The sequence below is a fragment of the Numenius arquata genome, chromosome 21 (genome assembly GCF_964106895.1).
Source record: "Numenius arquata chromosome 21, bNumArq3.hap1.1, whole genome shotgun sequence".
NCBI classification, from domain to species: Eukaryota; Metazoa; Chordata; class Aves; order Charadriiformes; family Scolopacidae; genus Numenius; species Numenius arquata.
In genome coordinates this window covers 5,660,697-5,727,564 of record NC_133596.1, presented here as the reverse complement: position 1 = coordinate 5,727,564, position 66,868 = coordinate 5,660,697, and the positions used below count along the sequence as shown (strand labels likewise).

Sequence of the window (66,868 nt, the reverse complement as noted above, 5' to 3'; positions counted from 1 at the left end):
GGTGAAGTTTTACCTCTGCTGGGACAGGGTGTTACCTTTCCCCTCCGTCTCCCAGAACTAATCCCGACTCGAGCTGCTCCACAGGCAGACCCCTTGCAGGGATGCTGTTTGCCCCAGCAAGTTGCAGGGACCGTGGCCTATTTTGGGGTCTTTCATCATCGTTCCGCAGCATCTCCCTGACGCTCCTACAGCCCTTAACAGCGGCCCTGCGCCGCTGAGCCCGGCACGGCTCACCTCCCTCTTCGTTACCTCTGCCTGACGAGGAGGGGGCTGCTGGCTGGGCAGGATGGGCCATCAGCTTCCAGAGCAAGCTCTGCTGCAAAATTAAATTGTATTTCTGACTTGCCGACCATCCTGAATGTTTCCACAGGCACCCCCTCGAGCCGGCAGCAGCAGGAATGAGCTGGAGGGCTTCACCCACCCAGCGCTGGTGGGATGCCGAGGGCTGGCAGAGGGTTAGCGTGGAGGTTATTTCTCAGCTACCTTCTCCTCCCCGTCCTGCTTCCCTTTCTTGCTCATCTTGGCATCACCGTGCCCCAAAAATGGTCCTGCCTGGCCAACCCCCCCCCCCTTTCAGAGCAGAGTCTGTGCTTGGTGCCACTCACTCGCCAGCCCTCGCTGCTGCATCAGCGGGGGGACTTGCCACCCGTCCTCTCCCAGGGACAGCAGCTTTAACCTTTCACAACAGGCATTGTTTTGAACCCACATGCATGAGCTCTGGGTCCAAAGGGGAGGGACCACCCAGCCTCCGTCCCTGCCTGACCGGGCTGGGGACAGTGTCCTCTCCATGGGCTTCTCCAATGACTCTTGGCTTACACGCCCTGGTGGCCTCATCCTCAGGTAGAGCTGGGGACACAGAGCTGGTGGTGATGCTGCCACTACCTTCCATGTGACCTTGGGAAAATCACTCCATATCCTCATTCCTCTCTTCCCTCTCTGGAAAAAAACAGGGATGGCACAAGTTCTCTGCCTCGCTGGGGTGCGGGGAGAGCCCACCACAGCCCTTGGCGAAGGAGAGCACGGGGAGAGGAGGCAGCGGGGGGTGCGTGGCACCAGCACCAAGGTCACGCAGCTTCGTCAGAGCCCGGAGCCGAGCCTCCTGCCTCCCCACCGCACGCCGTGGCCGTGAGACAGGGCGGCCATCCCCGGTGACGGAGCTGCCCGGCTCCTAACGTGGCACGGGCACTTTACGGCACAGAAACGCTGCCGGTAAGACAGGAGCAGAAGGCGGTTTTGGGCAGGGACACAACTCCCATGTTTACTCTCAGGAGCTGGCTGAGGTGATTCAAGGATAAGGAAGAGCCAGGGAAGTGGCCTAGTTTACAGAAAATCGGGAGGGCTGTTACAATTGCAGACGCCTCCATCGTGCCGCCGTGTTTTCCCCCATCGCTCCCTCCTTTCGGGAATGCTTCATTAATCTCCGCCGGGTGTGTCAGTTGTGAAACGGCAACTTCAGAGGGCCGACGTCTGGCCAAGGACGCGTGTGTCGGAGCCGAAGGCATTCGGGGGGTTGCTGCAGCCCCGGCACAGGCAGGACAGGGGCGAATGTAACTCCAGCAACTCCCGGGGCTGGCTCGGGCACAGGAATTTCCACTCCCCGGAGCTCTGCATCCCTAATAGTCACCCCCAGCCTCCTGGAATGCAAGATATTCTGGCAATCAGCGTTTTGCAAATCAAAGCAGCTGTTCCACCACCGTCTTGCAGCCAGCGAGGGGAGGGAGACAGCCCACAGAGCCGGGGAGGGTGTCTGGCTCTGGCTGGGAAGCACCCACCAGCACCCACCAGGACGTGGGGTGCTCGAGTGACGGCTCAGCCCTGCCGATGCTGGACCTGAGCACTTTCTGGTAGCTCCGAAATGGTCCTGGGGTCCTCTGCCCAGAGGTCCTGGGGACCTCTGCCTTCCCGAAAGATCCCCCACTTCAGAGGAGCTGCTCAGGTCGGAGGGGCCTGGTTTACGTGGCCGGGATACGCTGTGCCCCAGGAGACGTGGTTCCTCTGGGGCAGGAGGAGCTCACAGGGCTCCTGGAGGTGCCTGGCTGGGCCCCGGACAGCTGGGGCGAGCAGGAGTCGGGGAGGGGGGTTGCCGAGGCTAATGTGCCATTAATGTGCCATAATGTGCCATGTGTTGGAAGAACTGATCCGGTTTTGCCTCCTCTGCTCTATTTCAGCCCCGTGACGTGAGGAGGGGGCTCGGGGGCAGGAGAGCCTTTGCCTCCCCCATGCCCGGCGCCGGGCGAGGGTCTGTTTGCTGTCCCCGAGCCCCAGTTTTCATGCCACATTTCTATGAGCCGCCTTCCCCGGGGACGGCTGTGAGCGCCCACGCCGGGACACCCGTGGGGGCGAGAGCTCGGCGCTTCCCGACACCGGTGCCCCGGGGCTGCGTGTCCGAAATCACCCGTCTCTTCCAAACCCAATTACCGGCAAAGTCCCAGCCGGTGATGCCCTCAAACTCCCTCCCTTCGGCGCAGCCCTTCCCGGCCGCTCTCCGCGCTTCACCCCCTGCTCCCACCCGGGGGGACTCCCCCCGCCGACCCCCCTCCCACCCCTCTCCGGAGCAGCCCCTTCCCCGGGCCCCGGCGGCCCTTACCTGCCTCCACCGGGCGCAGACCGGCGTAGCTGAAGCAGAGCAGGAGCGCGGCGCCGGTACAGCCGAGGAAGGGCTCCATCCCCCGCGGCCGCCGCGCCGCGCCGGGCCGAGCCGCTCCGGGCCGGGCCGGGCCGGGCCCCGCCGGCGGCGCGTCCTGCGGGCGCGGCGGCGCCGGTTCAGCACCGCGGAGAGCGCCGGGGCCCCGGTACCGCCGGTACCGCCCGGTGCGGGGGGGCTCGGCGGGGGCTCAGCACCGCCCGGTAGCGGCCGGCACGGCTGGGTTCGGTACGGTACGGTACGGTACGGTACGGTACGGTACGGCTGGGATCGGCCGGGAGGCGGGGGCGGGCGCGGCCCCGCCGAGAACCCGGCTCCGCCCGCTGCAGCGCCGGGCAGCCCCGCTCCGGTCCCTCCCCCGGCCCCGGGGGCGGTGGGACGGGGGCGGCTCGGACCCCCCGCCGCCTGCCTCAGTTTCCCCGGCCCGGCGCATCCCCGAACCAGCCCTCCCGGGGGTTGATCCCCGCCGGGCCCCCCCGGGCCACCGGAGGAAGGAGATGGGGGTCTCACCCCGGGACGAGTCCCCCCCCGTGCACAGCAGCGGTGACATTTTACCGCCGGGGTTTCACGCAGCCCCTGCGATTCACCGGGCTCTAAATTCCAAGGTAATGAGGATTAGATGAGCTGCCGGAATTAGCCGTGCCTCCAGGTTAATTAAGCCGGCAGCGCTCTGATTTATGGTAACTAGTTGAAGCGACCAGAAGCCGTTTCCCCAGCTCAGCCAAACCGTGCATCACCGGATGGGGGGACCCTGCTCTGGCCACCACAGCCTCTGCTGACCCCTCCGCTGCTCCCCACCAGCAATCAAGTGTCCTGAGCCTGTGAGGGTCCCGCTGTGATGGCCCGGGGTGGCCCTGCCAGGTGTGGTGGCCGCCGGGTCCCAGCAGGCATGGATGGGTCTGGCTGGGAGCACCCGACCACGCTGTGGGCAGGAGGTGGGGGGGTCTGTGCCCTGTGTCTGGGTGTCATCGCTCACTCGACATCTGTCTGGTCCAGGTATTTATTTGCTGCCACCTGCCAGGGAGCTCTCATGGCCGGTGGGCTCCCGGGAGTACCAGTGGGGTCCTATCACTTGTGCCGAGCCTGGTCCCTATGGTTTGGTTTATGGACTGGTGGTTTCTCTCTGCTCTGCGCTAGCGATGTCAACAGAGCTGCGCTGGATGAAATGGGGGGGTGAATTGGGTGCAATGGGTTCGGCATTGGCAGCCTCTGCCACCTTCCCCTTCCCGTCCTCCAGCAGTGATGCTGGAGACCCTCCAGCTGTGCACGGACTGTGGTTGTGCTTGGGTATCACAGGGGGAGGTGCCCCAGCTGAGGGGTCCCCTCACGTACAGAAGATCCTGCAGAGCTCCCAGTGTCTCCCCATGAACCAAAGCCCCTTCCCAGAAAAGCGACAGTCACCCATCATCCAAGAAAGACCCAAAAAGCCTCTGCCAGAGCCTGGAGACAACCCTGTCCTGCCAATCCCCAGCCCTGCGCCATTCCATCACTCTCTCTCCTCAGCCTGAGATGATAAATCCCAGTCCGGTGTCTGCATCGCAGTGCCAGGGCCGAGCCCACACCGCACCCCGTGGCAGTGCCGGAGCGCTTGGCTGCATCCAGCTGCTTCCCAGGGAAGTGCCCACGGTGCCTCCCTTTCATCTCCTGCCTGGCAGCAAATTAAAATTTCATCACTTCAGCGGTGGAGAAGGTGCAGGGGAGGAGCGGGAGCCCCGGGCTGGCTGGGGGGGTGGGGGGGCTCAGCCCTTCGCTAGAGCCGCCTGCGCTGAGCTCGGTGCCCGCTCCAAATGCAGCCACTCGTAGCTGGGGTGGGTGAGCTCAGCTGATGGAGCCGGGATTTGGGCACAGCCATGCAGGGGTGGCCACAAGCCAGGCTCCTGCTTCCCCTGGGCCTTCCCTCACCGGAGCACGAGGCTGGACAGGAGACTCCATCGCGTCCCAGGCTCCTGCTGGTGCTTTCTCCATGGGCTGCGCACCCGGAGCGGGGCAACGAGCCCTTGGCTCCGAGACCGGCACAGCCAAACCGGCTCCAGCTTCTGTCTGAAATGCAAAGCCGAGGTCACAGCAGGATCTGCCTTCACGCTGCTGGCAGCGGCATTTCCCTGCCTCCGTACAGGGAGCCCCAAATCCCCCGGCAGCCGCGAGATGGAGGGATTGTCACACAAAACCAGTAACTCCCTTCAGCTGGACAGGCCGGCTGGCCCCAGGAAGGTGCCGCCTGGGCTGGACCCCATCCTTTGCCAACAACAAGCTGAGGCCAGGCCCTGGCACGTGGGATGGCCAGTGTTTTGCCCTGGTTGATCCTGGCAGATGCGAGAGGGCTGGTCCCTGTCTCCTCGCTACCTCCCAGGCTCCCACAAGAGGGTTTTTGATGTGTTCTGGTATTTTTCCAGAGGCTGAACACAGTTAACACTGCAATTCCCTGTTTTCTTCCCTTACCCCTTTCCAAGTAAAGGGGAAACATTTGCCCTTTTCCAGCCCTGGGGTGTCTGCCATCCCTGGCAGGTTCCCCAGGACATCACTGAGGTCCCTTCCTGGGGCTCAGGTCCTGGCTACCCCCAGGTGCATGGGTTGGCCCATGCTGTTCTTGTCCCTTCCCTGTCCCCTCTCCTTTCCCACCACTGGCCAAGGTCTTTTGGGGTGTCCTGCCCCCTCTGGCCCCCTCTGGGCTCTGGTTGCCTCCCTGTGTGGTGCAGAACCTCCTCCGCCCTTACCAGCACATCATTATTCAAGTCACGCAACGCCCATCGCGTGTCCCTGATGTGCCAATTAAGTCACAGCTCTAATTACGCACTTAAGCTCCCCTGTCACTCCTCTTCCCTCTCACATCACCAGATGGACACCTGAAAGGCCACCAGCCATCCCCCTCCTTGTGCCCCAGCCCCTGTCCCATCCCACCTCACCCTAAATACGCTGGGCTGGGCTCTGGCAGGAGCTGAGCACCGAGACCCACATTCCCATGACACAAAACTGTCCCTAAATGGGTGCTACGGGGTAGGGCCATTGTGAGGGACCCTTTTTGGCCTGGGCTGCCTCCCGTACAGCCCATGAGGGAAATGGATGTGGTCTGCGGAGATGCTGCCATTGTCCCCCAAGAGGGGCAGTCCCAGCCCTGGGGTCCCCAGGGGATGATGGTGGAGCAGAGGGATGTCGGCAGATCAGGGGGACCCTGTGCTGCTGCTCCCCAGGAGACCCTGGCCCAGCCCGAGCCCCCAGAACCGCAGTCGTGCCCCAGGAGCAGCTCGGTCACCCCTGACCATCGTCCACACCTCCCTGAAGCACCCCGAGCCTTTGGGGTGAAGGTGCCCTGCACCCCATTGCAGAGCTCACCCGGCATCGCACCCCCATTCACTGGGGACCGTTCTAGGGCCTCTGCCCCCCCGATCCCCAAGGATTCCTGCCTGGCTGCATGTCGGGGGGACACCGTCTGGGGGGGAGACTCTGCATGTTGGAGGGGACACCGCAGGGGTCACACGCGAAGGGGAGCAGGGCTGTGGGGAGAGCTGGGGATCAGAGGGGGCAGCTGCACAGGGTGCTGGGTGTGTGGGGTCCGGCTTGGGGGGGGCTGCCAGGGTGTGATGTTGGGCAGGTGGGTGGGGATGCGGGGGATGCAGGGGATGCTCCGGGGTGCAGTGGGTGCTCTCTGGGTGCAGGGGGTACCAGGCTGACAGGGTGTCGGTGCCGGGGTGCCGCCCGCAGACCGGTGATACCGAAGGCCGCTGCTGCCACCTGCCGACACCCCGCGGCGGGCCCGGCTCCGGTGGCGGGAGGGGACCGCAGCCGGGACCCCCCCCACCCCAGTCCCTCCGGGCCCCTGGGGAGGTGACACCGCACCCCCCACTCCATCCCCGCGCCCGGTCGCGTCCCGCGGGGTCCTACCGCAGGGGGCTGGGGGCTTGGGGGGGGTGGCAGGGTGGCCCCCCTGGCTCGGAGCAACGCCCCCGGCTCCGTGTCCCCTGGTGGGTGCCTCCCACCCAGGTCCCCCCGGGCCCGCTGCCTCGGCTGCCGCTGCCCCCCGGGGTCCCCGCGGCTCCTCGGGCACCCCATGAGATGGGGCGAGATGCCACGAGAGGGAGCCCGGGGCTCGCGTGTGGTGATTTGGGCACTTCTGGCCCTGGTGGCACAGGTGATAGTGGCGATGGTGTCTAGCCCCTCCGGTCCTTGGGGAGGGTGGGGGGACAAGGGTCAAGGCTGGATCCGGCCCCCTCTGGGCTTCCTCCAGCTCAGACCCTCCCGTCTCACCCGTGCCCACCTCAGTGGGGCAGTGACCTTCCCCGAGATGGTGGTGTCACCTCCACAGCACTCAAGCCTCATGGTAGGACACAGCGGGGACAAGCTGCAGCTCCTCCCCTCCCCGCCCCCCCAGCCATCCCTGGTCACATCCTGGCCACCCTGAGGAGCTCAGCCATCCCTGCCAGCAGCCCCGACCCCCCCCCCCCCCCGGGCAGAACAAGCTGGGGCAGACCCCGGCCATGGGCTGTCCCCATCACAGCCTGGGGAGTCCTGTGACCCTCTGGATGTGGTGACAAACTACCTCTGTGGCAGGGAAACCCTTTGAGGTTTGGCATTTCTGCAGCCTATGCTGGGAAAGGTGGCAGAGAAACTGGTCACCAAGATGCCCACAGCACACCTCTCCTCCCAACACTCCTCCAGCCCCCCCCCTACAGCTGGGGACCCACTTGCGCCCAAACTGCCCCCAAAACACGTCCCAGTGAACACACATGTCCAGGTGCCAACATACGCGTGCCCCACGGGGACCAGGACTCCTGTCCCCAGGAGCCCTGACCTTGGCTGCCTGGGCAAGGTGAGCTGTACGTGCTTCAGGGCAGCAGCGTGGGCATCACAGGGACGCGGGGACATGGGATGGAGCCACTCCGTTATGAAACGTCCCCGCATCCCTGCGGCGCTAAGTCAAGATTTAGCGAGCGATCGGCTCCTGATCCAGATGAGATCGGGCATCACAAAGGGCTTTGTATTCCAGGAAGCCTATTAGAGATTTAAATTATACAAATGGGCTTTTTACCAAAGATCCTCATTATCTGGGCATTTGCTTTTAATCCTCAGCTATTCCTGCAGCTCCTGCCCTGCGCCCCCGCCACGGCTCCACTTACCTTCACCGTGTCCTCCACGGGGCCGTGCATGGCGTGGGGTTGGGGACAAGCTCTGGGGTCAGCGTGGGCCCACAGAGAGGGGGTCTGCAGGGTATCAGGGAGACCCTGGTTGGGTTTGCTGGTACAGCCAGGGGCTGACCCCTCTTGTTTTGCCTTCTCCCCTCCCAACTCATCCCAGTATCCCAGCAGGCTGCATGGATGGTGCCTGTTTGTTCACTTAGGGCATGGTCCCAGGGCATCCACAGCCACCCCGGCCATGCCCGGGCTCCTCCTGTGCCACCCTGGATGCATGGAAGCAAGTGAGGATGCTCCCGTGGGCATGTGGGGCCGGGGTGGCCATTGCTGGAGCCCAAATCACCAAAGCACCTGAATGTCCCACCATGGTGTGCCAAGCCCTGGCACCCCCGGTGCCACCCAGCCCCACCAGCTTGGGGACAGCGGCTGGGGACACACCAAAGCTGACACCAACAGATGCTGCCCTACGTGCATACATGTGTGTGGAGCTGTGCACTCCAGGGACACGGCTGCCCTGTGTGTGTGCCTGCTGGGGCACAGGGACACCCTCAATGGGGGGTGTGTGTCCCCGGGGAGGGCACAGGGTCTCGCCTGCAGCCCCATCCCACCCAGCCCTGCTGCAGCAAAGCCTCCAGGGCTTCACGGCTGCTATGGCAACGCAGGAAATTCCTGCAGAAATCCCTGCAAGGAGGAGGAGGAGGAGGAGAAGAAGGAGGAGGAGGAGGAAGAGGAGGGGGAATCTCCCAGCCAGGGCATCGCCAACACCCCACGTCTCTCCCCCGTTGGTGGTGGAGAAGGAATCGTAGCGGTGCCAGCGGCCATTTCAGCATCCTCCTGGCAGCAGCTCGGTTCATCTTGGCCACAAGGCTGGGGCCAGAAGGAGCCAGCCCTGCTCCCTGCCCTGGCTATTCTGGGGCCCTGGCTCCAGGGGTACAGTCCTGCTCCCCCTGAGCCCCCAGACTGGTCAGTGGGAGTGTGAGTCGTGGCTGCAAGGAGCAAGGGGTGATGGGGGGGGGGGGGGGCTGCATGCCGGAAAAACACGAGGCTGCGGGGTGGAGGGGATGAGGAGCCAGAGGGGACGGGCTGGGGGTAATTTGCCCCCATCCCTGGGGACCCTGTAAATCACTGAGTGTTTGATGGCAGAGAACGGCCCTGCCTGCGCCCCCCGTGCCCCACATTATCCTCTCTCTCCCTCCTGCAATCCCTTCCAGCGTGGGGGATTAGGTGGGTTTAGGGCCGGGTTTGAGTAGGAAATGGGATGCTTTCAAATCAGCCTGCGTCAGTTGTGCCCTCTGCCACTCATGCAGAGAGGGATTAAAATAGATATGAAGATTATCGGAGGGGAAATGGTACCCCCCACCTTGGGGGGGGCCCAACTCTTCCCCCAGCCTCAGCATGGCTGTGTGTGGGGGCATTGCCCAGCACGGGGGGTGTCCTGCTCTGGCCCCCCAGGATGGCTTCAGCCCCGAGGGCACAAATCTCTGCCTTTTCCTCCCGCCAGGGTCCCAGTTCCAGCCCCCATCCCCTACCCCTCTCCAAACATCTTTCCTACATGGGACGGGGGGAGACACCGTTGTTGCAGGAGTTCTCATCACCCATTCCCTCGTTTCCAGCCCAATCCCATTCCCAAAACATTCCCGTGGGTTCAGTGCTGGTCCTGAGACCCCTGCCCGGACCCCCCAGGGGGTTCCCAGCCCTGGGACATGGATGTGGCTGTGGCTGCTGCTACGTGGAGGGTGAGAGGGAATTGATGGGAGATGGCAGCACCCAGGAGGATGCTCAGGACCCAAAGGTGCAGGTGAAGGGCAGGAAGGTGCCTGTGAGGGTCCCTGGTCCTCCAGAATCCTCCAACAACAGACAGGGCACCGTGATGCTATTAAAAATGGGGGAAAACCCACAATGAGAGACCAATAATGCCTTTATTCTTAATAATTGTTCATTCCTGCAGCACCAGTGAGGTCCCTGTGGTCCCAACAGGTACCTGCAGCCTCTTAGCCTCACTGATCTCAGTGCCCAGCAGATTTTGGGGTGAATTAGCCACATTCTGGGTCTCTCGAGCTGTCTTCCCCCCCAGCTCCCTGTTCCCCATTCCCCCCAGACCGGTGCTGGGGCTGTGGGTTTAATCACTTTATGCATGTTTATTTGTGTAATTGGGAGGAGAGTGCCTCTTCCTCCCATCTGCCCTTGCCATCTGCTCCCCGTGGCATCACTCAACAATCCCGGGCTTTGCAAATGGACGGAGCTGGTGCAGGAATGCAGGAAAACCTGCCGGGAATGGCACCTCCTTGTAGCCAGCATCTGTCTCCACCGGAGCCTTTTCCCAGTGCTCGGAGCAGCTGCTGAAAGCTGCTTTGCTCCAGCCCCTGGAAGGACTGAGGATGCTGCGATGCCACATCATATCAGCCCATGGCTGCGTGCTGGGGACACGCAACTCAAAATGCCCCCTTCTAGCCCCAAAATACCTGGCTTGGCTCCTTCTTGGGCCAGCACAAAAGTCTAAGCCTGTGCCCAGGAGCTGGGGATGCCCAAGGAAAGTGTGGGGGGGTCCCCACAGCCCCTGGCTCTCTCTGTCCCTGGTGGGGACCACCCTGGCCCATGTCCTGGTGCAGTGGTTTTTTGCGAGGCGACAGGATGGGGACAGGCAGGTGTGATGGCAGGGGTGACACATGTGGTGGAGAGAAAGTGGTCACCAAATAGGTGCCTGCACAGGGATACGTGCATACGTGTTTACACACCCTTGTGCTTCCCCATCACACCCACCCCATGGCAGCCCAGGGCAGGGTGGCACCCTACAGACGGGACAAGTGACATTTGAAGACCTTGAAGACCTGATCAGGGACATGTCACAGCGTGGGGTGCCTGCCTGGGTCTGCAGGTGGCTTGAGACCCCAGGTCCTGTGTCTGGTGTGCCAGCGCAGCAATGCCAGCGTGCTCCCAGTGACCCAAAGCATCCCAGTACTCCCAGTGCCCCAAAACTTCCCAGTGCTCCCAGAGCCGCCCCAGCCCTTCCCAATGCAATAGGGGTCTTCCCCCTCGCCTGGCTGCGGGGGGACCAGGGGCTGCACCCCGACCCCCACGGGTGGGAGCTGCGGGGCAGTGTCCCGGGTGGGGAGCGGGGGGGTTCGTGGGGCCCCGGGGTGGGCGGAGATTCCCGGGGGGGGTGGGCTGCTGCCGATGCCGCCGATGCCCCACCCGGAGCCGGTGCCCCCCGGTGCCGGTGCCCCCCCGCAGCCCGGCGCTGCGGCGGGCACTACCGGCGGGCGCTCCCGGGCTGCGTTGGCGCACGGCGGCGGCGGCGGCAGCTCGTTCCCGGGCAGGTAAGAGGCGGTGGGGATGGGGGGGTCCAGGGTAGGCATCAGGGGGCACTGGGAGACCAGGGGGATCGGGGCACCGGCACATACCCAGCCCCCGGGCACGTCCCTCCCCGCCGGCGGCTGCAGAGCCCCCCGCCCCGCCGCATCTTGTCGGGGATGCTCTGTGCCCCTCTCTCGCCCCGCCACATCTTTCCGGGGGTGTCCTGTAATCCATCCCCCCGGGGGAACCTTTCCGTGGGTGTGTCCCTGGCAAACCCCTCTCTCCGGGGGTGCCCGGTTTGAGGGGAATCCCCTGTAGCCCCTCTGCCCCGGGAGCATCTTTCCTGGGGGTGCCTGACCACCCTTCCGGAGATGCCAGCTTTAGAGGGGTCCTTGCAAACCCCTCTCGGGGTGCTGAGCCCCCCTGCGAGCTCCCTTCCCAGCGGAGAGATCTGCCCTGGGCAGCAGGGAGGGGGCACAGCCGCCCCCCAGGCAGTGGAGCTGGTGGGGGTCGTACCGACTCTGGGGGGACCCTGGCTGGGACCCTCGAGTGGGGTGGGGACACGCTGATCCTCCCCTGGGCTGCTGGAGAGGGGATGGAGCTGTGGGGGGGATGACGGACAGACACTGTGGGGTCCCAGTCCCCCTTGTCTGAGGGTTCCAGCCATACTGGGCAGCTCCTCTTGGAGAGTCCTGTTTGCCCTGCGATCCTGAAGGAAGGGGGTTTGGGGGTGCTGAGACCCCTCTCTACCTTGGGGGTAGAGACAGCAGGTCCTCCAGGCTCTGAAGACCCCATGCACCCATGAAGCTCCCTGAGCCCATCCTCTCCCCACACAGGGGTCACAACACAGCCTGGGGTGGGGGGCAGCGGGTCAAGGTCTCCCCAAGAGCCCCCAGTGTGGGCACCTGGGGTGTGTGGCCAGATGCTGGGCATCCACCCTGACCTCCTCCTGGACCCTCTGCGTTCCTCGGGGGTGACCCTGGCGGGATGAGGTGCGCTGGGTTCCCCCCAGGGGTGTGGGCTCCCTGAAGCGAGGAGGGGACCCCCAGCAGAGACCCGTACCCCCTGGCCCTCCCTGGGGCTCCAGTGCCAGCCGGAGGCATCAAATATTAACGGAGGCAGCGGAGGAGCTGAAAATAACCCTCCCTCCGAGGGAGCTGACCCAGATCCGACCAGCCCCAAAGCTGGGCTGGACCCACAGCCCCCAGCAGCCCACTGCTGGGGCCAAATCCGGCCCCTTCCCCTCCTGATGTCAGCTATATAGCCCCTATATATTATGCAAATGAGCTATAAGGGCTTATTACGCAAACGCGAGGGGGCTGGCGCTGCCCGGAGCTGGGTGGTCCCCGGGGCTGGCTCCGACGGCTCAGAGAGGACAGCGGGGATGGAGGGGGCCACATCGGTGTCCGTGTCCACCTGGGTGTCCAGGGGCTGCCAAGGAGCACTGCCCTGTCCCTCTCCCCTCCTGTAGTGCAGAGGGACCCCCCCCAAAACCGGGCCAGGCGCCTGCCCCGCTGCAGCGCTCGCCCCCCCGGGACGGCCGGTGTGTCCCAGCGGCATGGGGAAGCAGAACAGCAAACTGCGCCCTGAGATGCTCCAGGACCTGCGGGAAAACACCGAGTTCTCCGACCTGGAGCTGCAGGGCTGGTACAAGGGCTTCCTGAAGGACTGTCCCTCCGGCATCCTCAACGTGGAGGAGTTCAAGAAGATCTACGCCAACTTCTTCCCCTACGGCGATGCCTCCAAGTTCGCCGAGCACGTCTTCCGCACCTTCGACACCAACGGCGACGGCACCATCGACTTCCGAGAGTTCATCATCGCCCTGAGCGTCACCTCCCGCGGGAAGCTGGAGCAGAAGCTCATGTGGGCCTTCAGCATGTATGACCTGGACGGCAACGGCTACATCAGCCGGGAGGAGATGCTGGAGATCGTGCAGGTACCGGGCTCCCTCGCCCCGTTGCCGCTCCTGGTGTGTGGTCCTGTGTGTCACCGTGGTGTGACGGTGGCAGTCCACTCCCGTGATGCAGACAGGACCCTGCATTACCCCAGTACAGGGCTTGATGGAACCTGGGATGGAGCCTGTTGCTGCTGGCAGAGAGCTTCTTGCTGAGCTCTGCAGGGATCAGGCTACCCCGGGGCATCCCCTGCTCCTTCCCTGTCCTGGGGACATCCCTTTGTCACCCAGTCCTGGGGCTCTTCCCACTGGCCCCATTCACAGTGCTCCTGGGGACATCCCTTTGTCACCCAGTCCTGGGGCTCTTCTCACTGGCCCCACTCACAGTGCTCCTGGGGAGGGCTGAGAGCACACAGCCGTCCCTGAGCACCCCGGGACAGAGGGACATCTTGTTGGCAGACAGACAAGAAATGCTCTCCTTGCCCAAACCCCAACCCGGTGGCATCGGCATTGGCAGGTGACTTGTGAGGCCGTTGCGGTGGCATCTTGGTGGGCATCTCCTCCTTGCAGGAGCAGCTCCATCAGCCTCCTGCAGCTCTGGGGCTGCTGCTGGCATCCACAGCTAAAGCCCCCCATAACCTGATGGCACGGGGAGGATGTCGAATGCCATTCCCAGGGTAGGGAAGCCCAGGGCTCTGTCCCCTGTCCCTGATGACAGGGACCCACCTCGCACCCACCCTCATCCCCGTCTCCCTCTCCCAGGCCATCTACAAAATGGTCTCCTCCGTGATGAACATGCCCGAAGATGAATCGACTCCGGAGAAAAGAACGGAAAAAATCTTCCGACAGATGGATACTAATAACGACGGTAAATGAGAGGAGATGGAGGGGATTAAGGGAAAGGTCTCATGGCTAAATCCGGGGGTCTTAGACGGAGCCGCACGCGCGCTGATTAAATGGCTCATGTCCGTCGGTGCAGCCGGGGGGAGCCCCAGCAGCAAGAGGGGCTCAGGGTGCTCCCTGGAACGGACCCCAAGGGTGCTCATCCCGGGCGGGTGGGTGTCCGCGGTGTGTGCCGGGAGGTCTCTGGTCCCGTGTGTCCACCTGGGACAGAGCGGTGGCCACCAGGCTGAGCTGTGTCCCCCCCCTCCCGCAGGCAAGCTCTCGCTGGAGGAGTTCATCAAAGGTGCCAAGAGCGACCCGTCCATCGTGCGCCTGCTGCAGTGTGACCCCAGCGGCGCTGCGCAGCTCTGAGCCCCGCGGACCCCCGCAGCCCCCCACGAACCCCTCACCATCACCCCACCCTGCAGCCAGCCACTGCCGCTGTCCCCTGCCCCGCAGTCCCCACCACCGTGCCCCCATGGCCCCTCCTGGGGAGAGAGCTGGAGCCCGGCTGAGGCTGGGGCAAGGGGGAGCTTGGGGGGACAGTCCCCACCGCTGGGGGGGCTCCTGCCCTGGCTCAATTCGGGGAAAGATGGAGGCAGGGTCTGCCCCGAGCAAGGACGGTCCCCCCCCAGCACTGGGGGCTCGGACCAGCAGGGGACAACCCTCGGGCAGGGGACAACCCAGGCCGGTGGGAAAGGCTGGTGGCGAAGCCACCACTGTATCGTCAGTGGGTGCAGGGACACGGCCCAGGGGACAAAGACCCGGTGGCTCAGGGGCCCCCCAGCACCCCCCACGCATGCACACACTGCCACAGCCGGGGGGCCAGGCCAGCCCCTTCCCCACAGCCCCCCGGGCAGGGGCCGCGGGGAGGGGACACGCTTCTGGTCTTTTAATACCTGCAGAATAAAGTTTGTGTCAGTGCAGTCAGAGGTGGGAACGGCACCATCGATGCCGAGGGGAAAGTTCCTCCCTGCAAGGTCCAGATCCAGCCTGGTCGCCTCCCTCGCTGCAGCCGCAGGCGACCCGAGGCCATGGGGATGGGCTTACGGGTCTTGGCCAGTGGCATCCAGGGGATGGGTCCGCCCCATAGCCGGGCTGGGGGGCAGCTGGGTCACATCGTGGGGCTGTGCAGATGCTAGGGCAGGGTAGGGCTGGCCAGAACACATCCATGCGGCTGGCCCTCGAGCCCTGCTCAGAGCCGGGCGGTTTCCACACTGTCCAGCCTCAGCAAGCCCAGGCACTGCCCGGGGTCAGGGCTCTCTGCCGGGGCTTCCTGCAAGGAGACCTGCAAGCCAGAGAGACTGCTGAGAGCAGAACTGGGGGACCAAAAGCTTTGGGTTGGCAAGTCCTACCCCTGTCCCGGAGCCCCCGAGCCCAGACGGGTCTATCCCAGCCCTGCATGGGAGCAGGTCGGTGCTGAGCCTGGGGACCAGGAGTCACCTTCCTCCGGTGCACCCCGCGGCAGCAGCAGCCGAGGCGGAGGAGATCGAGGGTGAGCAAGAGGCAGCGGATGCCGAAGACGATCTCCATCGAGTCGAGCAGGAGGGAGATGGCCCAGAGGGACAGCGTGGAGCTCTGTGGGGACATAGGGTGCCACATCCCCACACGTTCCCCCCCCCATCCCCAGTGCAGTCACAAACAGCCCACTGGGGACTCACATAGACGCGGGTGGGATCGAAGGGGCACTCGCGGGAGACGGGGGCAAGGGTGATGTCACCGACGGTGCAGGGGGCCAGCAGCGCCCGGCCCTGGCTACCCAGCGTCAGCCCGATGGAGACGGCCAGCCCCAGCAGGCAGGACAGGCAGCCCAGGCTGCTGCTGGCGCTCAGGGTGAAAACCACCCATTTCTGCAGCAGGAGAGAGAGGAGGCAGCACAACGAGCCAGGGCCGTGCATGGCCACCTGTCCAGGCTCCCTCCTTGGGGACAGTCCCCAATAGAGGGGACGTGGTGGCTGTGCATGGTCCATGGGATGGCTGCAGCCTGCTGGGTGACGGGCAAGGGGCTGCGGGGCTGGGGGTGCTTACGAGGGTGGTGGGGGTGAGGTACCGGGACAGCATGAGAGCAGCAATTCCACAGGAGATGGTCTGCGAGGAAGCGTGGGGAGGTCAGTGACACGTGGTGCCCACTCACCCCAGGGACATTGGTCCCCTTTCCCTGTTGACATTGTCCCTGAAAGCTCATCTGGCCAATTCGGCATCATGGAGGGCAGCGCTTCATCTCCCCCAACCTCTACTCATTAATAAGTCCCTGTGCATTTAACCCCCCTGGTTTTGTGCTAAAAGGCTTCTTTAGAACAGGGAAGGGGAGGTGGAGCAGTGTCCATCCCGTATCCTCCTGCATCCCGCCTCCTGCCCACCCCGCATGCATCCCGCATCCATCCCACGTCCTCCTGCATCCCGCCTCCTGCCCACCCTGCATCTATCCCACATCCTCCTGCATCCCACCTCTTGCCCACCCCGCATCCACACCACATCCACATCCATCCTGCATCCCACCTCCTGCCCACCCTGTGTCCATCTGCATCCACCCCAGATGCACCCCATGTCCCCCATGTCCCCCCTACCCTGCAGCCCCCAGTACCAGCAGCGCGGAGATGACGGAGGCGGCGTTGGTGATGGTGTAGTGCAGGGACATGGCATCCCGGGGGTTGACCACGAAGCGGAGGACAGTGCCGTGGACGAAGGCGCCGATGATGAAGTTGAGGTGCCCGACGATGAGGAGGATGAGGCCCGTTTTCATGAGGACCCTTTGGTGGCTGCTGGGATCGAGGTGGCCTGAGATGGAGGGGAGAGGAGGGCAGAGCAAGGAGGCTGCACGGTATGGGGTGGCCGGCACCAAGCCATCCCTCCTGCCCTTGCACCATGCTCTGCACACACAGGGGACATTTGGGGACAGCCACAGAGGACGTGCCCCATGCTGGCAGAGGGACAATGCAGGAGGCAATGTGGCGGCAGCTGCTGGTAGCCCAGGTATGCAAACCACTGCTCCAGCCAGCTCTCCTGGGACCAGGGCAGCAGTGTGGGGCCGGTGGCCACAGGGATGTGTATCCCTGATGGGGCTGGGAAGAGATGGGATCCCTGGAGTGACGAGGAAGCTCTAGGGAGAGCAGCTGCCCCTAAATGACAGCTCCAGTGCTGGCTCTCAGCACCCGGTGTTTGAGGAGTGACTGTAGCAGCAGCAGGGCTGTTCCCCCATCGGGACCCACCCTGGGACCACTCTCCCACCATCACCCGGGTGCTCAGCCCAGCTCCATCCCTGCCCCTCAGCTCCCCTCCCTCCCTGCCTCAGTTTCCCTGCAGGAAGGCAGTGCTGGAGCCACAGGCAGGGCTGGGACACCCTCCCATTGCAATCACCACGCCAGACCCAGACTCACCCACTTGACACATCTTCACCAGCCCAGGATCAGGCCATCAGAGCTCCTCGATACCCCCGGGGCCAGCTCTGCCCTCAGCCCCCGGGGTTGGCAGCTGGATCCATCAGGGCTGAGACCGTGAAAAGGCCACCGGAGAAGCTCGCCTGCTGCGCCCCACTGCCACCCCAGTTCCTGTCGGACCAGCTCCCCAGGATGAACAAAGGGATAACTCCACCTTCGCCTGCCTCTGCCAAGGAGAAGCACAGCCCTGTCCCCACCCCTGTGCTCCCCTTGCTGCCAAGGTGGTGGCCGTGCCGATACACCATGCCATGTCGCCTTGTCCCCTTCCCCATCCATCCCCACCATCTCCCCGCCACGCTCCGGTCAGTCCACCCTAAAGCAATGGTGGCATAATAGGATCCGGCCAAACAGGTCCAAGGCCACAGGCTGAGGGTCTGGGAAGGGGCAGCCCCTGGGGGTGGGACACTGCCAGACCATGGGGCAAGGACCAGCATTGTCGGGTACCAGGAATCCACCTGCAGAGAGAGGGAAAAGCAGAGGGGTCAGGGCTGGTGTCGACTTCCCAGGAGCTGACTCAGGAACCAGTTTGGTGGCAAACGCCCAAATGAAGCTTCTAGGGAAGTTACTGACAGAAAGAGACTGAGAGGGGCTGGGGACAAGGGCTTTTTGAGGTGTCTGCAGGAAGAGCAGCCCAGCTCTGCTCACACCCAGGGTGTTTCAGGCAGCCCTCCCTCCCTCATGGGACATCCTTGCTCCCTGCAAACCTTGTTACAGACGTGAGGCACCGACAATTTAATTAGAGGGACACTAATGCAGTCCTGGCTCCTGGGACTGGTCTGGGGAAGGGCTTGATCCAGGCAGAGGCTTAAAGACACTTGTTTCTAATATGCCATTTGAGCCACCAGCCCAGCCCTCAGCCTTCTCGGAGCGCTTGCACCCAGCAGCGCTGGGAATTTGGCTCAGCACAGCGTCGATCCCCATCCTGCCTCTCCTTGAAGCTGTACAGGGATGGGGGAGAAGAGGGACACAGCCCTGCTTCAGGACAAAGCCCTGTGTGGCACATGTACCGTCCCCATCGCCGCCGCAGACAGGACAAGGCTGTCACATCCCCCTCTCTAGAGGCAGAAGAGGAGACGCCCCCGTTTTCCCCACGCCTTGGGCTAGGGCAGTGCTTACAAACGCTTGAGCAAAGGCAGGCAGAGGATTTCACCGTTCATCTTCGGAAAGGATGAGCTGGATGCGAGTCGAAGGACAACCAGAGTCTTTATTCAAATAGTCCCTTAGGATGTTTGCAGACATACAGACACACGTACATATTTACACTCGTACACACCTCACAGAGCTTGAACCAATAAATTAAAACAAAAACAGGGCGGGGGATTTTTTTTTTTTTTGTTCTTTTCTCTCCTTTTTCTTTTTTGTCACGTAAGAAACAGCAACTCCCCGAGGCCAGGCTGGGGAACCAGCTGGAGAATCGCAGACAGAAGCCAACACGGACACGACCCTGCCCCGAAAGATGCAATGACAGCGAGTGTGTGCTTTTTCAGCAGGAGGCCACTTCATACTCTGGCTTCGATGCACTCCAGTTTGACCATTTCATCCAGCCTGCAGCCCTCGGCTTGGGCACAGTGGCTCAGGTGGGCACTTGGGCTCTCGGCACCTCTAGCTTTGGGGGTCTGGGGGAGGGTTGCTGCAGTCTGAGGGTGGGGGGAGTCGCATTCGTCCGAGGTAATGTCCGGCACGTCGTCCGACTGGCTGTCCGAGCTCTCCAGGTCGCTCCGTATGCTCTCAGGCTGGGCCAGGGTGATGTCCCAGGTTTTGCTGGCAATGCAGTCCTTTTGCTCACAGCTTTGGTGTTTGCACGTCTGCTCCTGCTCACCGTCCTCCTCCTCCTCTTCCTCCTCCTCTTCTTCCTCATTCTCTGCCATTTGGGTGTGGACGTGCAGAGAGTCCTCTGTACTGCTGCCGCTGGCCAGCTGGTAGTGACTTGGTTTGGCTTCGATGTCCACCTGGATCTCCATGTTATTGCACTCCCTGTAGAAATAAGCACCATTGCGTTACTGGGTACGCAGTTACTGGGTTCGACTGGGTCACCACTGGCCACTGCATCACCGGACCGGGAAGATCACGCTTCCCAGACATGAGCAAGATGCTGCTCATCACCCCACGGCATCTGGGAAACACCAGCACTTGCTGCTCTCCTTGAGTTCTCCTCACAGCAGCCAAGATCTTCCCCAGGCTGTGAGCCAGGGACTGAACTGGGAAAGCATCAGAGTCCCCACGAGCAGCCAGGAACAGACCTTGAGGGTCCTGGGCTGCAGATCTCCTCCTCAGCCTCCACATTACCCACGGAGGCTGCTCCCAAACTGTCCTAAATCCTCCTCCTGAGCGAGTAAAAGGATCAATTCACTTGCCAGCTCCAGAAGAGCAGGCTGGTGCAACCGCAGTCATCTCACCACCCACAGCAGCACCTCACAGAGTACAGATTTTTCCAGGACACCCACTGCCAACACTCTTCTCACCACTGGCATCTCCTCCTACCTGTCCTGGGGGTTGTAGGAGCTGATGATGGAACCAGCCATGGCTCGAGTGCTGGCGTTGTCGCTGATAGCCCCCAAGCTGACCGAGTCTTTGGGGAAAATCTCCTTCTGGACATCTGCCTGAACTTCCAGCCTGCAGAAAAGAGGACGATTCTTCAGAAAGGCCTTAGATGGTCCCCGAGGAGCACCAACCAGTCACTGTTCATCATGGGAAAGCAAAACACCCTCTGTGCTGGCCCAGCTCGGCATGACGTTTAACCCTAATGGTTCCTCTCATTTAGTCTCATTTTTGACTCCATTTAGGTAAACCCATTCTGTTTTCCGTGACGAAGGTAAGGTTGTGTTTATATCTATGACTCACACAATTCCTGCAAAGAACAGATTTCCACAGATCTAGCGCACAGCCATGATTATATCCTGGCTGCCATATCAACACGTGTCTCTAATTACCCAGCAAAGTGACTCACAAGCAAGTTTGGAGGAAAACTGTGGTGTAACCTCCTGGCTTGGAAAGCAGTGACCCTGCTTGCCATAGGCCACCAGAAAACAGCAAACATCAAACCCCGTAGGCTGGGAGAAGAGGAGCGGAAGATCTTTAAGCAGGCCATGGAGGCATCTCTGCACCATTCCCAGTTAACCTGAACCATCAGCTCTGCACTTTTAAGGAGCTCAGTAGGGACAGAAGAACTTATCTTTTGTCCTCCTTGCGAGAACCAGCCTAGCACTGGCTCCAGAAGTAGCCTGGGCTGGTGGGACTAGTTATTCTACAACAGATCAAGAAGTAAAAATACTAGGACACAACTCCCAAGCCAAAGGAGGATCGCACAGAGTCCTGGAGCGCTCCCCGAAATAAGTCTGCTCAACCAGCACAGGTCTTGGGAGCCTCTACGCCATTCTTGCTGCGCCCATGAGTTCAGTTACCTGCTGTACTTCCCCTTGCCTCCCGAGAGGACACCACCGCTGAGGGTGCCACCAGAGAGGGCGGCGAAGCTGGCCGTCTCGCTGTAGTTGCCCTGCATCACGCTGAGCCCGTCGGTGGGGCTGCCGCTGGTGCTCAGCACACTGGTCAGCCCCTCAATGCTGCTTTCCCCAATGCTGGGGTTCTTCAGGGCTCGCCAGGCGTCAGCCACTGCGGGGAAGAAGAGCAGAGGAACTGGGATGAGCGAGGGAACCGACCGGCTGTGACGGAGCTGGCAGAGCTGGGGGTCAGGCAGCAGCAGCACATGTCTCTCCTGCCTCTTCCAGGGCAATGAAGGGCTGAGGTTTTGCTCACAACTCATCACCAGCAGAAAAGTGAAGCAAAACCCAGCTAAAGAGAGACGTTTGGAATGCTAAGACCCCCTACCATTTAGGGCTCTAGGGCTACAAAGATGATTGGGGGACTAGAACATCTCTCTGATGAGGAAAGACTGAGGGACTTGGGTCTTTTTAGTCTGGAAAAGAGAAGACTGAGGGGGGATCTGATCAACGCCTATAAATACTTAAAGGGTGGGTGTCAGGAGGATGGGGACGGTCTTTTTTCAGTGGTGCCCCATGACAGGACAAGAGGAAACGGGCACAAACTTCAACATAGGAAATTCCACCTGAACACAAGGAGGAACTTCTTTACTTTGAGGGTGGCAGAGCCCTGGAAGAGGCTGCCCAGAGAGGTGGTGGAGTCTCCATCTCTGGAGACATTCAAAACCCGCCTGGACACGTTCCTGTGGGACCTGCTCTGGGTGGACCTGCTTTGGCTGGAGGTTGGACCAGATGATGTCCAGAGGTCCCTTCTGACCCCTGCCATTCTGTACTTCTGTGATTTCATTACTAGAGGCAATGACAGGGTCTTGGCTTCACCCCCTTCCCTTCACCAGTTATCACACAGTACCTGTGATTGGTCCATCGTCTTCGTCGAACTCGATTTTCACGCCCTTTCCATTGGCGGTGCTCACTCCACAGCCACCGCCTCGGCACAGCGAGATGGGCACAACACCATAGACGTAAGCCAGCATGATGGGGACCCCAATACCTGGAGAGTGGGATGCCCTGAGTTAAGAGGAGCTCAAGAGGAGCTGTGTTGGGCAGACACAAGGGACTCTTTGGGGTAGGGACTCTCTCTTTACACTGCTTTTAACACAGAAAGATCCTAGTTCAGGATCTCTCCTGGGCTACACGTCTGTCTTGGTGACTACTGGCCCACTAGAAGGGAAAGGGACTGTCCCCACTTACCAACACTGACAGCAGCGATGACTGGAGAGGCAATGACAGACAAGGTGACCCCACCAGTAATGGCCAAGTTCCTCTTGTGCTTAGAGGTTTTCTTTCCCTCATACCTGCTGTGGATCTGGTGGAAGGAGAAGCACCAGGTGAGAACAGAGCCTGGCCATGAGCAAACACCAGCAGAAGACATTAATAAGCTTGTTTTTACAGCCTTGTCAGCAGCATTAGCACGTAAAGAACCTCATCCTCACCACAGATCAGATCTAGCAGGTGGGTCTGGGTTTAAGAAAAAGCAGCAGCTACAGAAACAGTGCTGACATGTCATTTCTTCCCTCTCCGCGCCTCTTTATCAGCGCAAACACACAACAGCATCACGGGGTTTGGGGCAGCAGGTCAGCATCAAAACACGAGCGACTTATGCAAGTCAAAGCTCAGGGTCCAGCCACCGTCCCACAGAGCCCACCATCGGGCTTAAAACGACCAGGGTTCTCCTTGGGTGCTCCTGGTTCAAGGCAGAGGCAGAAGAGCAATGCAAAACGCATCTGAGAGGACTTCAGCCTGAAGGGCTATCAGCCACCACCTTCCCTCTCCCCACACAAAGCCCAAAAGATAAGACAAGGTTCAGAAGAGACAACTGAATTTTGGTTCTTTGACAAGATCCACCCTTCGTATCAGCTCTGAATTTCTGGTCAGATGCCTCGAGTAGAGAGAACGCCCCAAACCCTTCAGCTCCAGCCTTCTGCTCTCCACCCTTACCTTCCTCCCAACATAGACAGGGATGCCAATGACCATGGCAGGGATGGCGATGCCAGCGATGAGGGAAATGCCTACAGGAGCACCGATCAACGTTCCCAGCTGCCACAGAATCTTCTTTTTACGACTCCATGGCTTTTTGCCCCAGAATGTACAGCCAGAGGGGCTTAACAGAAAGGAAAAAAATGACATTAATACCAGAGCAATTTCTTGGGATTCCTGAGAACCTGAAGTTCAACTTCCACAAGAACAAAACCCAAAACCTAGGAAGTGGATAGACAACACAGAAAAGGTTTCCCTCTTTTTCCCCCCCATCAAGATTAATTTGCTCATCAAGGTGATGATCACACTACTGGGACTATGTTTAATATCCAGTATGTTAAGCACTTTTAAATAAAATTTTATCAGGAGGAGCTTTTCTTGTGTGGAAGAGCATCCTCCTGCTGTAACATGGGGAGAAAGCTCAGCCCTTTGGGTCAGAAAGAAGAAAATTTTACTGATTGATTGGAGAGGCAGGAGGATGAAAGGCCAACACATGAACTGAACTTCTCCAACCAGTCTCAGAGAAGCTCGTGTTCCCCTCTGGGCAGGAACCCCGGCGTGGTGCTCCCCTCCTCACCTGAGGTAATGCAGATCCGAGATCTCCTTCATGCAGAGCCAGCAGAACTCGCAGCCACACACGGCGCAGGTCATATGGTTACAGCTCCCGTCGTTCATCTTGATGATGTACGCGCTGCAGCGCGGACACGGCTTGATGTCGTCAGCTACGGGGAGGAAGCACGGCATTGAGTCGGACCCTCTGCTGCCAGCATGAAGAATCAACGAGGGGGGTGTGTGTGTCTTGTTATGGACTGAAACCCTTATTTTCTGTGTGGGCAGAACACCTTTGCTCATCACAGATAAAACTAAAGGCACAACCATCCCTGCTTTATCTTCAGAGCGAGAATCATAGAATGGTTTGGGTTGGACGGAACATTAAAGATCATCTAGTCCTACCCCCTGCCCTGGGCAGGGACACCTCCCACCAGACCAGGTTGCTCAAAGGCCCCATCCAACCTGGCTTTGAATCCCTCCAGGGATGGGGCAGCCACAGCTTCTCTGGGCAACCTGGGCCAGGCTCTCACCACCCTCACAGTGAAACGTTTCCTCCTGAAGCCTCATCTCAACCTCCCCTCTTCCACTTTGAAGCCATCACTCCTCGTCCTGTCTCTACGTGCCCTTGTAAAAAGACCCTCCCCAACTTGCCTGGAGCCCCTTTAGGGACTGGAAGGGGCTCTAAGGTCTCCCCGGAGCCTTCTCTCCTCCAGGCTGAACCCCCCCAACTCTCTCAGCCTGTCCTCACAGCAGAGGGGCTCCAGCCCTCCCAGCATCTCCATGGCCTCCTCTGGACCGGCTCCAAGAGGTCAGGGAAAAGAAGGTAACATTGATGAGACAGATCCCATCAAAGCCATTTGCCTGGACAGCAGGGACTGAGAACAGCAGTCACTTTAAAAGCTTGTTCTGGCCTTGAACGGGATGTACTCCAGAACACGCTTAAAGGCTGGGAACAAGTCCTACCTGCCCTGTGCTGGCCAAGGCAACAGCGCAGGAATGAACCATTACTAAATTGCTCCACTGAGGTGACTCACAAGCCAAGAACAACACACCAACTGGGAGAAGGAAGCATCGGAGAAACTCCAAATCTTTCCCTCAAAAGCAGCCAAAAGGGGAATGGGGCTGCAGCCACACGTGGGGGTCCAGAGCAGAGGCTGTCTGGTCCCCAGAACCCAGGATAAGGGTCCTTCATCTATTCCTTAACCCAAGCGTCATCTGACTGCAGTTAGGCAACGTCTGTGCTGTGGTTCAGGGCTTTGCTGGCAGCCTCGGCAACACTCGACAATATGAAATCCAGCTGCTCAGACCAGCTCGCACCTTATTAATCACTACATTGAATCCAGCAAGAACCGGGTGGGGAAAAACCACGGCCTCGAGAACCTCCCTTTCAGTGGCTAAATGCCTCTTCCTGGCAGGGATCTCCTTAAAAAGGGTATAAAAACTCAGAAACTATTTTTTGCTTGCTGGTTCGTACTGCAGGCTGTGGTAGAATCTGTGCTGTCCACCCCTGACTGGGGCATGTTGAACCTCGACATACCACGAAGCCACCTCTGAACCACCCACGACAGCTCCGTTCTACGTAAGCCTATTAACATTTTCGCTCCTGACACGGAAGGAAAAGCAGGGTGTTTTGTTTGGAGGTAGGGTGGGACTTTATGAAACGGCCTTACTGCCCACTTCCAGAGTCAATACAGTTATTTTTAACGAACTCAGGAGACGCAGCAGCTCCTACCAGGCAGCGTGGGAGTCTGTGGGTTGGCATTTTTTTTCTGTACCTGACATTACTAACACCTAACAGCGCACGGAGCGAGGCATGAGGGCTACTCTTTACTACCCCAGCAGGCAAACGTGAAGCTGCAAGGGTAAAAAAAGCATCTGTTCGTTCAGGGGTTAGATCAGCAAGACAGCGAGAACATCCAAGATCAAAAGAGCCACAAGCCTCACTGGGGCGGATGAGGGGAGGCTGCCGTGATGCAGAAGGACCCAAAGCACATCGTCACCTGCTGATGTGTGCTGTGTTCTCAGAGAGGCCCCCCAGGCTTGTCCTAACACACACAAGAAGGGGAACTTTCCAGAGAAGGGGGATGCCCCATCCCTGGAAGCGTCCAAGACCAGGACGGATGGGGCTTTGAGCAACCTGGTCTAGTGGGAGGTGTCCCAGCCAATGGCAGGGGGGTTGGAACTAGATGATCTTTAAGGTCCCTTCCAACACAAACCATTCAATGAGTCTATGAAATGACTCTGAATTTCACCCGCGGCTGCTGGAGACCCTCAGCTGTGCCACCCAAAGCACCACCACCCCCCTGCTCTGACGGGACAGGGTTGGGGACACAGGTTGCTCTTTCTCAGCTTCACGGGTGTATCAAAAACCACATGAATCCATACCCGGCCCGGATTCCTGTCCGTAACTGAGGCCTGAGGTGTGCTTGGTCCGTACTCGGAGCGCCTGTGCCCGCTGCTGGCGGGCCATGTCGCAGGTTTGGTTGGGATGCCATATCTGTTTGCAGTGGTAGCAGAACTCCGTCTGGCAGCCGTCCCTCTCGCAGGTCAGCTTGGGGCAGCTGGCACAGCCGTAGGCAATCACCGCGTACCTGGAGGAGAAGGAAGACACCGAGGGAATTAGTAAAAGACAAAGTTATCAAGTGACAGGCTTGATAGCTTAAAGGCTGAGGGCCTTGGGTTGTTTTAGTCTGGAAAAGAGAAGACTGAGGGGGGATCTGATCAACACCTATAAATACTTAAAGGGTGGGTGTCAGGAGGATGGGGACGGTCTATTTTCAGCGGTGCCCCATGACAGGACAAGAGGAAATGGGCACAAACTTGAACATAAGAAGTTCCACCTAAACACGAGGAGGAACTTCGTTACTTTGAGGGTGGCAGAGCCCTGGAAGAGGCTGCCCAGAGAGGTGGTGGAGTCTCCATCTCTGGAGACATTCAAAACCCGCCTGGACACGTTCCTGTGGGACCTGCTCTGGGTGGACCTGCTTTGGCAGGGGGTTGGACTAGATGATCTCCAGAGGTCCCTTCCAACCCCATATCATTCTGTGATTCTGTGACAGTCCAGTGATCCTTTTAATTCATCCAGGGGCAGCACTGAAGGCTGCTGCTGCCCGAGCTGCTCTGCTCAAAGCAGCTGGTTGAGGAGATGAAGAGATGGAGATGGTGGAGTGAGAGCTCAGGCTACGCCGAGGGACGTACAAATTCACCCCCGGAGCCTGCGGGGCAGGTCAGCCCATCTCTCCCATCTCCGTGTTTCCGATCACTGCCCGTGCCGCAGCCTGCACACCAGGCAAATTCCTGCTCTCTCCACTCCTGTGAAATTAAGCAGCGCTAATTGGGTTACTCGGGGCAGATAGCTTTTATACAGACAGCTTACAATATCGAATTCTCTCCTCCATGACTGCTGGCAGTTCTCACTGTCAATTAACGCAGACCAGACTTGCCTTGCCCAGGGTGCCCTGTTACCGGCTCGCTGTTTCTGCCGGTTCAGGCTCCTAGGACAGGCTCACGCTCCTCGTTCCGGGCACTTGCAGCCAAATACACCCCCCCTGTTCCTTGGGACAGGCACAGGGGTGGATGCAACGTGGCCCGGAGAAGTCTAGGAAATCTGAGGTTGTCCCGGGCACTTCTATCAACTGAATAACTCTAAAAAAAAAAGTGCAACAAGAGGAGTTTCCACGTGGCCATCCCAAGAAACCAGCTCTCCTTGATTTCCACAGAATTCCCTGTTTTAAAGAGCAGTGAAGAACAACGCTCTGCCTCCGGAGGAAGCCAAAACTGGAGTAAAATTAACTGAATGTGTAAGAGAGGGGAGACCACGTTCAACCAGCCCCGCTTCTGAGTTTTTCCGATGGCAGCGTGATCTTCCAGAAGGAAGTGTGCTGTGTCCACAAAAGTCTACGCAGCACCACCAAGCACCGCCGTAGGAAAACCCACTTCCAGCCGTCCAGAGGTTCTTTCCACTGGCAGGGGCCGAACTGAGCAATTCCAGAAGTGCCTTCCACTTCTGCGACAGCAGTACGGCAAAGGCTATTTTTGTTGTTCATCCCCTGTATTTTCGTTAGTGGTCAGAGGAGACTAACTCCTATTCAAGGTTTTATATTTAGAGCTTGTGTAGCTCGAGTTGTATTGCCTCTTCTGGGAGGCAGCAGCGTGAGAACCGCTGAATGTGTCATACCACAATGATTCATATCCCGTGGGAGTTTGAGCAACTTCATCCTGCCAGGGTACGACATAATCGCCAAAGAAACAACATCTCCGCGCCGAGAGGCACGACGGCAGGGTCTCCTTCTGCATCCACGGCTGCGCACTCCTGCACGTGAAACCAATATTCGAGGAAAGACGGGATACAGACGGTTTGGGAGGGACAAACTTGGCCCATGCTGACTCCTATGCATCTTCTGTAGGGAAGATCCCGCGAAGCATCCTTACCCTGCCACTATCGTACAGCCAAAGACCTACCCCTGGCACAAAAAAGAAGCTTCATCTGACCAGCTGTGTTACGACACCCTGCTGTTTCAAATCACAACAGCGAGCTAGGAAAGCTCAGTGTAACATATTAAGCAACCCCATGCTCCAAATTAACCCCTCACTAGAGATGTAGGGGCTGTTTTTTTAAGACACTGGAGCAAATCCTATGAGAAATGAAAATCGTCACCACTTATATTTTATTCCTAGAGCTGAAATGACAAATACCATGAACAAGCCCACAGCTGTAGGGAAGCAAACTGCGTGACTGTCTATTAGGGAAAGAAATAACGTATCTCCAAATTCAAGGTCAACTAGAAGAGGCTGTTGAAGTGATGTGCTTAAGATAAGCCATGACAGCATCTGGATGGGCAACACATGCCCCCTTCTTCATCCGACCTCGGACACATCGCTGCGTTAAACAGCCATTTCCAGGCTCAGCCCCAGCAGACGAAAAGAGAAACTCTGACTTTGCCCCACACATCAAAGACAGTGAGTGTCTCCCCAAGACCCCAGGAATGGCACAGCACCGCTCCCAGCCTGCTCCCGGGACGGCCGGGAGTTGCCTCCATCCCTCCTCCACAGGGGCTAGAGCCTCACCAGTTGCCTCCAGTCTCATTCACCCAGCTCAGCCTACGCAGCTCCATTTCTTTCAAGGTTCTGTTATTCTCCCAAGCTCCTAGGAGAGACGCAGTGTGACAAACACTAGACAGCGATGCCACCTGATTGTAGCGGGGGGGGGGGGAGAAAAAGAAAAAAAAAAGCTGCAAACATAGAAAACGATTCGTGTTGCGATTGATGGCGCATCAATTGACCGGTGTTTCCATGGCAACACGCGCCGGTGTTGTGTTGGTCCTCCTCCTCCTCCCCGGCAGCACAGCCAAGCTCTTTCATTTACGAAAGACTGCGGTACGCGTGGAAGGCACAGGATGCTGCGTGCCACACGCCCAGGGTTTTGTCCGCCATCCCCCAGCAGCCCCTCGCTGCCATCACCTCGGCGGTGGGTGACACCCGGCGCCGAGCATCGCCCGTGTCCCCAGCCCTACGCTCCGGCTCCGTACACCGGCGCTACTACGGTGGGAAAGCCCGCTGTAAATAATTCATACCCTGATTTTACATAAGCACAGCCACACAAGCTCACTGGGAAGAATGAATAGGGCGATTAATTCCTCTCCCTGACGGAGGGCTGATTCCAACAGCCTTTGTTCCAGTGCCCCAGACGCACTGGCAGCACTGGTCCATGAGAGCTGCCTGGTCTCCAACAGCTCCAGGGTTGCTTCTTGCTTCTGCTGGGCAGCCCGGAGGAGGATGCTCAGCCCGGAGGAGGATGCTCAGCCCATCGGCTGGCTCCCCTCACAAGTTAACCAGGGAGGAGGCTTTTTCTCGCACAAAGAGCTGTGTGTGACACCGGTCTGCCCAAAGCCACGGCCAGAGCAGACTCAGGTTGGGCTACTGTCAAAGAGACAACGCCCTCCAAGGCCACCCTGGGGCCGGCTCCTTCCAACCAGACAGCCTGGGTGACGCACGTTGCGTTTACACCTTATCCTGAACGCAGATAAACATCACAGCAGGCAAAGAGCTGAGATTCGGTAAGCAGGAACCGGATTTTCTCTAGCTGGTTAACAGCAGGGACATTCCCATTCCCTCTGGTGTTGCTCTCTGGGCAGCATAACCTGCTCCATCCTCCCTCATCATACCCCCAGCGCCGCTGAAATATCAAGGTCTAGCACTCATTTCGCTTCAGAAAGGAGCAAAGCTGTCGTTGGCTATTAACGTGTCCCTCTGAAGAAAGGAGCCCTAGCCCAGCGATGCTCAGAGGATGTGAAATAGGTAACCTGAGCCAGGTTCACCCATTTGCATAGGAAGGCTATTACAAGGCTCTGATTAAATCTTCGCAACCCTCCCACCACGCTTTCCATTCTCGCTACTAGGTCAAACTTTCCTTTCATGTTCTCGCTGCCCAGAACCGCGATCCAGGCTGAGCTGTAGCTAAACTTTGCAGCACTTCGCTCTAAAGTTTCCCGAACAAAGCCCTTTTCCAGGCAGCTTTGGCTTATGCTCAAAACAGAAACCTCACAGGGTTCGTTTGAAGGAAAAGAGAAGAGAAAATGAAAGCAACACGCAGATAACTCTAAAGTCATCCAGCTTGGCTGGGCTGACTTCTGGACAGACAGACATTTCCTCACTTGGGCAACGGATAATGAGTCAACATCACTCCTCTGTGCCATGTATTCACATCCTCACTGGGAAAAAGTGACCGTTTACGGTTCCTTCTTCCCCGCCGTGGAAGCTGCAGGGTGTCCCCATGCACTGTCCCCACGGCTCGCAGCAACACATGCGGCCGGGAAACTCCACGCTTCCCATTTGTGCGGATAAAAAAAAAAAAGCTTTCTTTTAAATTAGGGAAACGATGGCTCAGCTAAAACCCCCTTCGAGTCCTATCACTCATACCCAATTTGTCTGTATTTCCACAATCCCCAAGGTCAAATCCTAGTGCTCTAGCCAGGTAGTAAGGATGGACAGTGTTATTTTGGTCTCCAAGACCCCAAAAACCAGCACCCATCAACTGTCCCGAAGAGACTGCTGACAAGCAAGCAGAGAACACTTGGAATGAGGGTTCTTCACGGGACTTGGCAGGACCAGAAGTGTCTCTCAGCAGCAGACACCCCCACTGGGGGTGACCCACCCCTTCCTGCGCTGCCCTGGGACCCAGGTGGGGACAGGCAGCACCCCAGCAGGACTGTGGGTGGGATGCCATCCCCAGGAACCTGCTGGAGATGGGCAGCATCCCCCTGGGACAGTAGGTCCCGCTTCACTCAACTGTCCCAGGACCTGCTGGGGATGGGCAGCACCCCAGCACCAGGGTGGAGGTCTCCCTTCCCTGAGCCATCCCAGGACAGATGGATGGGGTAGCTCCCTATGGGGACAGTGGGTCCCCCCTCCCAAGGTGTCCTAGGACGGAGGGAACAGCACCCTATAGAAACAGTGAGACCCCCCTCCCCAGGTTGTCCCAGGACATAGGGAATAGAACGACCCCCATCCTCAGGCTGTCCCAGGACGGATGGGGCAGCACCCTACGGGACAATGGGTCCACCCCCTCCCCAGGCTGTCCCAGGACAGTAGGAGCAGAAGCCTACAGGGACAGTGGGTCTCTCCTCCCCAGGCTGTCCAAGGACAGAGCGGGCAGCACCCTATGGGGACAACATGTAGCTCCTTCCCCTATGTCCCAGGACATAGGGGACAGCGGGTGCCCCCCTTCCCCAGATGTCCCAGCACATAAGGCACAGCACCCTACGAGGACAGCGAGTGTGTCGTCCCCCCCCTTCCCCAGGTGTCCCAGGACATAGGGAACAGCACCCTACGCGGACAGCACGTGTCCCCCCCCTTTCCCCGGGTGTCCCAGGACATAGGGGACAGCAGGTACCCCCCTTCCCCAGGTGTCCCAGGACATAGGGGACAGAGGGTGTCCCCCCCCCCTTTCCCTGGGTGTCCCAGGACATAGGGGACAGCGGGTACCCCCCTTCCCCAGGTGTCCCAGGACATAGGGGACAGCACCCAAGGGGGACAGCGGGTCCCCCCTCCCCAGGACGGAGGGGACAGCACCCCAGGGGGGACTCACCCGCAGTCGGGGGCCGGGCACCAGCGGCAGTCGGGGTCGGCGGCGAGGCAGCGGCGCAACATGAACTCCTCGTACTTGGCGACGAGGTGCGGGGAGTCGCGGAGGAGGCGGCGGATGTCGGCGGGGTTGAGGCGCTCGCTGCACTCGGGGCAGCAGATGTTGACGCGGGACTCGGTGATCTCGATGCGGAGGTACTGCCGCAGGCAAGCCCCGCACGACCGGTGCGGGCACGACAGCAGCCGAGGGGCGTTCTCCGCCGGCTGCCGCACCAGGCACAGCGGGCACTCCAGCTCCTCTTCGCCGCCACCCTCCGGGATCACCGGAGCTTCCTCGGGGGGCGGCGGAGGCGGCGGCGGCGGCGGTGGTGGTGGTGGGGGCGGCGGGGGCGGCGGGGCCGGTGGGGCGGCGGGCGGCGGCGGAGGGGCGGCGGGAGGCGGCTCGGCCTTGGTGCGGCGGCGGCCGCCGGCGGCAGAGGCGGCGGCGGCGGAGAAGACGCTCTGGAAGGAGAGGCGGCGGCGGCGACCGGGCTTGGGGCACTTGGCGGCGGCCGAGTGGATGGAGGAAGAGCGCGGCGACTCGGAATCCCGCTCGGAACCCATGGCGACCGGGACCGGTGGTTGCCAATCGACGGTGTCCGCTGGCGCTGAGAATCGTTCCGGGAACCACCGGGCGCTGCCTCCGCCGCGCTGCAACGACAACGGCCCCGGCGCCCGGTGAGCGCCTCCCCGCCCCGCCCTCTGCGCATGCGCCCCGCCCGTCAGCGGGCACCGCCGCCGGCGCCGCCATTTTGATTGAGGGCAGCGCCGCCGGACAGGCCCGAAGATCTCTGGCCCCGGTGAGGCGATGGCGGTCTCCGGCCCTGTCCCCGCCTCAGCATCCCGCCCCTGGCACTGACAGGGCAGCAAGGCTTGGTCGGAGCATGGCTGGCCATCCTGGGCTGGGCAATGGCAGCCTGCTGGCCTCACCCGCCCAGAGGCTTCCCCACCACATCTCAGGCCTAGTGCTAATGGCGGGCTGTGAAGGGGCCTGGAGCTAATGGCGGGCTGTGAAGGGGCCTGGCACTCTCCTAGGTGCGGGTGGAGGGCTGTACCCCAATGGAAGTTTGTTTTTTAACATACCTCTTGTTGGAGAGCGGGGCCTATAACTGCAGGAGGCTCTTCCCAACTCATTTATCCTGCTGGGACATCTTGCCCCTGGCTGTGTGGCCTTCCTTTATAATATTTGGAAGAGTCATGTGGAGATTTATTCACCCGGGAAAGCTTCCCTGAGTGCAGGGTTTGGCCTCTTTCATACAGAGGCACTGAAACTACAACCTACATTCTTGCTGCAGCCATGCAGAAATTGAAAAGCCTCCATTTCCTTCCAGGGTTCCCCCGTGCCCACGGGGGTCTGCCAGCCTCGTCTCCCCTTCAAAGGCAGATAAGCTAACGGGAAGGATGTTGCCTCTTATTATGCAGGGGAGGTGAAGCAGAAAGATCTGCTGTGTCTATGAAGTGCATGTTAAGTTGGCGCAGAAGGGGCTGCTTTCCCCATAGCCTGTCAGCTTCTGACTGGACAGACTGTAGTTATTCATGTGACAAGGCAAGTGTGGCTTCATCGCTGTCTCCCAGCTATCGCCATTCCTGAAATCATTTCTCTCGGCAAAGCCTATTTGCATAGTTATTACCAGGCTCCTTCCTGGCTGCGGAGGACCCCGTTCAGTGCCGCTGGGATGGAGAACAAGGTTTAGTGAAGCGAACCCAGGCTGACAGTGGAAAGCACCTGGGTTTCAGTGCTTGCGCTGCCTGACTTGCTGTAGGCAAAGACCCCGCACCTGTCTGTACAGCAGAGATAATGATGACGCTTCCCCATTTGATGGACGGGTGAATGAAGGCACAGAGGGAAAGACATCACCTGCATAAGAGCACACAAATGAAGCCGCCTCCTCTCCTAACAACCTTCAGCTCTCCTGTTCACTTACCTGCGCTTTTCTTAATTAATTCTGTGCCTGCCTTATCCCAAGATGCCTGCTGCACCCAAGTCCTTCCCTAGAGCTTACGTTCCCCAGACATTTGTCATCTCCCCCTTGCCTCGGCTGCTCTCCGGCATTCCTGCCACAATACACATGGCTTTGACCCAGCTGGAAGTTTTGGAACCATGCTTAGGATTGGACTCGGAGTGTTAAATTCCCACCTGGGATCAAGAACCCCATTATTAGCAAGCTAATTTAGCAAGGGGGCCAAACAGTTCTCCTCCAAGAGAGGCAGGGATGCTCTGAGGGTGTCCGTGGAGTGTGTTGCCCCCGAACAGCCTGAATTGCTGAGCTCCAGTCCCTGGCAGGTTACAGGCAGGCATGAAGATGCTTAGAATTTCTCTGACACTTCTGATGTGGAGCTCCCGGAGTGCACCGACACGCAAAAGGATCCTCTCCCCATTTCACTGCTGGGAAAGAAAGGCCAGAGAAAGAAAGGAAAGATGTTGTACTGGAGTAAAACAAGATTATATGGAAATTAGCTCTTCCTGCCTGAGACTGGCCAGGTATGAAGCATCTTTAAATGGCTGTCGCTACCCATCTGTAGCAGAGACTGCCTTGGTTTGATGATTTCACTAGAAAAATCACACTCCTGACTGAAATAGAGAAACCTGAACAGGACCTGTGTGTGGGACGGATCTCCCAGACAGCGCTCTGACAGCTCAGCCCTACGTCCTTTGCAGCGCAAGAGCACAGACTGTAACTAATTGTGGGAAGGTTTCATCTCAAAAGCTAATGTGAGACAGGCCTGAATTACCAGTAGTGCAGACACAAACAGAGAGACAGAGAGCAAAACCATCTGGAGTCCCTGGGAAAGGCATCAGCTCGCAACGTGCTGATGGGGCAGAAATGACTCTTCATTCCCTTATATGAGGAATCACGATACAAACAGGGCTGGGGGAGGCCGGGGTAAATCCAAGGGCTGATGCTGACTTCAGAGCCATCTTCCCTGCTCCCGAGCTGCGCAGACCTCTTGCCAGTTTTTATACGTTAGAGGGAATTCAGTGCTTTTATGGAGCTCAGAGATACAGATTTCTAACTGTGCTGACCCTGCCGTGGCCCAGACATACCATCTCCTTGAAAAGAAGTTCTCTGTGGCTGAGGTGTTTCTCCATGGTGAGTTTCCACAGCCTTTGCCAGGAGCAGAGGTTCCTGCTCAGCACCTTCCTGACTGGGGAGCAGTTTGAACCCGGTAGTTTGTTTTGATTCAAACTGCGGAAAAAAACCAACCAACCAGGTCCTGGGGCTGGCAAGGAGAGGGCATGGAAACAGGCTGCCAGGGAGGGGAGGAAAGAGGCTGGTCGGAAGGTCACTGGATTGGGACTGAGATCAGCTCAGCCCCTCCCCGGGGCTGCAGGGAAACTGTCACCAGTCTGACCGTTTAACTGAGGGATATTTGAAAAGATAAACAAAAACCAAAACAAACAAAAAAAAAAAAAAGGGAGGGGGGGAGAAGGGGGAGGGAGAATTCAAACGCTTCAGTGAACTGCTCCGCAAATCCCAGCTCCGATAGGCAAATTTGCTCTTGCTTACGCTGGCAGAAAGCTGGAAGACTGCTGACTTCTGACCCTGCTGCTTAAATGAGAGCAGGATTTGGCACAGGCGACTTTCAAAGCCGCCTGAAAATGCCGTATCTCCCAGAAAAAGGCTTCCAGCAGCAAAGCAGGACGTGCTTTGTCCAGGCACCGGCTGGAACCAACCCACACTGCCCGGTGCTGTTCCCAGTATGGATGGAGCAGCCAGGGAAACTGGGCTGAACCTGCCTTTGGGAGGCACAGAGTCAATTTCCAGAGAAATACCCCAGCCACCCACACCCCAAAAACCCCCTCAAAAGCGGAGTGACAGCTGTGTCACTGGCTTCGAAGAGGAAGAGCCTCTGGTGATGTAATGAAAACTCCCCTTGGTAATTCAGAGAGTGAAAGCAGAGGCTGGCTGCCGGGAAGGGATTGCGAAACTCAAGACTGGGAGTATTTGCATGGACGGATTGGGGTGTGCCGTGGCCGGGAATATTGCTGCGGTGGGGTGCTGGCGCGCCGGCTTTGGTTTGCAGCTGATAAAATAGAAACTCCAGCTTCTACTACGACCCCTTTGGCCGCACACACCCTCCCCACCCTCCCCCCTTTCCTGGTTACCCAGATTGCACAGGTATGGTAAATAACTGCCTGTTCCTCTCATCCCTGGCCCACAGGACACACTGGGGATGTTGAAACAGCTATTTAAGGACACATAAAGACTCAATCTGCCTGAAACCTCCAGGTCATTCTGGCACTGAGGTGTGAACCCCTCCCTGGAACAGACTGTTTTCTCTAGAAGTACATCGGTCTCCTCGGGGTTTCTTCCTCTTTACCCAGGCAGGGATGGGTGGTTATTTGTGGGTCACAGGCTGCAGAGCAGATGGAGTTTAGAGAAAATCCAGCTCATGTTGCTGCTTTCTGAAATAGCCACAGAGGATGAAAAGGGGGAAGTGGGGGAACAGCTTTACACCAGGAATTCTTCCGTGTTGCGGGACAGGGGCACTCTGGAATGACTCAGCTCTGGTTTTGCTGGGCAGGTTGAGACCTTTGGCCCTGCTCAGATGGGACGGCCAGGGCTGTTAAAGGGACCCAGCTGCATCAGGATTCACTGGTGCCAAAATACAGATGACAGTTTTAAGGGTCTGTCTCCTGAGGACCCACCATGGGGCACAGCCCGGTGTGTGCTGTGACACCTTGCGGACAAACCCGAGAGGTTACTGTAGTCCCAGCGTCTAGACGAAGGTGAGAGGGACAGGCAGACCCAAGTAGCACAAAAGTAGTCTTAAACCTCTCAGGGGTGTAGCGGGGGGGTCTCATCCCAGCTCCCTGCCCTTAAGAGTTGTGCCAGGAGCGTGTGGGCTTTCCTTATTCCTCCTCTCGGGGCCCCAGCTCCCCTGTGTGCAGGGCAGGGATGGCAATCTTGGTTTGTCAGAGAGGCTCAGCGAAGCTTAACCCTGAGAGCTTTGAGATCTGTGGCGAGGGATGCTTTGCATTCAGGAGGTAGCAGCTGCGTATTCAAGAACCGAAGCTCATTGGGGTCATTTTCTGCCAGGGCCCTCGGGAAGCACTGGTTTGTAATGACATGCACTCTGATCGTTTCTCAGATGGAGATGTCATTAGCGGCCGTTTATTTCTCTCCAGGGAAGACACCGGTGGCTGGGGAGGGCTCTCCCCAGTGTGCAAATCTGCACACACTTTCTGGGTTGATCTAGTTAGTTCATGTTCTGTTTGCCTCTTGCGGTCCCCTGAGGTGTTCAGGGAAGGAAGAGATGATTCCGTTTGACTCCTTTTTTTCTCTGCTGGACTTGACAAGGATTGACATTCTTTTAAATGAAGAGGAAAAGGCAGGAGATGGGAGCGCTGGGATCAGAAATTCAAGCCTCTTCCAAGAGGATTGTTCTGGTTTACTCTGCGGTTACACCTCCTCTCCCCTCCATCTCCCCATCCCACTCTGCTCCCTCCTAACACCCACACGCACCGCAATCTTCCACTCCCCGCTGTGACTTTCTGTGGAAGACGCTGTCATGTGAAATCCTGGGAGAGAGTTACCACATGGAGCTCTCTGAAAGCATCGCCTGTCCCTTGCAAAACAGGCCTGCAGACGGAGGAACGCTGCGCTCCCCCTCCTCGAAATCCTGAAGGCGCTTATGGGTGGAGGTGGGGGGGAGCGGGGAATCATCTTGTAAGCCTGGGAGCCACCTACACACATGGCAAGTCTTGTCAGCAGCTGATAAAAAAAGGTGGGAGGTGGGGAGATTTTGAGGGGGAAGAACTTGGAGGCTGGCGTGCCCACGTAGCTCACCATCCTGTCTCCCCCAGGGCTCAGCCAGCCAGGAGGGCCACAGTCTCTGCCTTGAAACATGCCTTGAAAGGAGACCCTGAACAGGGACTCAGAGATAACTACTGTCTACTTCAGCAATGACGTAAAGGTAGGGAGCGTTAAGCAATTACTTATAATAGTAATCTGACATGCTTTCCCCCTCAACAAAAGAAGCATTTCCTTTTGTAATAAAAGCACAGGCTGTTCTGATTTCTTCATACACCTGCTCTCCTGCACACACACTGCACAGCTTTGGGGATAGAAGTACCAATGATCCCCGCTCTCGCTTCACTCCTACTGGTGACCTGCTCTCCTTAATGACAGGGGATTTATAACTGAGAAGGTTTAGCACAGGAGGGTGCTGCCATCAGGAAAGTGATGGTCTGATCCCTACAGTATGAGGAAGCAGCCAGGCTCCCTTCTCACCCGAGTTGTTAAACAGACAATTATGTGTTTGGCGTTGGCATAAACACAGGCAAATTAGTCACTGGAGAAAACCCCAGTGCCTGTGACAGCTGTTTGTGGCTAGAAGAAGGTGGGGGTGACAAACACCTCTGACAGCAGCAGGTGGCTGTCTGGCCTGTGGGGATACAGGGGACACTGTGCCGGGGTGGTGGTGGCCAGGCACTCAGTGGGGAGAGCCAGATGCCACCAGCAAAAGGCACAGAGATAGCATGATGGGGCAGGAACCTAGCACTGGCTCTGGAGGGTCTTCTCTCTCCTTTCTCCCTGATGGAAGCTATTTTTCGGGGTGCTCAGCATCTTGCAGGATGTGAGCAAGCCTGGCTGCAGCAGAGGCAGCAAGGATCAAGGTGAAATCTTCAGGAGGAGCATTTTCAGAAGGCTGAGGAAGGGTTTGTTCTGCCCTCAGAGAGCAGATGCGGAGAAGCTAGAGCACTCACATGGGGCTTGATTTCTGCAAGGAGAACGGAGTGAGGTACTGGCCTGGTTTCCAGGAAAGGAGAACAGTGTGTCACAGAGAAGGCATTGAAAAGACCTGAGGCTTCTGCATCAGCTTTCTGTCTCACTCCTGCAGACACGTGGGTGCTTGGGAGTTCAAAAGGCTGAACTGGAGGCTGTCCTGCAGCTGGCGCAGGACAGGAAGCTGTGGGCTTCTCCAGCAGAGCCGTTGTTGGCGCCTAGACCACAAACGACATCCCTCTCTCTTCTGGGGATCCCTGCATGGCTCAGCGTCTTCCTCCCCACAGCGCTGACCTTTGCATGTATGGAGTGTGGGAACTGGAGCTAGATGGGAAAGCTTGGTACAAGGCACCAGCTCTGGTGCCCAGACCCTCAGGGAGACACCGGCAGCCCTTCAGCAGCATCTCAGAACCTTGCAGCATCTTTGACATCCTTTCCAGCTGGTGCATCCTACAAACACAGGGAGGGCTGGGCGCACCACACGTTTCCTCCACCCGACCCACCCATTTCCTATTTTCTGCAGACATGACAACTAGTGAGTTAATCCTGCAGGCCATAAACTAAGCGGTATTAGCAGACACCATCTGTCCTTTTTCATTTGCTGATGCACGACCTATTTCGCTGTGTAGTGGAGCAGGCGCTGCAGTTTCGGGGCTTGCATGTTGCAGTGTCCCTGTTGCCAGGGTATAATCCACTGCTCGCAGTGACCCGCTAATGGGAGAAGGCTCCGGTGAACTGAGCACCAGGGGGACCTGCTGTCACAGGCCGGTGGTGGATGAAGCCTGTCCCTATGGCTCCTTGGCTTCAAAGGAGGTTTGAGACCCAATCCCACAAAGCACTAATTGACTGAGGAGAGAAAGGTCTCAGCAGAACTTCTAAGGACAAGAGCACGACTGCCCTCAGCAGAGCCTCTCCTTACCTGGAGCCCCTTCAGAAATGGTCATGGGAAGGTCACTGTGAAACACAGCCACCACCCAACCTTCACAGCCCTGGGCTGGGGCTGGGGACAGTAAAAGCAAAATAAGAAAAATGAAAGGGACTGTTTTAATCTTGGCAGTGGAAAAAAAACATCCATGCTCACTTGCCAGGAGGTCACTGCCACCGTAGGGAGAGACCTAAACCTCTCAGGTCTCTTCAGGACCATCTGGGAGAACATTAGCATGGGGCTTAAACCCTGCATCTGCTCTTGAGGACAGAGATGTGGTACTTCTTTCCCCTGAGTAACACTCTGTCTTAGAGGCAAAGTTTCCGAAATACCACCTCGGCACCTCCAGCAGTGCCATGACACAGAGATCATTCTCATACCAAAGTGGGGTTCATAGGAAAAGGCCATGCAGCTCTGGCCAGGGGTAATTCCTGTGCTTTACCAAAATTGAGCAATTGCGATCCCAACAGGACAGGGAAAGACAGGAAGAGAATTCTTTCCTGATCTTTCTAAGGGAATTTGGAGCAGTCTGGTGACCCTTGTCTGGGTACAGAAGTACAGACATTATTAAAGGTCATAAAACCATCAGGATATTTCCAAGCCAGTTATCATATTTGACTTAACCTGCTCTCAAAGCAATTCCAAAGGTTAGCACCTTGCTGGGTGAAACCGCATTTCCTCCTGAATTTACCAACTTTTTATTTAACTCAGCACTGGTGGCAGGAATTTTCCCTGAGCTCTAAAATAAAGAGCATGGAAATTCTGGCGTCGTGTGCTGCTAGGAGTCAGGGAGGGAACTGAGCGCGGGGGGCTCGGTACTGACACACTCAACTGATACTCAGAAGCTGGGCTGTTGCTGACCTCTGCGTCAGGTCCCAAAATCCCAGGGAGTTTTCAGCTTCCTGCCCACAACAAAAATGGAAGAGAGAGTGGAAGGAACTGTTGAGAATGACCTTGGTGTTAGCCAGACAACTCCTTTCTGAGTTAGCTCAGTTGCACCACTCAGGCGTTCTGAGGAACTCTTGACCTGCTGGGTGGGATATGGCCTGAATCCACCCACTTCTGTGCCATCAGTGTCCTCTCAGTAGCCAACACTGGCTGCTGCAAGGACGGTGCAAGTAAACTGGTTTGGAGTCATTTCCCTTTCCTTCTAGTTCTGCTCTTTTCTCTTAGAAACTGGCTTAAGCTCTGAAGCCCAGGATTTCCTGCCCTGCTGCAGGGGTGACTTCTGCACAGTCTTGCTGCCTACGGAGATGCTTGACCCCTCCACAAATCTTGCCAAGCTTTGGACACTCACAGCTTCCAGTAGCAATAAGCCCTGCTGTCTCACTGAATTTCGCTGAATTTTTAGAGTTGGAAGGGACCATAGAGATCATCTAGTCCAACTCCCCTGCTGAAGCAGGATTGCCTAGAGCATGTCAGAGCATGTTACTCAGGACTGCATCCAGGCGGGTCTTGAAAATCTCCAAGAAGGGGACTCCACACCCTCCCTGGGCAGCCTGTTCCAGGGCTCTGGCACCCTCACCGGGAAGAAGTTTTTTCTCATATTTGAGTGGAACCTCCTATGTTCCAACTTGTGCCCGTTGCCCCTCGTCCTCTCACTGGCAACCATTGAAAAGAGTCTGGCTCCCTCCTCCTTCAACCCACCCTTTAGATACTTATAAGCATTGATAAGGTCTCCTTCCTGCCTTCGCCAAGCTTTGCCCAGTGTTCCCATGTCCATGCTGTGGACGCTCACTTGGCCTCAGCATCAGGTATGACAAGAAATAATGGCTTTCCTGCAAGATGCCATGATGTCCCGACCGCTCTGCTGCGAGGTGTCATCTCCACCCTGCGCTTTGGGGAGAGGGGACAGCGGCTGGTGTCAGGATCTCTGTGCTAGGAACAAGGTTCACTTGGAGACTGACAGCTTTGGGGTATAAATTCCCACAGCAGGAGTGGCCCCAGCGTTTCTTAGTTCTTTCTTTGTGCTCTGGGAAAAGAATTGACTTAAGAATTTTATTGATCTGAGGCCAAGGAACAAACCTCCCCCCTTCACAGGCCAGAGCCACAGGCCTCTCCTGTGGGCCATGTGAGGAAGAGGAGTGGGGAAGGGCAGTGCTTCGCCAAGACTAGAATGTACCACCGTCAGAAGGTGGGAAGAGGAAGAAACACCCATGTGGTCAGCCCTGGAAAGGGCAGTTCCTGCCGAGAACTGGCTGGGGAACATTCCCATTTTCATAACCAGCAACAGCTGTCAAAAGGGGAAAGAAAAGCGATTCTGGACCCTGCCAGCAGCACCTCCCGTCTGCAGCTGGGACGGGAGAGCAGCAGAGTCCTCCCAGCACAGCCCTCTGGCCCCGCAGCAAGGAAAACGTGTTATTTTCCAGAGGGCTGAGCCAGCACTAACCAGGTGGGAAACGTTTGAATGTCTCACTTTGAAAATCAGCTTGATCAGGGTTCCCTTGCCTCAGATGAGATCTTTCCCCAGCCTGACCCTTGGTTGCCAAGCCCCTGCCCTCAGCCTGGTTCAGTCCCCCAGTGCCGTGTTCCCTCTGCAGAAGAACAAGGTGGGCAAGGGGAGAGGGGAGTTGTAGTTTGGTGCATCCTTCATTCCTGGGCTGGCATGGAAAGGTAAATAGGATTTGTTCAGCCGGGGTTTGCCGCTGACCCATCCCTTCCTTCCCCCTGCCTGGTGCCATGACCACCAGCCCATTTTCTCTAACTTCTCTTCAAGCAGAGCCCACCTTTACCACAGCCAGGAAATTCCTTTTCTCCCTCACCCCTCCATCACCATGAGAAACCTTTTTCCTTCTCTGGGGCTGATCTCATCTGTGGGTTGCCTCAGCCAGTGTTTAAGCAAACCAGCCCCTGTGCTTTCTGAGGAGGCTGGACTGTGCACAGCAGAAAATTGAGTAGGAGGTTTCTGGGGCGATCAGTGCGCACTGAGACCTCAAACGCTTCTCTGAAATCAGGCCCTGCTGTTACTCCATAGCATCCTTCTAACAAGGAGACAGCAGCTATGGCCATCTCTCATCTGCCCAGCCCTGCCCTCCCTGATCCCGGCTGCCATCCCAGTTCCCCTGAGCACCAGGAAAAGTCCAGTGCCTGCCCCTGAAACAGCTAACTGCTTCCCGGCTGTCTCCGAGTTACAGGATCCCTTCCCAGTATAAGCCCTGCAGCCCCTCAGAGGGCAACTGTTGGCAATAACAGCCCTATTTATACAAAGCAGAGACAGCTCGGCTTTACGTTGCCTCCCTCTGCCTTTCCCTGCCCTCACGCATATTTGGGGAAAAACTTCTGAAGGCAGCGCTGACTCCTGTGCTTCCCACTGTACGTGCAGCTCAGCCACAGCAACATGCTGGGGTCCACATAGCTCTGGGTCCTGCTCCAGCTATTCCCACCCGCTTTCCGTGGATGTCCCGCAGGATTCACAGCCCAGCACCCAGGGGTGCTGCCCATCCCCAGGCACGTAAGAACAGTGCTCTCAGCGTGGGATGAGCACCAAAATCGCAGCTGGAGAACCTGGCAGTGGACATGGAGCAGAGCCCTGTCCCCGGGCTGAAGACCAAGAATGCCTCTTTCCCATCCGACAAGCCAAGGCTTTGAGCCCTGCCAAACCCCAGTGTTTGTTCCTGCGTTTGGCAAGCGAGAGATGGCAACAAAAGCATGTGCGAGGCAGAAAGAGGAGTTCCAGTGAAGGAGGGAAGTGGGTTTCTCTTGGGTCTCGGTGACCTTTTCTGGTTTGGAAATAACAGAGACGTGCAGAGATGCTAACAATGCACAGCGAGAGTTTTCAACTGCCCCAGCAGCAGAAAAAACCCTGTGACCTCCTTCATGTCAGAGGAAACTGGAGCCCAGAGCCACAGCCCAGGCTTTGGCTGCCTGGGATGGAACCAGTGGAAATCCAGCTCCAGGGAGTCGGTGCCTTTGCCTGTTTGCAAGGAAAATTTATTTGCAGCCATGGAGCCTTACTGTGGATACCTTGTCTTCCAGCTCCGGTTCTCTGGGATACAGGTCCTGCTGTGTGATGGGAACAGTTTTTTCTTTTGCTGACAGCAGCTGAGCCAAGTTCTCCCAGAGCCCATGAACTGGGACTTATATCAGCGATGCCCTTGGCCATGAGGATCCCAGTGACTCCATCCTCATCACCCTCCTCAGAGAAGCAAGTACAGAGGATGAGCTGTCGGGGAAGAACCAAGAGAGGGGCTGAAACTGAAGAGAGTCAAACAGCTCCAGTAATTTCTCCATGTGTTTCCAGCCCTTTTTGCTTACCCTCAGAGAGAAAAAGCCACGCTGCCAGGAGGGAAGAAAAGGAGCAGGGTTCTGCGCAGGTAGGTTGGGAAATAACCTAGAACCCCCCAGAGCTGAGAGTTAAGGCTGGGTTTGTAACAAAGATAGAAATGCTGATTTGGCCAAAGGGCTAATATTTCCGTTGGAAAACAGAGAACTATTGATTACTCAAGTAACCTCAGCTATTAAACAAACAGCTACCTCAGCAGAAGGAAATTTCAGCCTGCGTTTAGGGAGAGGATGGAGGGGAATCCAGGGTGGCCCGGGCGGTAGTGGGAACACACCAACCTGCTCTCCTTGACCCAGCTGCTGCGTCACCTGCTCTCAGTGGTACCAGATAAGGAGTGAAAACAAAGACAAGGTACCCGCCTGGGAGTGCCTGTGTGCGCCCCTGCCAAAGGAACTGGAAAGCATTCACTGCAGTGGAGTCATGGCCAAGATAGACTGTGGAATAGGAAGGATTAAAAGGTTTCTCAGGACCTGGCTGAGCTCCCAGGGCCCTCTCTGGACATGTACAAGGGCAGCTCCTCCCCGTGCCCCAGGCCTCTGCAGAGGCTTGCAGGTCCACAGCCCTCTTTTCCCAGGAAGTGTTGTGTTGCAGGCTGGGTACTAACACCCAGCAGAGCACAAATTCCCATTTATTATATTTCTATATTGTCTATCTGGCAGTGATAGCCTATGGTAGGGACCAAATGCACAGGTAACACAGCACAGCTGTGGAAGGGGATCGCATGAAGGCACCAGGAGCGTGTCAGAGACTCAGCTGCTTCAGCTGATGTGCAGATGCCAGGCTGTGTAATATTCACATGATCCTCCCTTTTGCAGCGTAGGCAAGTATAGGGGGAACAGCAAGGAGAGCCAGCTGAGCGGTGGAGAAGGTCGAGGACTAGGAGAGCTGGCTTGCCCTTTCTGCTTGTAGGAGGTCCTGGTGACACTCCCCACTAAACATTGAATAACCTTGAAAAAAAAAAATCAAGTTGAAACACGACTTCGAAGCAGTCCTAGCTGCTGGCCATGCAGAACTGCAACCTCGGGGATTAAAGCTGCAGAAAAGCAGCGTTCCCTCCCCTGCGCCCTTCCCAAACTGCCTGAGCTACCAGGAGCCTGGTTCAGCCTGTGCCTGGCAGGGTCTCATCTGGGAACGCCTGGTCTCATCCAGACTGGGCTCCCTCCCACCACAGCTGCCCTGGTGGGGCACCAAGCGTGGCACAGAGAGATGCCAGCAGGTCCTCTCCTCCCCTGCCCGCCCACCTCAGAGGCAAAGAACGCAGCTGGCGATACAGGCACCTGGGTGACACCACCCCAGCCTACTCCTAAAAGCCTCCAAGCGTGGGGCCTCCGTGTTGCTCCCACACAAGTCCCACACAGCAGCACAAGCTGTTGCCATTTGCAGAGTTACCATAAAATAGCAGTATGGCCACCCCGGGCCACTCCCAAATGCTCCCTATAGACCAAGCATCTGCGCCTTCGTGGGGGAGGATCGTGCATCTCACAGCCATAGCCTTCCCTAATTAAAGCATATTTATGTTCCTTATTGCAATTCTGCTCTCTCACGTACACTTAAGCTTTCCTGGCTGCATTTCTCCATGGCCCCACTGCTGCCCCCAACCCTTTAAATGACACGTGAAACATGGGAAACCTGTGAAAGTTATTTGAACAAAATGGTTGTGACAGGAGCGTTGGCCTCTCCCTGTTCTTGGTTTTCAAACAAGGTTTCTTCAGCCCTACTGAGTTTCTGCTTTGTGTCTCTTCCATCTCCACCCCAGTACTGGTTTCTGGCACCCCCAGGGGTTACCAGAAATGGGTTTCTGGCCCCAGATGTACTTTCCTTGGTCAGGATCCTGACGGGCAAAAGGCAGGTTAGCACAGATTGAGCGGGTGCTAATGAACTCGCTTTCCAGTTTGCTAACGTACTGCAGGGCACTGCTGCCCAGCCTATGCGTAGGTGTAGAGTCCATACAACCCCTGCTGTGGGAATGGGAGCTGTAAACCCACAAGCTTTTTCAAATGTTAAAGAACGAGCCCAGCTTTTGGCTTAGGAATGGAAATGAAATTCACCCCAGAGCCATGGGCCAGCACAGCGCGTAGGAACCGCTGGGACGCTGCAGGGCACAGAGGTGACCGTCACCCCTTGTTCTCTCCGCTCACAGATCAGATCCCGTTATGCAACCGTTACGCTAAAAGGCGATACGACATCCAGAGCAGTTTCAAGGACTTTGTTATTTTGCCTTCCAGGTCTGCAGATCCCCAGGATCCACATCCAGAGAGTTCCCGGCAATAATTGCACACCTGGGTGCCTTCCCCAGAACTATTGCTTCCTGCACAGGCAGGGTAAGTGCTGAGGCTGCCAGAGACGTGTGGTTTAGGATTCCCACCCCAATTCCATGCAGCTGGGCTCAGTCCCTGCGCACCAGCTCTGCCTACAGCCTCCTATTACTAGATGTAGCTATGGTGGACCAGGGCTCCAGACTTCCTATTCATTTCATCGATGATTCGTGCTCTAATCCCAAGGGGGAACTCTGGTCCCCTTCTCCAGAGAGGGACCACAGCTGCTCCCCAGTCCCTTTAGCCCATCCTGGAATTTCAGGTACTCCTGGCTCTTCCCAGCACAGTGTCAGTGACACACATTGGTGTCCTGGGGGGACACACTTGCAGCTTCTGCACCAGCCAGCCAGGCTCTGACCCACTCTCACTGTCCAGGAACCAAGCCCTGCTGTGCCAGGCTGTCAGGGCACCGTATAACATTGCTGCTGCCCAAGAGCCATCCCACACCAGCACGGTAGCCAGAAAAGATGCCAAGGCAGGCTCTGATCCCGCAGTCACCCGTGAAGGAGCCCACCCTGACCCACTGCCCCCGGAGCATCTCTTACCTCTCCCTGGAGCCCACTCCCACCGCAGCTTCTCTTCCCTCCGCAGTCTCCCCGGCTCTCCCTTTCCCACTCCCCTTCCCTCTGCGCCACCTCCCCGTGATGTCAGCGCGGTCCTGCCTCCGCAGCCTCCCCATCACATCCCTCCACGGCCACCACGCAGCCGCCCATCACACCCCACTGCTGCTTCCTTTCCCAACTGTTGCCACAGCGACAGGAGAGGGAATCCCATCCTCTGGTCCTCTCCACCTCCTAGAGCCTTCGCTTGGTATCACCCACCGCAGCTCTTCCTAAAGAGCCTGGAGACAACAGGAAGGACAGAGTGACAACAGGGAGCCAGTGATGGCCTTGGGGGAAGGAAGCCATGGCTTAACGTACCTGGAAGGGAAGGGAGAGCAGAGGCAGTCACAGAAGGCAGGCTCACACAAAATAGGCACTCACCTTCTCCACAGCAGTTACCACCGCTGTCCCCAGTGCTTTTCCCACCATGCCACCCCCCTCCATTCATTGCTCTCAGCCAGTTCTTTGTTCCTCAGCCCCACGTGCTCTTTGTTTCAGGGCTGCACACATTTGTGCTGCGATTGTAAACTCTCTACAGACCAGGGATTTGTGCTACTTGCCTGCAGCAGACTCTCTGCAGTGACTTCTCCTCACTCCCAGGTCAAGGTCAGAGATCAGGGATCGATCAGAAACGTAACACCAACTCCAAGCCAGACCATCAGGAGTCGGTGAACTCATTATTACCAACCGCAAATCCACAGTGAAAGGGTTTTTTTTCTGCAATCTCTCTTTCGCAGATGGTTTCATCAGGAAAGGAGAAGGGCAGATACTGTATTTTTAGGACTGCAGCACATTTTTAATGGAAAGAGATGGCCCAGGGCTTTTCATCCCTCCCCCCAATCCAAGACGCTGTTTCTTTTCAGCAGAAATACTGCTGCATTAGAGAACAGGTCACTTCCTCTATCAGTGAGAATTCAGTGTCCTATTTGATGCTGGTCCTTGTGCTATAAATAGGAATTTTCCCCCTTTTATAGTTGCTGAATAATTGTGTGTATGAAATATGAACACAGTTTTGAAAAGAGTGCCTGATAAGCAGCTTGCTGGAGTGAAATCATTGAACAGAAGGAATTTACAGCACCTGCAGAGCATCGCGTGCTGTGGAAAACATTCAAGGTCAACATGACGGAGACAGGTCACAGAACAGATCCAACTACAGAAGATGCAGGTTTGAGCAAAACAGCCTCCCCACAGCAGCCTTTCCCACAGCACACCGACAGCTCATTTCACGCTCCACGCTGAGGTAAGGATCAAACAGAAGCAGCCCAGCTCAGAGGAGCCAAGACTTCTCCATCCCACGTACTAGAAAGCCAGGAGGAGCAGGCAGGACAGGTTTTTAAAACAACAGACGACAAGTAGTAGAGGACACAATCCCAAACAACGAGGAAGAGTGTGGTTTAACATCCATCATCAAAAGAAATGAGGGAAGAACACCCCAAATGCCAGAGAGGCACAAGCTTGTCTTCAAAAGAGAGAGGATGCTAATGGGAGGTACAGAGAGGTAATAAAAACACCAGAGCAGAGAGAGACTGAATGGCGGAGGAGCGAGAGAGCCCAATTATGCTGAAGAAACCAGTAATTTCTGGAGGAAATGGGCTCATGCAGCCTGACCCTGACCCTTTCTGGTGCCTGACCACAGCATCTAAACCAACGCCCTGAACACAAGCAGGGCTGCAAGGGGCAGGTACGAAGGGCATTGTGGAAAAAGAACGACCCTTCATGAGCACCTCAGAGAGCCAGGGTCTGGGTCCCTGTGGAGGCAGGATGCAGGGAGGCCAGGAAATGCTCTCATTTCTTGCATTAAGAGATTTTGCCCCACGTGGCTACAAGAGAGGCACCAGTGGAGGGGAAGGGAAGGATGCAACAAGGTAAGAAAGGCAGAAAGCAACCGAGCAGAAACAGAAGACACAGCTTCCAGTTACTGCAGGACAAGAGAAGGAAATAACATCAGCTCCTCCAGACAATGGCGATGCAAAGGGAGGGGGAAGAGGCTAGGAATTACGTCAGTTAAAAATACCTGAAAGGAGCTCTGACCAGAAGGGTCGGGATACACAGGAGCTAAGTGCTTTCAGCGTCACACATGAAGAAAGAGGAAAGAGAAAAGCAGCAAAAGACATGATCGCTATGGTGATATAAAGTGTTGGAACACACTCAGCAAGGAAAAGAGAGATAAAAGGAATTACAAGCCACATTTTCAGCTGCACAGAACAACATCCTCAAGATAGGATCAGGCCCCAGGATCCACCCAGCTCAATTGTTAGTCGGCTGTGCCGTCATCTGCCTCGTCTTCCACGCTGTCTGCAGGTCAAAGAGGACACAGCAACAGATACAAAATGTAAAGGGGTTATTTTATTATTGATTCAGAGGTTAGACAAGGCACCATTTGATCTAAAAAGAAATGCAAAAAAAACCCCCAATTAAGTGTAATTTTTTTTGCAGTCAATTAAGAAAGTCTTTTTTGCATTTCTCCAGAATTGTGTAAATTCCAGCTTGGTTGAGATCACAGAAAAGCCACCCCATCGCCAAGTAAGGCAGGCTTGGTCTAGAGCCACAGCCCCTCTGTTCAGCAGCAGAGAAACCCTGAGAAGTCTCTATGCCCAGGTTTAGGAATGCAGCAGAACAAGAAAAACAAAACTTCCAGGAAAAGACCATGGCTTTTTTTTTTTCCCCTTTTCCATTTCAGACATGATGAGTCATTTTGTTCAGTTTGGTCCTCGCTGAAAGGAAGCGAACTTTAGAAAAATCACAGCAAACCTCGCAGTGGCCTCAGGGTACTAAGAACCCATGAGACAAGCCCTGAAAGTCCCGGAGAAGCCTGGAATGACATCTAGCCCTCCCCTCCCAACAGGTCAAGGACCTGCACCTGATCACTAGCGGAGATGTTTCACTCCCTACAATTATTTTGCCTCCCCAAACTGTGATTTCTAAGGAGAAGACCATCTCCTCTTCACAATGATTCTGCTGAGTAAGAAATCCAAACAAAAACCAACCAAATCAGCCCCCCCAAGCCCCTTGTCTACCACCTCCTTATTCCCCTCCCATCAATCGTACCCCCCTCCCGACTGCCCTCCCTGTTCCCCCCCTGCACCCAGGGGAGGGCTGCAATGGGTGATGTAGCCGAGTGTGCAGCGTTTGGTGGTCTCTCATCTGGTTCACGGAGTCACTCAGCTGGAATAAATGGGAACAAAGAAAAAAAAAATCGATTTAAGGGGAAAAAAACCCACAAAATTAATCATGGTTTATGGCAGAAAAAGGCTGGTGAGCTGGACGGACGCAAAGGGAACACAAAGGGGAAAAGGAACGGAGAAGTGGAAGAACACATTGTTGTTGCTGCGGAATAAAACCATGACCAAATCCAGGAACACCAACTGGTCATTACGGAAGCACATAGGGGGCTGCAGCTCTCCTCTTTGACTCTCTCAAGGTGCCAAGAGAAAAGCTGCTTCCACTCAGAATTTCTTTACAGTCACCAAGATGCAGGGGCAGCTCTAACCCACTTTCCTCTCCCCTTCCCTGGAGCACCGCAGCCCTATGATAAATGCTGTCCTGACCTCCCAGCGTGCCCATGCCACGCTCCGGGGCTGCCCTTTCACAGGAAAGCCGGAGAGCGTGGAGAAGGGCCATCTGGGGGCTCTCAGGGGACTGTAGGCTGCCGATGAAAGCAGCACCGTTTACTTTCAAATCCTCTCTCTCCCCGCAGTCACGTGCTTTTGAGAGCAACAAGTCAACTGCTTTCAGTTTCTGGTGCTATTTCCAGTTTGCTGGAAGGGAAGAAGTTGTTTCCTTGGAAAGGCTGTATGAGGACAAAGAGCGATTTTCAGACAAAAGAGAAATTATTAAGAAAAAGAGCAAGGGATTCCTGAGGATTAGGCATCTGCTCAGGAGACACAGCCCAGAGCAGCTCAGTGCAAAGGAGAGAGATGGCCCAGCTCCTCAAAAGAGGAGGGCACTCGATAACATTAAATCGGTAAACATACATGGAAGGCCAAAGGACAAAGTTTCATCCGGGCCAGTCTGCATTTTCCAGTCCTCTAGGAAGGGATGCAATCTCACATGGGCAAAGGTTGCCACCAGCATTCCAGGGCCACCATATAGCAGCGAAATGGCTCTCAGAAGCCGGGGCACTAACCACAGTGCACGCAGTGTCCCCAAACGGGCAGCCTGACGGAGCTGTTTGACTTGCTCAAGAAACAAGTACATTTCCATGATCTCATAACGAAGGTCATTGGCTCAAGGGCACATGAAGCCAGTGGTTAATAATGCTGTCTCTCAGGCCTTGAAAATAATTTGTTTTGCAATAAGGCTTTATTTAGGCTTTGGGACACATCTTCATCTCCTTGGCTAAAGCCAAGGCAAGAGGGAAGAGATAAAAGCCAAGTCCTCAGGAGATCCCGACTTGCCACACACAGCGACTGTCAGACTGCCCAGAGACGTCGTGTTGTTAAAAAAAGCAAAAAGCATCTCACTAATATTTACTAAATTATGGCCCACAAATGAGGGGAGGCTGAAAACCACCAGCTTTCACCCAACCCTCTTTCTGCCCCACAAATCCCATCAGAACAGGAGGAAGACAGGCCGTGCTCTCAGGTAACCTGTCATCCCACAGAGAATAAAACACGTACAAGGAGAACAAGTCCTCAGCCAGCCCCGAGCAGCAGCAGGATGCACTCACGTCCCTCCCATGGCTGTTCCGTGGGACACACACAGCCCTTCACATGCTCCCCACAACCAACCCTGCATTTCATTTCCTGCAGCCGACAGCGAGCGTCACCTATCTGGCACGGAATATCCCCCCAGTGCTCAGTCCTGATTTCCAACCTTCTGCTAATCCCCTGTGGAGTAGCCAGGAGGAGCCGGAATTACAGCCCCTTCCAGGGAGCTACAGCTCTGGAATGAAACAAAAGCCTTTTTGACCCAAAGGGGTGGAAACCCCATTTCTGGCAGCTGGTGCTCGGGCTCGCTGCGACCTCTAGGGGCCAAATCTCCAGCATCTGCAGACAGACTGACATTCACATATACCAAGATAGAGACCGTTAACAGCTTGTTTAATAGAGAATTAGCACAGCCCTGTCTTGGGCTGCATCATCTCGTCCCCTCCTCTTCTACTCTTGCTTAAGCTCTTCGCCCTCCCTGGCCCCAGAGAGACAGAGACAGAGATGGGAGAGACAGAGAGAGAGAAAAGGGAGAGCTCTGTCCTGGGACAGAGCCCTAAATGAACATAACCAGGTCTTTACATGTCGCTCTCGAGAAGGCTGCCAGGATGCTAGCAAACACCACGTCGGGAGACTGGGAGGCATCCACCGCCGTATGGATCCCTCGCTTGCTGTAGTAGGAGACCAGGGGAGAGGTCTGCGTGTGATAGGCCTTCAGGCGGGTTTTCAAGGCTGTTTCGTTATCGTCCGAACGGCGGATCAGGGGCTCTCCAGTGACCTGGGAGAAGCAAGGGGACAACCTCCAGCTAGCTGCAGCCTCGCACGCCCCCCCTTCTCTCCCCTGCTCCCCTCCTCCAAATAGGCTACAAGGCAGAGCTGCAGAGGTGATCCCCAGGTCCACGGGGGGAGCGGGGCAAACCCAGGGCAGCCGAAACAAATCCTAGAGCAGTCACTGAAGAGAGAAGGATTCAGCATCATAGCCTTTCCCACACACACCAATCTGCTTGCTAAAAGGACCCCAGGGAGCCTCGAGAGCAGACACCAGCTACAGTTGCTCCCCAAGAGGGAAACCAGTCACAACCCACCGCAACTTTAGCAATAAGTTCTGAGGCTGACAAAGCCCAGGGCAACTCTGCAGAACGGCCTTGCCCTTCATTCATCCCTCCAGGCCTCACTCCCCACAGTGCCGTCGGCTGAAGCTGCCCAGGCAGTTCCCCACGCTCCCCAGAAAGCCAGGACAGAAGGTACGAGCGAAGGAAAGAAATGAGGTGGTTTTTTTTTTTTTTTTCCAGGGATGCTGCAAAGCATCAGCTAAACCCAAAGCAACGCAAGCTGCAGCCTTGGGAGCTCACATACGTCGTCCTTCATGTGTTCTTTCGGGGGTCTGAACTCCTCGTGATAAGAGCGGCCACTCGCCGGGTGAATCAGCCTAAGACAGAAATCAAGTGTCAGCAAAGTAGCCCGGTGGCAGGACAAGGTCTCCTGAACCTGCCACTCATCAGCACAGAAACATCTGCAATAGCAACCCCATTAGCCTCAATTAAGAAAAATCTCTTCTGGCTATTTCTGTACCAAGGGCCTCTTCAGATGGGTGAAAAGAAGCAGCTGCGCTAGGAGATGGAGAAGGAATTTTTGCTTTATGCTTTACTGGGGAAAGGGTGTTTACTGGAGGTGTGGGGGTGACACGGTGGGACACAGCAAACAGTGGGAGACGTCTGTGTGTCTGCATGACCACAAGTGACCCTGCACAGGGTGTTCAGCAGTGCAATGTCCTGCCTGAGGGAGCTCCAGAGAAGTAAGAACATGAAGACATCACTGTCAGACACCGGACTTAAAGCCTGAGCTGGGTCAAAGACCCGTATCAACAGAGATTCAGATCAGGAACCCCAATTTATAGGGCAATGAAGGGGCTCTGTTCAAGGCTGGTCCAGACATGGGGCAAGGGATCAGAGCAGGAAGGCTTGAACAGAGCAGAAATCTAACCAGCACTGCAGCAAGCCCTAAATACTGGGAGAATCACAGGAGGATCCAAAATTAGGATGCTCTCCCCTAAACTAGGAAACCCCACCCCGTGCACCGAGTGTTTGGGAAAGAAGAGTTACCGTCCAGTGATTCTCCGGATGAGCAAGGAATCAGGGATGCTGAACTCAATGACGGAATCCAGCTTCTCTCTCCTCTTCTCCAGGAGCTCGTCCAGCTGCGACAGAAAACACCCAGCTCAGAGTGACAGAAGCAGAGGCAAGGAACCCCGTGTGTCCAGGGAAGGAGATGTCAGAGCAGTCCCCGAGCAGGAGCTCACATACCATCTCGGCCTGCTTCACCGTGCGCGGGAAGCCGTCCAGGAGGAAGCCATTCTTGCAGGGAGGGGAGTCGAGGTTGTTCTCGATCAGCTCCACCACCATCTCGTCGCTCACCTTGCAGAGAGAAGACATGGGCGAGCGGTCAGGAGGGACACCCCGATTTTACACCCAGCTGCCTCCAGAACCTTTTTACAGCTGTTCCCGGTCCCAGAAGCAGCAGCCACAGTGCAGGGCACTGCGGTAACGGGGCGAAAGCTGCCTGTTCAGACCTGCCCACATCAGGGAAGCGCTCCCGGCCACGGGTGTCAACTCTAAGACGTGGCTATTGAGATATTTCACACCAGGGACACTCCAGCCCATGCAGGGGCTTGGAGCAGCGCTGGAACCTCACCATTACAAAGGTTGCTGAATTTCAAAGGAGACCATCAGCTTGAAGACAAACTTCCTAGATTTTTTTATTTATTTATTTATTTTTAAACCAATTCACTATACGGAATATCGACGTAACCTTGATTTCCTGTTACTTTGTACCTTCACCCACACATCGCTCTCAGGAGGCAGGCCTGGCCAGGAAGGGCAAAGCAGGCAGGTTGCTCATTGACTCTCATAAAACTCACGTGAAGGCAGATGCCCAGCAGTTGTCGTGTCAAGCTTCGCTGGATGGTTTTTCCCTGTATCACGATCCCAGCAAACCACTGAGATTAGCCTCTTTTCCACATGTGGGAAATTTACTACCAGATGCTGCAGCCCCAGCGATAGCTGTTTATCCTCAGCAGCAGCACTGTTTTCTCCAGCAGAATTGGGGACCAGACTGTCACAGCACCCAAACGAGAGCCCCGGAGCAGGAAGCGGACAGGCGGGAGGTAGTTTGGGTGAAGGAAGAACTCACTCCTGTACTTTCCCGATTACCCCTTTCAGAGAAAGGGCTCCTCCTTCGTAATCTAGCATAAAAACCCCCCATCCCCAACGCCGCTGTGCTGCCAGCTGAGTTATCTCGGAGCCAGAGTATGCTGCTGGGATATACCTGCGGAGCCACGCACACACGTGGCAGATACCCCCCGGCCCTCCCCGATAACGTCCCTATCTTTCATAACCAGCTGGGATATTGCAGGCTCGGTGGCGCAATGCAAGCTTGGAGCCAAAGCTGGAGATAAGCCACGTCGCTCTTCTCTTGGGGGTGTGTGTGTGTGTGTGCTGTGTGGATTCTCCACGGGGTGTTACCAACCCGTGACAGCCAGCAGCGATGCCCAGGATGGGCCCCCAAGCTGCTTAGCTTTGGGGCAAATCGCTGCCATTTGTTGTCCCCTCAAGATATTTCAGTCGTTTTGGCAAGATAATTAGATCCTGAGAAAATGAATGTGTCAGAGAACCTAACTCTTGTCTCTCAGGGATCCAAAGTGTCCCTTTCACACAGGGACAGCAGCACCCCCTGTAACTACCACGGCGACACCCCCAAGTCTATTTTTACCTTACGGTTACGAGCAAAGGGCGTTTATGCAAGAGCTGGGACGTAGACGAACTCTCTGAACAAACTCTTCCAAGCGCACGGGGGCCCAGGCATGGTGTGAAGGGCCGCGGGAGCCGCAGCGCGTGGCTGGAACGTCCTGCAGCTCCAAGGATAACCCTTCACCTCAGCGTCAAGGAGCCACCACCCCGACTGCACCCCCTGAGCGCTGGAAAGAATCAACCCATGTGTCGTGGTTTCGGCTCAATTTACCAAAACCAGAATGCCAGATGGCCCTCCCCCCCCTCCCCTCAAAAAAGAGAGGAGAGGAAGAGATAAGGAGACACCACGGACACAAATTGCTGGTGAGCAAGGAGCAATTTTGAAGAAGAAGGATGTTTTTGTAGGATGTTTCTCCTGCAGGATAACAAGAAGGAGAACCCACAACCCTGCCTTTCGCCCTACAATCTGCCCTCCCTCTACTAATTGGGTTTTGTCAGCGAGGCTTCTAATTAAGAGGCGGGTTTTGACTGGTCCAGACCATCTCCCCTCCCGGCACTGCTCCCCGCTACCCACCAGCTTCCCCGCGTCCATGGTCTCTTTCAGCCGCTTGCCCAGCTCCGACCCCGAGGCCACCATGGCCCGCAGCATGTCCCCCGTTGCCAGGTGGCAGACGCAGTAGGTCTCGGCCAGCTTCGGAGCCTGCGGGAGAGGACACGCACCGGGGTGAGCTCACCGTGAGGGTTTCACATCCCCCGGGGGTCGAGGCCCAGCCGCGGTTTGGACCCCCCCCGGTCCCGGTGGGGCCTTGTCCCCCAGAGGGATAGCCTCTGACCGGCCAGCACGTGGCAGGGCCCTGAGGGCCGGGTGCTCCGGGAACGGGGCACCGGAGAGGGAGAACCGAGGCACTGGAGGGAGTGGGGGTCTGGGACAAAGGGCCCCCCACCGCTGCCGGGGTCCCTGGGGGTGGCGGGTCCGTATGCCCGAGACCCCGGGGGAGGAGAGGCCCGGTGCCCTCTGGAGCAGGGGTAAGCCTCACGCCTCGGTCCCTCGGCGGGAGGAAGCGGGGCCGGACGCCCGCGTTCCTCCAGGCCCTGGACCCGGCGGTGGGGAGGGCCGGGCGGCCTTGTCCCGCCGGCCGCTCCCGGGAGGCTATCCGGGACTCCCGGTGCCCCCTCTGACCCCGGCGTCCCCTCACCTGCGTGCCCTTTCCCGCGCCGGGCGGGCCCAGCAGGACGGCACGGATCCCCCGCCGGAACCCCGGGGCCGGGGCCTGCCCGCCGCCGCCGCCCCCTGCCTGCGCGCTCGGAGCCATGGCCGCCGCCGACTGCGCGTGCCACGCCCCGCCCCGCCGCCAATGAGCGGTGACGCCGGCGCCGCGCGACTCGGGGGCGGGGTTTCGCTGGGAGTGGGCGGGGTTTCGCTGGGAGTGGGCGGGGTCATCCCGTAGTGGGCGGGGTCATCCCGTAGTGGGCGGGGTTATGCGGCTCGAAGCGCGCCCTGGCTGCACCGAGCCATAGAACTACAGAACGTTTTGGGTTGGAAAAAGACAGATTTGGGGTTGGAAAGAGATAGAGGGTGACAGGGATCTTAAGGATCATCCAGTTCCGTGCCCCTGCCATGGGCAGGGACACCTCCCACTAGACCAAGTTGCTCAAAGCCCCCTCCAACCTGGCTCTGGACACCTCCAGGGACGGGGCAGTGCTTGCCCCAGCGCTGCGTTGGGCCACCAGCCTCTGCGTGGGATGGGTTCCCCACGCTGCACTGCATCACGGCACTGCTGGGCACATCCAGAAGCGAGTGGACACTGCAGTGCTCTGCATCACACTGCTGAGAGCAGGTACCTCTCTGTCCTCTTCCCAGTGCAGTGCTCCCCCATCCTGCACAGCACAGTCGAGAGCTGGGTGCTTGGGCCAAAGGACCAGGAAAACAGGCCAGGATCTCAAAGGAGACAAGTGCTTCCTTGGTCCTAATTGCCAGGAAAGTCCATGTCAAAGCCAAGACAACAGAGTTAAATACCAGAACTCAGGATAAATCTGTCCCTCTCATCTCCTCAGTGGGGACAGTGGCACCTCCGCGCACGGAACATTGTCTCCTCAGCGACACCAGAAAGAGAACTGCAAATTAACAACAAGAAGAAAAATATCTCCTGCTCAGCCTGTGGTCTTTGTGGGATGGAGCAGTAGAACCATTTCCAAGTGGACAAATGCAGGCAAAGACAGGACTGATTGACCAGACGGAGCATCTGCATTTATAGCAGAGCTGGACCTGCTGCTGAGGAACCCAGCAAAACTGGCAGCAGCACAACAAGGGCAGAATCAGTCCCTGACGTCTTCCCGACTACCTCCTACTGCCCGTGTCCCAGTCAAACAGGCGCTGCTCAGCCTTTAATCTGCAGGAACCCTCGTTTCCCTGGCAGCAGTATTTCAGAGGTATTTTTGGCTTTCTTCCCCCCGAGGGTCCCTGCACACGCAGTGCACACGCGGCCATGAGTGCCCTTGCAGCAGGGCCGGGCTGCAGGCAGGCTGGCAGAGCTCCGTGCCGTCAGGCTGGGGACGAGCTGCCGGTGCAGCAGGGACTCGGTGAGAACTCGGGGTGTCTGCTGGGGGCATCCCCAGCCCTGGGAGGAGGTGGGTGAGGGGGGGAGCATTACCCGAAAGGGATGAAGGATGCTCAGAGGCAGCTCAGCCAATGGGGTGGCTGGGTTTGGTTGCCATGGCCACGGTTGTGCGGCAGAGCAGGGAGGGGGGCGCTGGGATACAAGGGGTGCGGAGCCCCCCCCCCCTACCCCTCTGCAGGGGTAGCTGGTCCAGGGGCTGGGGCAGGCAGGGAACTGGGGCAGGAGGAAGAGCTGCTGCTGGGGCCAGTTCATTCTCTTGGGAGACCCATGGCATTATCTGTTTAAATGATATCTAAGGTAATGGGGGGGGGACCGGGAGTGCGCGGGGTTGCTGGGGTAGCGGGCTTGCCTGGCAGAATGAGGATGGGGGATGCCTGCAGATGCTGAGTTTGGGGAACGGTGGATGGAGGGCATCCTGCCCTTAATGCCCCTTTCCCTTGCTAACCCCTTGCATTGCCTCTCCCCAGAGACTTCGGACCCCTGGCAGCAGCTACACCTTGGGGTGCTGCGGGAGCTCGGCATTTCTTGGGGGCCCCCCCTGGAAGCACAACTAGTCACCCAGGAGCCTCGGTAAGGAGGGGACACCCAGGGCTGGCAGGAATGACCTACTTAATTGGTCATCCTTTCTGTGCCCAGCCAGGGTGGGATGGGTGCTTGTTAGTGATGTCTTTGGAGAGTGAAGGGTAAGGCTGGAGGAACTGCTTTCCTTTCCCGAGTATGAAGCTCTGAGAGCTTCAAAGCCTTGTTTTTCTCCCCATTCCCCATCTCTGGAGTTTACTCAATGCATTACAACACCCTGCCACTCCGGGGTCAGTGTGGTCTTTCTCCTAGTGCCCACCAGAAGTGTCGTAAGTAGGTCTCTGCAGAGGGGGAGCTGGTCTGCAGCTCTGAGAAATGAAACCTCTGTCTCCCGTTGGCTTCAGATCAGAGGGATCACGTTCCTGTAAGAGCCCTGGAGCTAGACCTGGATTATTGGAGTGGAAACGTTTCCTGCGAGCTCGTGCTAGGTTTTCAGCTCCTTGGGTTATGGGATGGGGATGAGCTGGAACCCGGGGATGAGATTGTTAAAGCTGAGAGTGCGAGTTTAAAGCTAAAGCTCCGCTAAATGTGTGAGCCAGGAAACACTGTGCAGCTTAACTTGTCCCCTTGTTCCACACCCTGTGTCATGGGAGAGAGGTGAAACTGAAACCACAGCACGGGTCCAGACCATCCCCAGGTCAGCTGGCGGCAGCAAGTGGCCCTTGCTGTGCTCTTTAAAGATGCCTCCCTTTTCATGGGGCTTGTGTGTCTGGGAAGGTGGGTCTGTGAGACTTCAGCTATTTGAAAACCACATGGGAACTTCACTCTGTGCTGCGTACAGCAGATCTAGCTATGTGCCAGAGCATGAAGGGACATGTTCTGGCGTATATAGGCCATCTGCTTTGCAGTGAACTTGGCTTTGTTGTTAACTGCGCTGGTGCCTGAACTGCTGCTGAAGACAGGGCTGCTGTGTGCCAAAACAAAGCTCTGAGCTGCAGGGAAATGTGTCTCCTCCCCCTGGAGAAGATGCTTTAACCCACAGTAGGGCTCTCGGCTGAGGCGCTGGTTTGGAGGAGAGCAGCAGAGAGCTCTTCCCAGGGCAGCGCTGCCATGTGCGGCCCGTGGGAGGGCTGGGGAGCCCCTCAGGGTACAGGCTGGGTGGTGTAGGCTGGTGGAGCTTCTGGGCCTTGCCTCAAATGTTTTCTTTCTTTTTCCAGTGTATTGCATACTTAGAAGGGGGCTTTACCCTGCCTGAGGAGGCTTTAAAATAACGTGATCACACCTTGACCATGAATGGGTACTTGGACGAATCCAACTTCATGATGGTGGAGGAGGGGTTCACCACCAGAGACCTCCTGGAGAACCTCCTGGTGGAGCTGTGCCAGGAGGTAAGGGCTGGCAGCTCTGCTGCTCCCCGGCAGCCAGCACCCCCTTGGCAGAGGCGGTTATGGAGAGGTGATGGCTGCTCATTCTGGCTTTCTCCTAGAGCGACCAGCAAGCCTTCTTCGTGGCAGACCTTGGGGACATTGTGAAGAAGCACCTGCGTTTCCTGAAGGCCTTGCCCCGTGTGAAACCCTACTTCCCGGTTAAGTGCAACGGCAGTGAAGGAGTGATCCGGCTGCTGGCTGAGCTGGGGGCAGGCTTTGCCTGCACCAACAAGGTAAGGTTGTGGCAGGACAATTTGGGGTGAGCATCCTTTGGGCATTTGTGGGACAGTGTCACCTTATGCTCCTTTCCTAAGTTTCCACTCACTGGATGACATTTACAGGGGCAGGAGTCTCCCTCTGTTGTCAAAACCCTCCCAACACAGCCCAGAAATACCCGTCCTCTCTGTCTGGTGGGTCAGGGTTGCTCACTTTGACCGACATTCCTGTCCCTGGAACTGATGTCCTGGCTGGCAGGCTTGGCTGGTGGCAAGGCACATCCCTTGGGTGCCACCGCCACAGCTGTCCAGCTTTCAGTAGCTTTCAGGCTGAGCCTAAAGCTCCCTGCTCCCTCCTGCTTCTCATTTGCTCACAGCCAGATTCCCAGGGAGGATCCAAAGTTAAGCCAATTAGTTGTACGTAATTAAATAAGACGTGTTAGCAGGAGGAGAAAGTGCAAAGAGTCATGACAGCTCAGAGCAGTGCTGCAGCCCTCGCCCTCACTGTGGCTCACAGGGGACACGTGCACCAAAACCACTTGTTTTCTCTCCTCCTGGTCTCATGCCGCTTGTAAACATCTTGCTGCAACCTGCCCCTGCCAGGACAAAGTCCACCATGATCCCTTTGAGCTCTTGTGGATCTTCCCTGGAAAAGCCCAGGCTGCAACGCTGGCGGTTTGCCCTTCGCAATGCTGCAGGCTGGCTGAGTCCCAGGGCTGGTGGTGGCCAAGGTGGCCCGGGGACCTGCCGACACACGTGCCGTTTCCCTGCAGGCAGAGATCACACGGGTTCAAAACATCGGAGTCCCGGCTGAGAAGATCTTCTACAGCAGCCCCTGCAAGCAGGTCGCCCACATCAAATACGCAGCCAGCCACAGTGTGCAGCTGATGACCTTCGACAATGAGGTGGAGTTGAACAAGGTGGCCAGGAGCCATCCTCAGGCCAGGTAAGGTGTCTGGCAGCATCACTGGAATGAAGGGCTGGAGCAGAAGCTGGGGTGTCACCCCGTGGGGTGACACGGAGGCCCGAAGATGCCTCAACACAGTGTGGCTTTGCTCTGCAGGATGTTGTTGGGTATCGCTGCTGACTCCAGCCCTTCTGCCCATCCGAGCATGACGTTTGGGACCACACTCAAGTCCTGCCGGCACCTGCTAGAGACAGCGAAGGAGCAGGCCGTGGAGGTTGTTGGCGTCAGGTACAGCACGTGGTCCTTTTTCCATAGGGGACCTCAGCCCACATTGGAGGGGACTGTGGGGAGCTCTGCTTTGCCCAGACAATGCAGAGGTCCATGGAAACACTGGCTGCTCTGGCTGGGAGTAAGGTGGAGGCTGGACCTGGGGAGGTCGACCTTTGTTGGGACCAGTTTGGGGCAGGTTTGGCCCCCAGAGAGGATGTGGGGGGGCTCTGAGGGGCCAGTCAGCCTGTCTGGCTTGGGATGGTGTGTGGGAAGTGCAGAGCTGCCCCCAGTGAGTGACAATCCCGGTACCGTGTCCCCTCGTTGCTCTTTGGGGACACGTGAGCCCTGCTGAAACGCGGACTGTGCCCTCAGCTTTCACCTTGGGAGCTGTGGTTTGGAGCCCCAGACCTTCGCCCAGTCTGTGGCTGCGGCGCAGCTGGCCTTTGAGATGGGCACGGAGCTGGGCTACCGGATGCACCTCCTGGACATCGGAGGGGGATTCCCTGGCACCGAGGACACCAGAGCCCGGTTTGAAGAGGTACGTGGCTCCTGACGCCTGCACTCAGCAGGCATAGAGTGAGGCTGGGAGGTCTCCCAGGGTCTGGCTCCCTGCAGAGGGGCCGAGTAACTGAAGGGGAACACCTTCTTCCCATCCAGATGGCTGCCATGATAAACTCTGCCTTGGACTTGTATTTCCCAGACGGCTGCGGGGTGGAGATCGTTGCGAGACCCGGGCGATACTACGTCACCTCCGCCTTCACCTTCGCTGCCAGTGTCACTGCCATGGGAGAGGTTCCCGCGGAGCAGCCTGGCTCCGACGGTAGGTGGGATGGTGGGATGGGCCCATCCTTGTCGCTGAGCCCCTCTGAGCCCTCTCCTTGCTCCCGCTCCAGAGGAAGAACCTGGCAGCAAGAGGAGCCTCGTGTATCACCTCAGCGATGGCATCTACGGCGCCTTCAGCTGCCTCCTGTTTGACAGCCCCTGCCCCAGACCTCAGCTACACAAGGTGAGGGTCTGGCCCAGCTTGAGGAGATTCCAGCAGGTCCCTTGTGTTGTGTCCCATCACCTCACCCAGCCATGCCCTCCCTTGCACTGTGGCTCTGTCCCAGAGGAGAGCAGGTGCCGTGAGGAAGAGGCCATGGTGGGCTACCAAGGGGGGCTGTAGCCACATTCCCTGGGCTCTGGGGTTGGATTTTGGGGTCAGACTGAGGGTGGTGAGAGCCTGGCCCAGGTTGCCCAGAGAAGCTGTGGCTGCCCCATCCCTGGAGGGGTTCAAGGCCAGGTTGGAGGGGGCTTGGAGCAACCTGGTCTGGTGGGAGGTGTCCCTGCCCAGGGTAGGGGCGTGGAATTAGATGAGCTTTAAGGTTCTTTCTAACCCAAACCATTCCATGATTCGGGATGGATAGAGATGAGACAGGTCACTGTGACGCTGCCACATCCACATCCCCTGTGGCTGCTCCATCTGTCCCCACAGAGACCCTGCCCAGAGCCCCCCTCTCTCAGCACTAGCCTCCAGGGACCCCCAGGACACCCTGAGGACCACATCGCCGACGGCCTGGAGCTGCCCCAGCTGCAGGTCGGGGACTGGCTGATTTTTGAGGACATGGGTGCCTACACCATCGCAACCTCCTTCCCACTCGGGGGGTGTCCCCAGCCACACATCACCTACGCCATGTCCCGCCTGGCCTGGTAAGAGACGGTCCTGTGCAAGCAGGGTGAGGGGCTGGGCTGGATCCCATGGGAGATGTTGGCTTTCCCTCAACTGAGCTCTTTTGCCCAAGGGAATGGATCAAATCTGAGTCCCGGAACCTGGGATTTAGGGTAAAAATCTGTCCTCAGAGGCAAAACTTGTATTTTTTAAAATACTGACAGACTTGAGCCAGTTTTTCACTGGGGAAGCCGTGGGCAGCTGGGCTCTGGGGGACAGGAGACCCCTGGAGCTTCCCTTCCCCAGGTCCATCCCCGCGGCATTTCAGGAGGGGCTGCTCCCCTTTGCTCCCCCTCGGGTGTCTCCCGTTTTCCAGGAAAACCGTCCAGCTCTTCCAGGGAAAGCCGCTGCCGACAGAAGATGACCGGGAGAGCGTCTGCGCCCCGTTGTCCTGCGGCTGGGAGATGGCGGAGACCCTCTGTGTCCCCCCGGTCTTTGCTCCGGCCGGTATCATCTGAGCAGCGCCGGTACCGGGAGGGGGGGACCGGTTCTCCCGGGGTGGGGGGACTGGTTCTCCTGGGGGACACACGGCGAGAATTGGGAATTACGTGCCATAAATCCCATTTCTCCTGCCTGTGCGATGTCCTGTGCCCTCTGATGGGGGGGGTGGGTGGTGCTGAGCAGGTCTGGGGTCTGTTTTTTTTAAGAGTTACGGTAATAAAGGGCGTTCGGTGCCACTGGGGGCTCTGTGGGAGGAAGCCCCCTGCTCTTCCTCCCCACCCAGGATTTCGGGCGGGTGTGGAAATACGGGGCTGGGTATTACTGGGGGGACTGGTGCCCGACCTCTCGTCAGCCCTAACAAAGCCCCCTGCCCCTGTGAAGGTCCCACGCAGGGTACAGCATTATGGTGGGGGGAGATGGGGACCGGGAGGCCATGAATCCGAAGAATGGGGACACTGCCAGAGCCTGAAAGCCAGGAACTGGGGGAACTGGGAGGCACTGGGAGGACCCTCTATCCTCAGCAAGTTTGCTGATGATACCAAACTGGGAGGGCTGGCCGACACTCCGGAAGGCTGTGCCACCATCCAGCGTGATCTGGACGGGCTGGAGAGCTGGGCAGAGAAGAACCTCATGAGGTTCAACAAGGGCAAGTGTAGGGTCCTGCACCTGGAGAGGAAGAACCCCAGGCACCAGTATAGGTTAGGGGTGGATCTTCTGGAAAGCACTACTGGGGAGAAGGATCTGGGAGTCCTGGTGGATAGTAAACTATCCATGAGCCAGCAATGTGCCCTTGTTGCCAAGAGGCCAATGGGATCCTGGGCTGCGTAGGGAAGAGCGTGGCCAGTAGGTCAAGGGAGGTCATTCTCCCCCTCTGCTCTGCACTGGTGAGGCCACAACTGGAATACTGCGTCCAGTTCTGGGCTCCCCAGTTCAAGAGAGACAGGGAACTACTGGAGAGAGTCCAGCGTAGGGCAACTAAGATGATGGAGGGATTGGAGCATCTCCCTGATGAGGAAAGGCTCAAAGAGCTGGGGCTCTTCAGCCTGGAGAAGAGAAGGCTGAGGGGAGACCTTATTAATGCTTACAATATCTAAAGGGTGGGTTGAAGGAGGATGGAGCCAGACTCTTTTTGGTGGTTTCCAGTGACAGGACGAGGGGCAACGGGCACAAGCTGGAACATGGGAAGTTCCACTCAAATATGAGGAAAAACTTCTTTCCGGTGAGGGTGCCGGAGCCCTGGAACAGGCTGCCCAGGGAGGGTGTGGAGTCCCCTTCTCAGGAGATCTTCAAGCCCCGCCTGGATGCAGCCCTGAGTGATGTGCTCTGGGGGGTTGGACTGGGTGATCTCTAGAGGTCCCTTCCAACTCTGACAGTTCCCTGATTCCGTGATTCCGTGACCCTGAGGCACCAGAATGGGGTGCGCTGGGAGCAATGGGACGCTGGGTAGAGACTGGGGGACACCGGGGCACCGCATGTGGGGGGACTGGGAGCACTGGGGGGGCACTGGGAGAGAGCCGGAGGCTGCCGCGGCGGCCGGCAGGGGGCGGCGGGGCGCGGCGGGCGGGTTCTCCCCCCCCCCCTCCCGCCAGGGGGCGCTGCAGCGAAGGGCGCTCGTGCCGCTCATCTCGCTGGCTCCGCCGGAGCCGCCCAGCCGTAAAGCGCGAGCGGGTGTCGCGGCTACAGTCGCGTTTGGCGGCGGGCGGCGTCGTGAAAGGCCCGTGAAGGACGGCGGCGGTTGGAGGTCCGTGAGGGAAGGGCCGGTCCCGGGGAGGGGGGGGTGTTGTCAGCGTCGTGTCGGCGCCGGTGTCGCGACAAGCGCGGAGCCATGCCGTTCTGGGAGCTGCAGAGGCAGTTGGGCATCGATGTGGACCGGTGGCTGCTGCGGCAGAGCATGGCGCAGCCCTACGGCAAGGCCGGGGCCTGTCACGCCTTCGAGCGGGAGTGGGTGGAGTGCGGGCACGGCCTGGGCCAGACCCGCGCCCGCCGCGAGTGCCAGCCCGAATACGAGGACTTCATGGAGTGCATGCACCGCACCAAGCTGGTGAGCACCGCCCGGGAGGGGTGCAAGGGGCTCGGGGGCGGGGGGGGGGGGTACTGGGGTACTAGGGCCGGGCTGGGGACACCTGAGGTGCTGGGCCAGGCTGGGGAGGGGGCGCTGAGGGTTCAGGTCAAGCTCTTGAGGAGGTTTGGGGGGTCCAGCCCAGGCTGGGAGGGGAGGGAGCGCTTCCAAGGGTGTTCCTGGTCACGGGCACCCTGCCTGATGGCTGCCTGGAGAGTGGGCACACCTCCCGGCAGGAGCTTACCTTATGCTGTGTGGGCTGGGTGTTGTGATGCCGGGGCAGGGTGTGTGCAGTGCCGGCCTCGGCATGCCATGGCGGGTGGGCAGGCGTCGGGGCCGGCACTGTGGCCTCACGTGGTCTCCCCTGACTCATAGCAAGAGCGGCAGTGGCTCTGTGTTGTCCTCCAGCCACCGTCAGTCCTGCTCCAGGCGTGGCAGGAGGAGCTGTGTGTGTTTTCCTTGTCCCCGAGCTCTGGGGAAGGTGGCTGAGGGCCGATCCCACCGTTATGGGGTGAGGAGCTGGGCAGCCTCCCGGCCTGCCTCAGGCACCGATGGGCCTCAGCGGCCCCAATCGGCCGGGACACCCCAGCCCTGCCCATGGCAGCCCCTGCTCGGGCTGGAGGCCTGGGCCTGCTTGTTCGGACTCTCTGGGACACAAGGGAGAGGCTGAGGGTGTGGGGATCCCTCTCTGAGGGGAAAGGCCCTGCGCTTCTGTAAAGCCGAGCAGGGAGGCCGTGATGGTGGTTTGGAGGCCCAGGCACGCTGCCCTCCTGCCCAGAGCGTCTCCGGGCTCAGGGAAAGAGGTGCAGGGGGGAAGAAGGCAGAGCAAGGCAAGCATGGGGTAACTCCCCTGTGTGCCCTCCCATGCCCCTGCGACCTACAGCACCAATTTTGTGAGCAGCGGAGGGGCCCGGTGACCTCTTGGCTGGCTCCTTGCTGCTCTCCACTCTTTCCAGGCCATATGCAACACCCCTTGAGGAGCAGATGGACCAACATACGGCCCCTCGGGGCTTTCTCACCTGGAGAGCTCTCACACACACAGAGGAAGCCCTTGCTAAAGCACCGGAGGGAAAGACCATCATGCACGCTTCCCGGGGAGAGGCATTGAAAACCCTCTTCCCCTCAACACTTTTTGGCTTTGTTGACACAGGCCTCAGAACAAACAACAGGCCCAGCCTCCCTTTGGTCTCAAAAGCCACGTGCTTACTCTTGTACGCCCCCCCCAAACTGCCTTCCCTGTACTAATGTCCTGGGTTGAGAGACACAGGACTAACTTTTCTTCTAATGCTGGGGAAAATTACACTTTTAGAAGACTCTAGTGTCTGAATTTGTGAAAATATTTATTTTATAGCCAGCCAGGCTCTGTGGGATTCAAGCTTAGTGTTTTCGAGCCTTGCCAGGTGCAGGGACAAGGAGGAGCAAGGCCTGGGCATTTGACCCAGGCTGGCCAACAGGAGTATTTCATACCATGAACGTCACATCCAATATAAATTAGAAAAGTTTGCTGCGTAGCTGGCTCTCTCCCTGATGGCGGCGGTCCGGACAACTCCTTGCCCCGGTGCCGGAGCCCTGAGGCCTTCCCTTTCCTCCTGAAGCCATTGCGCTCGCAGTGTCCGACACTTGCTATCCACTGCTGGGAGTGCACAGCTTCCTCCTGATATAGATGGCTGAGTATAATTTCTGTATATCTTATATCAGTATCAGGATTAATACTGATTCTTTAGTATTATTGTTAATTATTTATTCTTAGTCTATTAAATCTATTTATACTTCAACCCTTGTGTTTCTTTGTGTTCCCCGATTCCCATTTCCAGGTGGGGAGGGGTCATCGGGTGATAGAATAATTGTCTAACGACAATAGATTGTTATGGGCTCTCTCAAACCATAACAACTAATGAGCGACTTTGGTTGTAAATGTGTATTTTGCTTCCCTGTCCTGTGAAGAGTGGCCACAGCCTTAGCAGCACAGCTCAACTCCTACGAATGCTCCAGCCAGCCTTCCAATGCACTGTTCAAGCAATGGGGTGGCC

The 66,868-nt window shown here is 57.5% G+C and overlaps 7 protein-coding genes across 10 annotated transcripts in view; 3 read left to right on the top strand and 4 right to left on the bottom strand.

Moving 5' to 3' along the window:
• Positions 1–2,674, bottom strand: part of FNDC5 (fibronectin type III domain containing 5) — a 17,233-nt gene extending 14,559 nt beyond the window's left edge. Inside the window, exon 1 of the mRNA XM_074162054.1 lies at positions 2,588–2,674. Coding sequence (XP_074018155.1) covers positions 2,588–2,666 — 79 coding nt within the window. The 5' untranslated portion in view covers positions 2,667–2,674. The remainder of the gene's footprint in view (positions 1–2,587) is intronic.
• Positions 2,675–12,622: 9,948 nt separating this feature from the next.
• HPCA (hippocalcin) lies at positions 12,623–14,212 on the top strand. The gene is made up of 3 exons (XM_074161879.1): positions 12,623–13,000; positions 13,721–13,826; positions 14,115–14,212. The coding sequence occupies exons 1-3, from the start codon at positions 12,623–12,625 to the stop codon at positions 14,210–14,212; spliced, it is 582 nt and encodes a 193-aa protein (XP_074017980.1).
• An 823-nt stretch (positions 14,213–15,035) lies between these two features.
• On the bottom strand, positions 15,036–17,230 carry TMEM54 (transmembrane protein 54). The gene is made up of 6 exons (XM_074162190.1): positions 17,218–17,230; positions 16,425–16,618; positions 15,869–15,928; positions 15,502–15,690; positions 15,284–15,418; positions 15,036–15,128 (listed from the first exon to the last, which is right to left on the bottom strand). The coding sequence occupies exons 1-6, from the start codon at positions 17,228–17,230 to the stop codon at positions 15,036–15,038; spliced, it is 684 nt and encodes a 227-aa protein (XP_074018291.1).
• Positions 17,231–18,462: 1,232 nt separating this feature from the next.
• Positions 18,463–31,988, bottom strand: RNF19B (ring finger protein 19B). The gene is made up of 9 exons (XM_074162027.1): positions 31,390–31,988; positions 25,689–25,894; positions 23,329–23,473; positions 22,713–22,875; positions 21,966–22,080; positions 21,625–21,765; positions 20,679–20,886; positions 19,759–19,890; positions 18,463–19,251 (listed from the first exon to the last, which is right to left on the bottom strand). Exons 1-9 carry the CDS (start codon positions 31,986–31,988, stop codon positions 18,777–18,779), a joined length of 2,184 nt encoding a protein of 727 aa, XP_074018128.1. The 3' UTR covers positions 18,463–18,776.
• A 16,616-nt stretch (positions 31,989–48,604) lies between these two features.
• Positions 48,605–56,016, bottom strand: AK2 (adenylate kinase 2). 3 transcript variants are annotated; one of them, XM_074161918.1, is made up of 7 exons: positions 55,871–56,016; positions 55,249–55,374; positions 53,232–53,342; positions 53,031–53,125; positions 52,285–52,357; positions 51,511–51,706; positions 48,605–49,444 (listed from the first exon to the last, which is right to left on the bottom strand). In XM_074161918.1, the coding sequence occupies exons 1-7, from the start codon at positions 55,985–55,987 to the stop codon at positions 49,437–49,439; spliced, it is 726 nt and encodes a 241-aa protein (XP_074018019.1). In that variant the 5' UTR covers positions 55,988–56,016; the 3' UTR covers positions 48,605–49,436. The 3 variants fall into 3 exon arrangements, with proteins under 3 accessions (XP_074018019.1, XP_074018018.1, XP_074018020.1); XM_074161917.1 differs by lacking the exon at positions 48,605–49,444 and having other exon boundaries at positions 50,571–51,706; positions 55,871–56,009; XM_074161919.1 differs by lacking the exon at positions 48,605–49,444 and having other exon boundaries at positions 50,577–51,706; positions 53,055–53,125; positions 55,871–55,918.
• Positions 56,017–59,061: 3,045 nt separating this feature from the next.
• On the top strand, positions 59,062–62,796 carry AZIN2 (antizyme inhibitor 2). 2 transcript variants are annotated; one of them, XM_074161927.1, is made up of 9 exons: positions 59,062–59,199; positions 59,298–59,471; positions 60,227–60,399; positions 60,517–60,648; positions 61,003–61,168; positions 61,288–61,450; positions 61,524–61,636; positions 62,105–62,319; positions 62,655–62,796. In XM_074161927.1, exons 1-9 carry the CDS (start codon positions 59,101–59,103, stop codon positions 62,794–62,796), a joined length of 1,377 nt encoding a protein of 458 aa, XP_074018028.1. In that variant the 5' UTR covers positions 59,062–59,100. The 2 variants fall into 2 exon arrangements, with proteins under 2 accessions (XP_074018028.1, XP_074018027.1); XM_074161926.1 differs by having other exon boundaries at positions 59,101–59,205.
• Positions 62,797–64,467: 1,671 nt separating this feature from the next.
• The window catches only part of NDUFS5 (NADH:ubiquinone oxidoreductase subunit S5), a 3,707-nt gene continuing 1,306 nt past the window's right edge, over positions 64,468–66,868 (top strand). Inside the window, exon 1 of the mRNA XM_074162074.1 lies at positions 64,468–64,820. Within this exon, the coding sequence (XP_074018175.1) occupies positions 64,605–64,820 (216 nt within the window). The 5' untranslated portion in view covers positions 64,468–64,604. The remainder of the gene's footprint in view (positions 64,821–66,868) is intronic.

Coding starts and splice junctions, on each gene's coding strand:
- HPCA (XM_074161879.1), top strand. CDS start 12,623: ATGGGGAAGCAGAACAGCAAACTGCGCCCTGAGATGCTCCAGGACCTG. Junction 13,001..13,720: donor AGATGCTGGAGATCGTGCAG/GTACCGGGCTCC, acceptor TCCCTCTCCCAG/GCCATCTACAAAATGGTCTC. Junction 13,827..14,114: donor GATGGATACTAATAACGACG/GTAAATGAGAGG, acceptor CCCCTCCCGCAG/GCAAGCTCTCGCTGGAGGAG.
- TMEM54 (XM_074162190.1), bottom strand. Junction 15,929..16,424: donor CCGTCATCTCCGCGCTGCTG/GTACTGGGGGCT, acceptor GCTTCCTCGCAG/ACCATCTCCTGTGGAATTGC. Junction 15,419..15,501: donor TCGATCCCACCCGCGTCTAT/GTGAGTCCCCAG, acceptor ATGTCCCCACAG/AGCTCCACGCTGTCCCTCTG.
- RNF19B (XM_074162027.1), bottom strand. CDS start 31,988: ATGGGTTCCGAGCGGGATTCCGAGTCGCCGCGCTCTTCCTCCATCCAC. Junction 23,474..25,688: donor CGGACAGGAATCCGGGCCGG/GTATGGATTCAT, acceptor TCCTCCCCGTAG/CTGACGACATCAAGCCGTGT. Junction 22,876..23,328: donor TCGGATCTGCATTACCTCAG/GTGAGGAGGGGA, acceptor CTTTCTGTTAAG/CCCCTCTGGCTGTACATTCT.
- AK2 (XM_074161917.1), bottom strand. CDS start 55,987: ATGGCTCCGAGCGCGCAGGCAGGGGGCGGCGGCGGCGGGCAGGCCCCG. Junction 55,375..55,870: donor GCGCGGGAAAGGGCACGCAG/GTGAGGGGACGC, acceptor CCTCTCCCGCAG/GCTCCGAAGCTGGCCGAGAC. Junction 53,126..53,231: donor CGGTGAAGCAGGCCGAGATG/GTATGTGAGCTC, acceptor TTTCTGTCGCAG/CTGGACGAGCTCCTGGAGAA.
- AZIN2 (XM_074161926.1), top strand. CDS start 59,101: ATGAATGGGTACTTGGACGAATCCAACTTCATGATGGTGGAGGAGGGG. Junction 61,637..62,104: donor CCAGACCTCAGCTACACAAG/GTGAGGGTCTGG, acceptor CTGTCCCCACAG/AGACCCTGCCCAGAGCCCCC. Junction 62,320..62,654: donor GCCATGTCCCGCCTGGCCTG/GTAAGAGACGGT, acceptor CCCGTTTTCCAG/GAAAACCGTCCAGCTCTTCC.